At 39.4% G+C, this 72,089-nt stretch overlaps 1 protein-coding gene across 1 annotated transcript; it reads right to left on the bottom strand.

Moving 5' to 3' along the window:
• Positions 1-15,514: 15,514 nt before the first annotated feature.
• USP38 (ubiquitin specific peptidase 38) lies at positions 15,515-62,740 on the bottom strand. Its single transcript, XM_001367308.5, has 10 exons — positions 61,398-62,740; positions 48,224-48,359; positions 46,127-46,256; positions 45,519-45,620; positions 42,469-42,627; positions 40,470-40,663; positions 37,210-37,303; positions 35,230-35,336; positions 32,543-33,914; positions 15,515-19,017 (listed from the first exon to the last, which is right to left on the bottom strand). Exons 1-10 carry the CDS (start codon positions 62,077-62,079, stop codon positions 18,856-18,858), a joined length of 3,138 nt encoding a protein of 1,045 aa, XP_001367345.2. The 5' UTR covers positions 62,080-62,740; the 3' UTR covers positions 15,515-18,855.
• Between the last annotated feature and the right edge of the window lie 9,349 nt (positions 62,741-72,089).

Here is a 72,089-nt window from a genome sequence, read left to right as displayed (position 1 = left end):
AAACCCAAGTACTTTCCAGTTTTGAGTAGGCAGAAGGCCTGATAGGGGTAAGATAGTAAGTTTAGAGGATAGTTTTACACCCTTGGGGAAGTTGAGCTTATATGAAATAGGGTTTGCTTGATTCTCTGGAAACTTCAGAGTTCTCTACTGTGTAGCATCTCCTGTGGGTTATATCTCCAATTTCCATATTCATGGTTTGAAAGCTCTGGAGTATGATTACTCTCTTAATTTCTAGGGGGAACCCTGTGGGAAGGTAGTATGCTCCCCATTAACAATTGGATAATATACACAATTGGCACTTAGCAAAGATATTTACTAGAATAACAGAGTAAAAATAGTAGCTACAAAACATTTTTTAAAATAAACCTGGGATATAGTCTCCCTCAGATACATATAGCATCCATGTTAAAAAAAAAAGGGATACACTGAGAATACAGTGGTAGTCAGGCACTTGTATAGCATATGAGTATAGCCAAGGTAACTCACAGGGTCCTTGCTCTTTTCATAGAGTCTTCATGTAGCTCCCCTTGAGTGCAGCATTTCTGTGCTTGGGCATCAAGTTTTCTGTTCAGGTCTGACGTTTTCTTTACAAATGCTTGGAATTCTTCTATTTTGTTGAATGACCATACTTTCCCCTGTAAGAGTATAGACAATTTTGCTGGGTAGTTGATTCTTGATTGTAGACCTAGTTCCCTTGCTTCCTGGAATATCATATTCCATGCCTTTCGGTCCTTCAGTGTAGATGCAGCCAGATCCTGTGTTAGCCTCACTGTGGTTCCATGGTATCTGAATGACTTCTTAGCAGCTTGTAATATTTTTTCCTTGGTCTGATAGTTCTTGAATTTGGCTATAACATTCCTGGGTGTTGTCAGTTGGGGATTAAGTACAGGAGGTGATCTGTGGATTCTTTCGATCTCCACTTTTCCCTCTTGTTCTAGAATATTGTGGAAGTTTTCTTCGGTAATTTCATGTAGTATTATGTCCAGGCTTTTTCTTTTGTCATGGTCTTCTGGTAGTCCAATGATTCTTAAGTTGTCTGTCCTCGAACGATTTTCTAAATCCTCTGTTTTGTTAATTAGATGCTTCATATTTTCCTCATTTTTTTCATTCTTTTGATTTTGTCTTATAGTGTCCTGATGAGTGCAGCATTTCTGCTGAATGGTTTGCCCAGCTGAATTACCAGGGTTTGCATCTGCTTCTCCATAGTAGGCTCTCTTCTCCCCTTCCACTAAAGATATATATAGATATAAATATATGAAATAAACTAGTTCCTTTGCTGAATCTCTTGGGTTTTCCAGTAAACTGTGGTGTAAACTGAACATGGAGAGAATTTTGTCTCTTCTAAGAATGGAGTCTTGGAGTAAACAGCTTGTTCGAAGGAGAAAGTCCCTTTTGCTTGTCTTTAATAGAATTTACAAATGGTACAAAATTCACTCTGTAGAATGTATCCCCAGAACACATATATTCCAAAACTTTTATAAGGGGGAATCTGTCTTGGAAGGGGGAAAAATCATAAAATGATAACTTTCAGATTATGAGGTTGAGGTATATGGAACCTCTTGGTGATGAGAAATATAAGGTCAAATATGTCTTGGATATTTTAATACATTTAAAATAGTTGGAATAAATATTTCTATTTCCCCCTCCCCACTCTGCTGATATCCACTCAGTGCTTGCCAGGAAAGCAGGGAGACAAGGAACTCATTGTACTCTATGAATGGCACTTGAAATATAATGTATTAAATAACTTGGAAATCCCATTTCTGGCACTTTAGTAGCTATGTGACTTCTAGGCAAGTCATTATCATTATCAATATCATTAATGAAGCACATATTGTGGACATGCTAAACACTATGTTAAAGTCTGGATACAAAGAAAAACAAAAGACAGTTTTTGCTCTCAAAGATCTCACAGTCTAATGAGGGAGACAATCCAAACAATTATATACAAACAACATTTGTTTAGGATGAATTAAAGATAATAGAGGAAAGGCACTATGGATTTAGGGGGATTGAAATGAGCCTCAGTTTCATCATCTGTACAACTGAGATAATGATACTAGAGTTGGTTTTTACATTTTTTTCTTTTTTTTTAGGTTTTTACATTTTTTTAAAAATTCTGAACTTAATGCTTAATAAAATCATTCCCATATTTGAAGTAGAATAGATCATACAGAATCATTAAGTAGCTCCAACAAAATTATTGCATTTAAAGCATTTTGCAAACTTTAATAAAAAATTTATAAATTTCAGTTTTATTATATATTAATGGAGAATAGCACTTCAAAGATAATAGAAAATGCCTACATAAAACTCCACTGAAACATCAGGAACCAATCTTCCCTGTGGTCTACCAATGAGTAGTGAGGTGAAGAGGAGGAAAGGAAAAGTATGAGAAGTTAGACCACAGGATGGCAGGAGAGAACCCAAATCTCTACCACAATTGGACCCTCAGAACCTAACTAGCTTTACACATTGGGTTTTCTAGGCCAGGTAGAATATACTTAACAATTATATATGACTATTCTTGGTAGACTCACTGTATTATTTATGTATGGTGGTTGTAAAATATATTTTATTCCATTATGGCTCATAATTGTTTATCTATTTCCTTTTCCAGACCTTAGTCTCTTTAATAATCCCCCATTCCCCTAATAATTCACACTTTTGATCATATAACTCTCGGAACCTGCCTTTGCCTCCTACTTAAATAAGCACTGAACTGGAAATTGAGAGGTTTAGGCTTTTGTCATCTCCGAAAAAAACAAAATAGCCCCCACTTTACTGCCCTGTGCCTTAGTTTCTTCATCTATCAAATGATGGAATTGATTCAAAAGATCTCCAAAGACTCTATCAACTCTAATACTCAGTGACTCACACCACTTGAGATGTGAGAAGTCCAAGTTCTTTGTTAAATTATCTTATAAAGATTTAGACTTTATATCACATAGTCAAATACCACCTCCCCTTCCAAATCAAACTCTTGATTATGAAAAAGAAAATCAATAATCAAGAAGTAAAATTTTATTAAGAACCTATTCTCTGCTTAGGCAGTGTGCAAAGGATTTGTGAAACAAAGAAAAACGTGCAATAATACCTGTGATCAAAAGGGTTGGATTTTAATGAGGGCAAAAACATGTAGAGGCAGCTGAGTGGTTCACTGGATAAAGCACTGATCTGGAAGAGTCTGGAAGACCTCAGGTCAAATCTTGCCTCAGTCACTTAGTACTTTGGGGACCCTGGACATTCCACATTCAGCCTGTCTTCTTCACTATATGCAACACTTGACTGAAAGGTCCAATTGCATGAGACTATCCTTATTGGTGCAGATTGCTTGGTGCTCCATGCCCGAAGAAGACGCAATTTGTGAGTTAAAGAGATGGGAGATCTTCATCTTTTGGCTTCTTCCAGCTTTGAGAGAAAGGTAGAGGGTCAGACTTACTTTAGATCCTTAAAAGGAAAGAAAGAAGCATCACAGAGATGACTTACCCCTCTATAGGGCAGTTTCTTACCAGGTTTTAAAATGTACTTGACTTGATGATCTCTAAGGTCCCTTTGGCTCTAAATGTATTGTCGTGGGGTTCAGGAAGGATGCCTTTAGCAAGAATGCAAGACTCTGAGATTTGGCTTAAAAATAAAGAGAAATTTATTAATTTAGAAAGTAATGTTGAATCTGACCAGGAGGCAGCTTAGGTGGAAGCCTGCCTCCTAGGTGGAACAGCATGGGTGGAAGAGCTGCTCCTCACTCATTAGAATCTCTTCTCATTTGTTCTTCAGAATTTTATTCTTGAAAGCTTTCCATGCCTCCTGCCCTGGCTAAAGAATTATGAGGGTGCTATGTAACATTTCTCTGATTGCTTTGAAATTGGCTTTCCCCCAGTCTAGGGCCCTGGCTACACTATGCCAGTATTCTCTTCCTCTCTTGCAGATTCTAGGATGGAGTGGTTATTTCCCCTGATGTTCCCACAATTTCCTCTTCAGAATCTATTTCTTTGAATTATTTTTGTTGAACATCTTGGACAATTATTTCCCCAAAGCACTGCACTGAGTTTAGCTGGGAATGCTTTCTCTATTATTGTTTGGCTGATGGGGGGGGGGGGGGGGTTGACTCAATGTTTTTGTTTTTATTTTTTCTTTCCCGAATCCTTTTAGAATTTCATCTTCTTGAGCCCAGGAGAAGGAAAGAAGCAAACCCTCTCTCAGTACTTGCCTCAGAGTTCTTACATATTTTTTTCTGCTTTTGGAAGAAGGCAGATTCCTTGAAGGAAAGCACAGCACATCAGTTGACGTCTTCCATACCATCAATGGCTTTTCCATGTTCTGTGCCTTGGTTTTCTAGCTTTTCCTTATTCAATTAAGGTGTACCATGGTGGGACCAGCTCAGAACAGGTTGTGCCAGATAGAACAAGCTGAGTGCTAACAGAGCCTCTCTTTTCTGAGAATAATGAAATTCTCTGGAAACATGAGCCATTAGGGCCACGGAGTGGTATTTGTCAATAATACGTGGCTTGGAAGCCATCCAGAGGGTGATCATTGTAGAGATGCTGTTCTGCCAGCAGGGCTCTCCATCACATATGCCGGGGTGTGAGATAAAGGCTACAGGAACGGCCGCACTCACAGCCTCAAAAATAGTCACCTTCCTGTTGACTGCAGAAACTGGGGCCCAGGCTGGTGCTGTACCAAGTGCAAGACGGAGAATTTCCCCAGGAAGAAGACCCGAACTGAAAACGTCAAGCCGCTCGCATTTATCTAACGATTTAAAGGGCCAAGCTATGTAAGGTGCTTTGCCAACCTTAAAGGGGGGTGGAGGCAGGACGGAGCAACAGACGCGAGTTTAGGGGATTCCGAGGCGAAGGACCTTCATTCAGGCGAGTGTGGCCGAGGCTGAGAAAGGTCTCCCGGAGAAAGTGGTGTTTGAAGAAAGCCAGTGAAACTAGAACTTAGAGGAGAGGAGGAAAGTGATTCCATGGAGATAGGGGAGAGCCAGCGCAGAGGCAGAATCAGAAGACAATGTTCTGCGCAGAGAATATATGGAGAGAAGCGGGGGGTTAGATGCCTGAAGCAGCTTGTGAGCGGATTTACATGACCAAAAAAAGAACTTTATATTCCATCCTAGAGGTAATAGGGAGCTGCAGGGGTATATTGAGCAGCCCTTTACTTTGGCAGCCTAGTGGAGGATGATTTGGTGTCGGGAGAGGCTTGGGGCACGGAAATCTCCTGCAATAGTCCAAGTGCGCGGTGCTCTTGCGCCCAGGGTGGCAGCTGTGTGAATAGAAAGGAATAGCTTTTACAGATGTTGTGAAGATAAAAAAACGAGCAGATTTGACAGTATTCATGGTGGAGTCATGGTAATTGCTCACCAAAAATTTCCAAAAGGCTGAGAGAGGGGGGGACTGTTATCTCTGAATAATCACAACCAGATTTTGACGTCAGGAGGGATTGGATGTGAAATGAATAGAAAACCAGAGACAGACTCGACAGACTTTGTTATTTATTTATAAGACAGTTGATGGATCCCACAGAATAATGTTTACAATGGCCCGGCTCCAGCTTGGGGAAATGAGCTCTCATTTATTCATTATTTTCTTGAGTTTCTGGTGTCTTTGAAGGTTCATGTCCCATGTTAGTCATTTTTCCAAAGAAAGCAGTCCCAAGCTTTAGCCTTTTCTGTAGAGTGATGGGGAGGGAGGGAATAAGGGCATATATTTCACTGAGAAACTTGGGAACTTGCCATCATAAACAGACAGAAAACATTCCAATGCAGAAGCTCTGAACTAACTGTCTTATATAGAGTTTTGTGATTTTATTCCAGGCATCCAAATTCCATTCACAAATAGAACATCCAATAGGATAACAAAAAGAATTGGCATTTTATATAGTGCTTTAAGGTTTTTGCAAAGCATTTCACATATATAATCTCTTGGTCCTCACAACAATTCTTTGTGGTAGGTGCTTTCTAGAGAAAAGTTAACGTGCCTGATTCTTAGCTTTCTATTAAATCACATTAACCTTCATCAATATTCTAGATTTTCTTTTTAACTTACTGAAGACTGTTCCTGATGACTAATTCTCTAGTCTATTCCCCAAGGACCAGGCTACCTAAAACTGAGTCAGAGGGACTCTTTACCATGTTGAATGCATATCAGTGAAGGTTTGGGGACCACAACAACTCTCAAACACCATCTACTGACAACATCTTCCAAAAGCAAAGTTTTTAAAAGGACCTCACCAAGAGTTTCTTGGAAATGATTGTTAATTGGTACTGAGATGTCCTAGCATTTCTTCAGTGATTTCTTCAAGGGGAGAGTCTGAAGTTTTAAGTAGTCTTTGAGTGGATTTAAGAAGACTGAGAGAGAAAGGCATTACTTACATTTAGCTTTTCTTTTCAAGTTTCAGGTTTGGAGCATCTTTGTGTCATCTTTTTTTCATTGAGAGCTTCCTATCCTGCCCAGGCTGATTTCCTCTTTAGGGCCGTGAGCTATTGCACCCTTTCTATCCTTTCCCTGAACCCTTTGGGGGCATCTGGGTGGCTGAGGGGATTGAAAGTCAGGCCCAGAGATGGGAGGTCCTGGGTTCAAATTTGGCCTCAGATACTTCCTAGTTGTATGACCCTGGGCAAGTCACTTAACCCCCCATTGCCTTGCCCTAACCACTCTTCTGTCTTAGAACCAGTACCCAGTATTGATTCTAAGATGAAAGGTAAGGGTTTAAAAAATATGCTCTCCCCAAATTGAAGCTGCATGTCAGAGAGTCATCCCTTAGAATGAAAAAAAGAAAAAAGGAGGAAAAACATTTCAGATTGGTAACCATATTAAAAAAAGCTTAACATTATTTGCAGTGCTCCCAATCCATAGTTTTTTACCTCTACAAAGAAGTGGAGGAAAAAAATGAAATTATTAATGATTTTAGCAAAGTTACTAGATATAAAATAAACCCTCATAAATCATTATCATTTCCTCTTGTAACCAACAAAACCCAGCAAGAAGAGATAGAAAGTGACATTCCATTCAAAATAACTATAGAAGCTATAAAATACTTAGAAGTATATTTTCTAAGATTCATCCAGGGAATCAAACTATAAAATATTATTTAATGAAATAGATAGGTTTAGATTAATTGGAGAAATATTAATTGGTCATGGGCAATTTGGGCAAATATAATGAAAATGGCAATACTGTTTAATTTATTAAATGCTGTATCAATCAAAATCCTAAAAGAGCATTTTATAGAGCTAAAAAATGAAATTCTTATGGAAGAATATATGGTTAAAAAAACTCAAGCATAATAACTTAAAATGTGGGAAAGAGAAGGGGGTTCTGCCAGTACCTGATATAAAGTAATAATCATTAAAATGATTTGGTACAAAGCAGAGAGAGAGACTGATAGGTGTGAAATGGAACTTTGGAGTTGTTTTAATTTGCATTTCTCTAATCAAAAGTAATTTGGAGCATTTTTTCATAGGACTAAAGATAGCTTTAATTTCATCTGATAATTTCCTGTTCATATCCTTTGATCATTTGTGTGTAGAGGGAGTTTTGTCCCCTTCCCCTCCTGGATTGCTAACCTGGTTGATCCCATTTTCCATGACAGCTACAGATATAGCACACAGGGAGATGTGGGAGAGCCAGAGGATGTGGGGTGGAGAGAGGAGACTCGCCCCTCTCTCTACTTCCCTGAACAAGGCATGAGAGCACAGACCAAAAATTCTGTGGGAGGGTCAACACAGGATCAGACTTAGGTTAGAAAAATAGACTTTAAGCTTCTATCTATTACCTTTCTTTATTTTAAGTGATTATTAATAAACTCTATGGAAAATAAGAACATGGAATTATTAATTTAAGCCTAACATTTGTCAACAGAGAAATGCTTATATACTTATAGATATGACTCAATTCTTCATATATTTGAGAAATGAAACCTTTGTCAGAGAAACTTGTTATAATGAATTTTTCCCAGTTTGTTTCCCTCTTAATCTTGGTTGCATTGTGTTTGTTCAGAATCTTTTAAATTTTAATATATTTTACATTTAATAATGTTCTGTATGTCTTGTTTTGATTTAAATTCTTCTATTATTTATAGGTCTGAGAGGTAAACTATTTTGTGCTCCCCTAATTTGTTTGTGGTGTTGCTCTTTATTTCTAAATTATGTAACCATTTTGACTTTATTTGGTATATGGTGTGAAGTGAGTGCCTACTTTATTCCACTGGTCCTCCACTCTTTTTCTTAGCCAGTACCAGATTGTTTTGATGGTTGCTGCTAAGAGTCTCTTTTCTAACATGTAAAATAGATAATAATGACTAACATTTATATAGCTCTTACTACATGCCAGGCACTGTGCTAAGTGCTTTACAATTTACTGGCGCTCAGCCAGTGGGTTACTCCAACTTAGTTTAGAGCTGTAAAGATTTATTGTTGAGCCAGAAACCCCTGGAAAAAATGGAGGCTTGAGCAAATCCAACTTAGTATTATAGCTGGGATTCCTTTTGCCTCAGGACTCCACAGGTGTGCTGAAGTGAGGCGGGTTGTACAAAGTCGGCTGCAGCCTCGCTCTCTCTTCCCCAGTGGTTGGAGTCCGGTCGGAAGATGGACGTCAGGACAGCCAGTGGGAGCCAGAGGCTGTGGATGGTTGGGGACTCACTCTGTGGATGGCGCCAGTCATTGCTGATGAACCCAGATGCCTTAGATGGCATCTTCCGCATCTGACCAGTGTCTAGATCTATAGCGCCTGCTTCAACCCCACTGACGGCTGTTGGAACACATTGTTCTCTTCCCCCAGGCTGGTCAGGGAGCCTTCTCACGATTGGGGGAGCCTCACCCCCCACCCAAGTCACCCCAGAGTCTGAGACGTACTGATTACCAGGCAACCTGGCTTAGCCCATTCAGGAATGGTTTTACTGGCGGATGCTCCAGGTTCTGGGAGCCGCAGAGGAATCTGGTGAAAGCTGGATACCAAAGGTGGGTGAGAGCCCTGAGAAGGGCCGGGTAAGCTCTTATAAGCGCTGGTCTCCGGGGACACTCCATAGATCCCGAACTGCTGAGGCAACTGGGCTCAGGTGGTTTGCCCAGTCACACAGCTAGTACAGGTCTGAGGATGGACTTGAAGTCAGGTCCTCCTGACTCCAGGTCTAATGTTCCATCTCATTCATTCTATCTCCCCCCAACCCCCAAAGCATTACCTTCCATTTTAGAATCAATACGATGTTTTGGTTCCAAGGCAGAAGAGCCCCAAGGGCTGGGCAATGGGGGTCAAGTGACTTACCCAGGTCAGACAGCTGGGAAGTGTCTGAGGCCAGATTTGAACCCAGGACCTCCAGTCTCTATGCCTGGCTCTCATTCCCTTCTCAAGCCCTCCCCCCCAGCCCCCAGCTGCCCTCCTCATTCTTTTTTTTTTTAAACCCTTACCTTTCCTCTTGGAATCAATACTGTGTGTTGGCTCCAAGGCAGAAAAGAGGTAAGGGCTAGGCAATGGGGGTCAAGTGACTTGCCCAGGGTCATACAGCTGGGAAGCTTCTGAGGTCACATTTGAACCTAGGACTTCCCATCTCTTGGCCTGGCTCTCAGTCTACTGAGTTACCCAGCTGCCCCCCTCCTCATTCTTATTGTGTTGTTTCTTGCCTTAATCTGTCATTGTGGCTTGTTCTGTAGGGCCACAGAACGTTCAGACGTGGGGAGCTCTAACCTCGAACCCGGGGCCATCATTATTTTACAGCATTTGAGTTCCATGTTGATGATCTTGCTATTATTGAAAGTCACTGGGCAAACTAGCCGATGTGATGATGACCCGCATGGTGAAATCATCTTTTCTTGGAATCTTTTTTCAGGCCAAGTGCCACATAGACTGATATCTGAAGTTCAGCAACGATAGCATCAACCTGGCCCTCATTGCAGAACATGTGTAAACTAGAATTAAATTCTGGCTACCTATAAAATAGTTTACCGGAGACAAACACATATTTTACTTCTTCAGCACTTCAACGTGGCTTCTCCTTCCATGTTTTAAAAAATAGATGTTTTATTTTCTCCAACTGTGCCAGTGTGTACACTGTGCTGAGCCTTAAGTCAGGATGACCAGTCTTTCTGGGTTCAAATATGACCTCGGTAATTACTACCTGTGTGACCCTGGCCAAGTCACTTAACCTTGGTGCCCTCAGTTTCCTCAACTATAAAATGACTTGGAGAAGGAAATGGCAATCAATTCTAGTATCTCTGCCAAGGAAACTCCCACTGGGGTCACAAAGTGTTGGACAGGACCGGAAAATAAGTAAACATGTCAAAACAGAACCACTGAAGTAGTCAGCAAAACCAAATCTTTAAGTTCCAAATAGGACGCAGAGTTGAAAGCTTGGGGCTCTGGGGACAGTATCTCTGAGAGGATCAGCGCCCTACATGATTCTCTAAAGAATAACAGAACTTGGGAATCTTGTATAGCTTTTGGGGAATTAAGTACCGCAAAGAGACACGGACAGGCTTGGGAAAGAGGCTGTAGCCAGAAGCTGGGGTATCAGGGAGCGACCTACTATGATGGATACAAAAAGGAAGGTTCCAGCATCCGTGTTGGGGACGAAAGGGGTGACTGAGTATTTGGGCATTTCTATTACTCCTATTCAGGGCTCTTATTGTGCCCTGGGAGATCCTTTATTCAGTCTAAGACAGTTGCCTTGGGACTTCCCTTAAAGGCTTTCTCAAGGGACTGGGGCAAACTTGGGCTTCCCCAAAACCCAGCTGACAAACAACAATCTCTTTAACCAGTAAAACTAAATCACTAGGAAGGGACAACCATTGGGAGAACTGAATTTTACAACAATGTTATCACTCACAGCTCCTGGGTTTGATAAGATCCAAATGTTGTAAAGAGAAGCCTGCTGATGACTTGCTGTGGAGTTATATTTATATGGAGGAAAAAAGAAACTTGTAAAAAGTAAAAAACACTAATTGTATTTTTAAAGCCCAAGAAAGGGGTGAGGGGAGAGGGTGGGAGAAGAATAAGGCCTTATCTTGGGCTTCTCTTCAAGGTACCCTTGTTCCTCCTCACAATGCCAATATTATTTATTCATGCATTTCTTCTGTGCTTCCAGTGTATTTTTTTTTAAATAGCTGCCTATCTGGGCATGCAAATAGAAGCCAATTAAAGACCATTTAGGGAGTGATTGTTCACTTTTACAAAAGGATTTAACATAAGATTCCTATAAATTGCAAGATCCCTTAGGCAGTGAAGTATTAAATTTACATTTGGATTAGAGCCAGGAACTTAAACTACTTCTGGAACTAAAGCTTTGTGAGTGTGGTCAAACACTGAAGTTCAGTCATCATGAATTGTTTTGTGACCTCTACTTGTTGAATTTCTTTCTTAAAACAAAACAAAACAAAACAAAAGCCCTTATTTTCCATCTTAGATTTAACACTGTGTATTGGTCCAAGCCAAAGAGGGGTAAGGGCTAGGCAATGGGCGTTAAGTGACTCGCCCAGGGTCACACAGCTAGGAAGGGTCAGAGGCCAGATTTGAGCTTGGGACCTCCCACCTCTAGGCCTGGTTCTCTATCCACTGACCCAGGTATCTGCCCTCTACTTGTTGAATTTCAATGGTTCTCAGTCTATCAGTCATCCAAGGAATTGAAACTGGAAAAAGATGGGAGTAGAAAAAGCTTTTCTTCTAATTTAATAACATTAATTTTTCCTGCCAATCAGGGAAAAATTAATCATTGAGTGATTTACTAAGGCCATTTTAAGTAACCAGATAGACTATCCCGTCCCAATGTCTATCACTTGGTACTAAATAGGGGTAAGAAGGGTATTTTGCCAGGGAAGCAGGGCTCAAGATCAGGATGTCTGGTTGCTATAGTCGTCTCCTTGGTCTCCCTTCCTCAAATCTCTCTACCCATTCCAGTTCCTTCTCCGCTCAGCTGTGAAAATGATTTTCCTAAGGCAGAGGTTCCCCCATAAGTCAATTCCAGCGCTCCCTATCACCTCCAGGATCAAAAATGTAGTGAATTTTAATCTTATTATATAATACCCGTACCTTCTGTCATAGAATAAATATGGTATATTGGCTCCAAGGCAGATGAGTGGTAAAGGCAAGGCAGATTTGAACCCTGGCCCTCCTGGCTCTAAGTGCCCTGAGTCACCTGGTTGCCATGTCTAGAGAAGTTTGGGTGATGGGGCTTGATCCCTAGAGCTGTTCTACTTTTCTGGGGGATGTGTGTGTGTGTGGAGGGAAAAGAACTGGGTTTTGAGAATGAAAACTGAATTAATACTCTTTCCCTACTTCTCTTAAAGAGGACACACCTGACCTTTAGAGACTCCCATTCCTTTGGCAACCTTAACTATAGTCAGGATCTTAATTAGAGGTATGTCTAAGCTCTAAGGCAGTGATGGCAAACCTTTTACTTTTTAAAAAAATTCTTACCTTCTGTCTTGGAGTCAATACTGTGTATTGGCTCCAAGGCAGAAGAGTGATAAGGGTTAGTTAGGCAAGGGGGGTCAAGTAACTTGCCCAGGGTCACACAGCTGGGAAGTGTCTGAGGCCAAATTTGAACCTAGGACCTCCCTCTCTAGGCCTGGCTCTCAATCCACTGAGCTACCCAGTTGTCCCCTGGCAAACCTTTTAGAGACCAAGCACCCAACTACAATCCTCATGCTGCAGGAGAGCTCCTCTTCTTTACCCCAGACAGGGGAGGAAGGGCTCCCATTGGGCTGAGCAGAGTGGTGGATGATGTGAGAAATGCCCTCAGGCACAGGTAGAGAAGGGGAAGGGAGCAGCCCCCTCTGGCAGGTGTGCCGCAGATTCCCCAATATAGCTCTAAGGCAACCTACAACAACCATTGATCAGAAACCAACTTCAACTGAGATTGCTATGAGGATCTCATCAGGGAGGTTGCAAAGGCAGATATAGATGTGTGTGTGTGTGTGTGTGTATACACACACACATACTTGGTGATGAGTAATAATTTTACAGGATAGGTAGATTGTGTGTGGGGAAACTAATCCCAAAAAGAAATCAAATTCCATTCCCTCCCATGTTGTACAAAATCTTAAGGAAAGTGGATTATAGTCTCAGACACTGCATTTTTAGGACTTACAATTGTTGATTTCAAGCCAATTAGCCCTGTTGGACAAATAGTCTAATAGTCACGTATGGGTATAGTCAACCTATTTACCTATTTATAGTCAACCTATTTATAGGGGTGTGTGTGGAAAGAATTTATCCTTTATAGCCAACATACTATTCCTGAGAGTCCACTCACACTTCACCCTTCCCCATCCCTCTAACTTTCAATGTTAAGACATTTTAGGATGAAGGGATGAAGGTAAAACCTCCTTCTGGTCCTAAGTAGCCTTCCCCTCTGTATAAAACTGTTATACTACAGACCAAGGCACTGATTGAAGAGATGGTTGAACCCTAAGATGCCCTGAAATATTAACCAGGAAGTACTAGAAAACCTGCCATGGTGTGAATCTCATCCTTCACTTGATGGTTCCCTGACCCCATCCCACAGTGTCCCCTCCAAGTCTATTTGCTGTAAGATCAAAGAAATATTAGTCCTATGAAGAGGTTTCCAATATTAAAAAGGTACCTTTCCCTTGTTCCCAAGATGTTCTTTGTCTTCTACTTCCTCTTGGGTTTTTGCTTTTGTGTTTTCCTTAAACATTCCAAATAAAAGTATATTGCTATCAGAATTGAGTGGCTTTTCTAAGATTTTTAAAAATGTAGCACTGGGTCAGAAGATAGTTATAAATCCATTTGGTTATTTTGTAAAAATGGAGACTTGATTCTAGGACTTCAATCCCCATAAATCCTTGCTCCACTTCCCCAGAATGCTTTGTAATATCACTGAATTCTCACCTGGGCCGAGATCGAGATGGGGTATTTAACCTGATTGGAAAGGCTTCTGGGCCTCTCTTCTCTTCCTGTCTCAGCTGGCAAGCAGACACATCTCATGATGCGAGTGAAATTGAATTGGGCCTCTTGGTCCACCTGGCACGTGCCTTTCTTACTTGTATTTTTCTTAAATTCTCAACCTTTAATAAACCTCTAAAAATATCATACTCCTTGCAGAGAGAAACAAATTTCTACCCTGCCTTCAGTCTCCCCAAAATTTAATCTTAACAGTTTCCAACATCTAGGCTTGAAATTGGCCTTGAGACTAACCTCTATTAACCCCCCCCCCCCCCCAATTTAAAAGTGTGATGGCATGTTAAGTGACTACCATATGGGTAAATTCAGGCCTAATTTAAATATAGGTCTTGTGAATTCAGGATCTAGGCATTTCCCTTTGTGTCATGTAAAATTAAAGCTTATTTTTTAACACTTAATCCCATAAGCCACTTGAGCACTTTGCATTAGGTTGGGAGTGAGGCATGTCCTTTTGAATTGTTAAATATAGGTTGGGGGCCTTGAACTATGCTATGTAATTGTCATGTTGGGAAGCTGTTGTTTTTCCTTAAAGCTAACCATGACCCCGATAAACTGTCTTAAAATTATGAGGCAAAAGTTCACGTGATGAATATACAATCTATTTCAAATGAACTGGTATATATTACTTTTGAATTAAATTTCCCACACTTTTGATATTCTCAAATATCCTAGGACCATGGATTTAATGCTTTCAGACAAGTGGCTTTCAAAGTTCTTTGATTCCCCCATCCCTCTACTCTTCTACTCCAGTCCTTTGAACACCCTGTAGCCCAAGGAATTTTCCTTGAAGGCAAATCTGAACACGTGGACTCCCACTCCACACAACCTCATTAACTTATTTCCATTAGTCAAATAAACACTCTTCTGTTAGCTTCTAAAGCTGTAGGCCTTAGTATTATTATCCCAATGTGTGAAGCCCTTCCTGATCCCCATTTCCAATGAAACTGTGAGCATGAATGTGTGTGCGTGCGCATGTGTAATTAAACTACATGAATTCCAGGCCTGGTGTTCTACCCACTAAGCCACCTAATTACTCCTTTATTTATCTATATATGCATTCTTGTCTTCCCCATTAGAATGTAAACATGCTTTCCCTTAGGGAATTTGACTATCTCCAGCACTGGTACTTGGCACAAAGGAGGCCAATAAATACTTGTTGATGGAATAAATGGCTTTTACTCAGGAGAATACAACGGTAACAGACTCAACAGGTCTGCAAATGGCTTTATCAGGTAATACCCAATCCAAACAACAACCTTGTGAAATAAACTTGATTTAAGTGATAATTTTGTTAAAATCTTATTTTACAAATGACAAAACTGAAGCCCAGTAAAGTGAATTTAGTTTTTCTAGACATGAGGTAGTGGCATTTTCCCCCCAGAGATCTATTTTCTCCTCAGAGCTGTATAAAGGTATCCCTTTTATTTACTGGCATGAATTACCATCCACCTCACAACATCTCAGTACTTTAAAATCTTTCTATATTGTGCTTTAAAGATAGTAATCAAAGTCACAGAAAGGTAAGTCATTGAGAAATAAGGAAAAGAACACAAAATTATAGTTTGCTGCAAGATTTGTAGATAACTGTCCACTTCAGTAAATAAGCTTGTCAGGTGGTATTTATTTTTTTTTCAAACCACTACAGGGTGACTGCTAGTTGATGGATATTTTACCTTCCCAAAGTAAAACAGTACTGAAAGCTTCTTTATTGGAGTGGAAGGAGCACCCTTTACTGTACCCTTTTACACACATTCATTCACTGTTAATAGTTAAAACCTGCAAAAGCATTTCAGATTGAATTTCACAGTACACATTCACTATTATAACTTACCAATATTATGTAATACTAGTCAGAAAAATAAAATGACAGATATATAGATACAGAAATAAAGACAAAATGAAAATCATTTTGTAATCAAGACAGATTTAGCTCTTAAATTTTTGTGCAAGTAGTGAATCCTAAACTTCACAGAAAAAAAAAAGAAAAAGCCAAGGTTCTCAAGTGCAGGTCCAGGTTGAACCACTAACACCTTGGGGCTTGGAAAGTGTGACAGTTTCTGGGAAAGCCTGGGCAGAACATACCACAATACTGTCCTCTTCTATAGGGCTGAGAAGTAGCACAGCATAGGCAACTTAGTGAAGAGGTTCTAGCCCTCACACCTTGTATGAAGGCTATTTCCTTTCTTCCGAGAGCCATTAAAAAAAGTTTGCTTTTATCATTCTGTGTGAGCTGCTTTTGAAAAAGACAAAGCCTTGATTTCTATCTTTGCCCTAATACCTTTGGCTGAACTAAATAGAAATGTTAATTTTGTTAGCAGGTCAACTCTACTTAAGAAGCCTATCTGAAAGGAAGCCTGTTGAAGAAGGGAAAAGAAAACGCAATGGTCAGAGGACAAGAAACAATTCTTTGTGGCAATATTCCCTTGCTTATAAATAACTTAAGATAGAAATTACTGAAGCAAGTAGCAAATTGGCCAAAATATATATTTTGTTATCCACTGCTAACCAATTCCTCATTTACTAAACTACACTTCCAATACTTCTGGATCTAATTCTTTTCTAGACAAGGATTTGTAGCAACTGATGTTATTTTCCTGTAAAATTTCAAAGTTAAGTTTATGTTCTATTATTTATGCTGAATGGTTTCATTAACACAGGAGGTATCACATTCATTTTACTCTGGAAATCCAAACTAATGCATTTACAGTTTTGTTTAAAATCAATTTCTTCATCAGCTGGATTTATGATGGGGAAATGCTTCTTAATCTTCACTCCATGCCTCTGTTATCATAGCTGACATGCATATAATACTTTAAGGTTTACAATGCCCTTTCCATACAGTTTCTCACTGGATAAAAATTCTTGGATTATTTCCATGTCAAATATTACTTGGGAAAGCAGGATTTAAAGTTGGCTGCAACAGAACAAAAAAAAATATCTGTGCAGACGATGTGGTAACTATGTACTAGGTAAAACAATTTCCAGACTAAAGTATATGGTTTTTCCTGTTCAAATGTTCTGCTTTTCTAGCAAACCTGGTCCATGAAATAATTCTCTTTGAGGAAGCCTCCACTCACAATTCATTCTTTTACCATGATAAAATACAAAGATTGGTGTGTGCACAATTTTGCTCAAGTTATCTTTAGAGGCTCAGATCTACAACAAAGATGAATAATAAAACTCTAGGCAACTCACCCTAAAAGAAAAGTAGTGCAGAGTTTTGATAGAACTGATGCGTTTTTATCTTTGTAGGGAAAAATTCCCAGTGAGAGCCCCTATAATACCCTAGTAGCCCATGCTGTGTAAACTCACAATCTTAAGAGTGGTCTGGGGAGCCCTTGAGAAGTTATAGGACTTGGCTAAGGCCACAGTCAAGTATGTGTCAGAGCCTGGACCTGACCACCCCAGACTTCCTTGATTCAGAAGGCAGTCTTGATTACATTATATTACGCTGTCTTTCAACACTGGTTAAGTCTGCTAATAACATTTCTAGTCCTTACCCCAAACCAATTTTCTTGGGCTCTTGCCCTTTCCCTGGAAACTTGGGACTTTTTAACCTGTCATAAAACACAAAAGAAAAAAAATGACAAAACCCAATTCTCCAAATCTTTCCTTAAACTGTTTTCAAAACAAATATAGATGAAAACAGTCAAATCATAAGAACAGAGTAAAAGATGACTTTTAAGAAGTATTTTTGAATCCTGTGTAGAGTAAGAAAGCACAAGTATTGGTTTGAGTTTTCTGATGGGTAAAGGTACATGACCATTTACAAGATTACTACAAAGATATGTAACACATAGAAATTAGATCTGAACCAAAAAATAAAACAAATTTACAGCTCCAAAAATTTGGGATCAATGTTTAATGCTCAGGATTTTGTTTGGTTAATGCAATTCAAAAAAATTATGCTTTCCTAGAATAATTTCTTCTGAATTCTTTTAGGAGTTTAAAATAAACTACCAAACAGCTTTTTTTTTCTTTTCTTTTTTTTTAGAACCACCAGATTTTACTTCTGGAAAATCTAATATCTTTCAAAAAGTTATAATTCTAATACCATCAACACAAAAGAAGTTAATTTCTAATATTTCATGTTCTTTAACTTTTCTGCAGCCAAAGACTCACATTTTTAATTACAGTACTGCAAGGCACATACAGAACCCACCTCCTTCAAAACACAAAGCAGATATACTCCCTGAAATAGAATTTAAAAATCCTTAAACAATTAGAAATACTACAAAGTTAGCAATTTCTAGTTAAAAATTTTGCTCCTACAGGACCATGCACTTTTTTCCTGAAATCAATTTAGCAAATATCTATAAATGTTCTTTCTTAAATATTTGTACTTGAAATGTAAATAAAATGTCTCTGAAGAGCACTAACCTGAAAGTACATGACAAATGTTAAGTTATTGCCTTCATTATAGATTGCATCATCTCTGATATTTTCAAGGATGTACAAATTTAATGATGGGATAACTATGTATGAAACATTTAAATGTCTTGAACCTTCTCCACCACCCTCCTCATTTCTTGGTTCAATGCAGGTTTCTTTTCAAAAGGACAGTGTATTGTCCTTTTGCTCAGTATGAATAGGAGCAGGACAGTTTAATTGCCTCTACTAAATTTAATGCAGCTTAATTAGGGACCATGTATATATTTTCTTTGAAAGTTTTATGTTTTCTTTTGGTCAAGCACGTCTAACCATAAAAGTAAATGGACTTTTAAGAGGTAGATTTTTTCCATGATGCACTTTGTTATAATAAATAAATGTACTGTCAAGAAAATAAAAACAAGTAATGGGTAGGTTCTTAGCATAGGAATCAAATGTAAAAGAAAATAAAACTAGGTATGTTTGATACAATCTGACATTTTAACAGTCATAATAAGTATTGGATGCTGTTTTATAATCAGTGCATTCTGGATTGGACTTTTCCTTCTTAGGATCAAAAAACTAGTCTGCCAATTGTACTGAATCCTCCTCCTCCCCCTCCCCCCGTTGGTCCACAGCTTCCTGGAGGGTCATTGTCATCAAATCCATTGGGCCGAAAGGAACAGGAAGCAGAAGCAGCCTGTAGTGCACGTGTTCGAGCATTCAGCTCTTGTTCCTGAAATCCAAACAAATTGATGAATATAATGGAAGTCATATCAAAATTTACTTTTAATAGAACATCTCAGTATTTTACATTCAGGAACAAATGGGTTTTACACATTTTAGCACACTAATCTTTAAAATATCTCTGTATGTAAATCTTAATTTTATAGCTGGAAAAACAAAGTACCAGTAAATATTTAAATTCATAGGTAGATCAGGAAGGGAACAATGGCAGGGCTCCACTAGAACCACATACATTATTACCCTTTAAGCTTCTTAAGGGCAGGGACAGTCCAATTTGTCTTTATATTCCTAGAGTCTAATCTATAGTAGATGCTTAATAAATGCATGTTTATTGATTTATTAATTGATGATCTAAAGATCTAGATTCAAATACTACTTTGGCTAAAACACTTTTTGGTGACCTTGGACAAGTCATTTCATTTTGACCTCGGTTTTCTTCCTTGGTAAAATGAATGTTAAACTCTATGATCTTTAAGGTTCTTTCCCTCTAGCTATACATCCCAAAATCCTATATCAGAAAAAACAGCTTGTTAGGTTTCTCTACATTTAGTAAATGCCATTTTTTTTTAAATTAGGAAAAGATTTAATCTTTGTATATACTGTGGGGTAAATTACATTAAGGCATTAATTAGCACATATAAAAACCAGAACATACAAAGCATTATTTTAACCCTATGGATATTTTGGAAACTATTGATTATAGCAAACAGATTGAAGGCAAAACAACAACAACAACAACAACAACAACTGTCAACTAAGTAGAGAATCGAATTCCCTCCACATTTTCTCAAAATTTCAAAAGGGCATTTTTAGGTACCATCTATTTGGTCTCAGAGTAATACACGTGAAAAAAACAAATCCTGATAGCAGGGCTCAAAATTTTATAGATTAAGTTTAATGGTAAGAGGCTTCAGAAGCTATACATAAATACCTTGTAAAGTATTTAAAAAACAGCTGGATTATATAGGGATATAAGATCTTTGATTTGGATGGGACCTTAAAGATCATTTAGCTCAACTCATTTTATAGATTAGGAAAATTGAGACCCAGACAGATAAAATGTCCCAAGGTGACTCAGCCAGTTAAAACCAGGAATATACCCCAAGTACAACAGAAACTGCATTTGGTCATCTTCAACTCTAGAGTTCAAGGTATGATGAACTACAATCAAGTCTGCTTATAAGTGTGCCACTCTAATTGGCATGTCTTCAACCTATAGATTAGCATCTATTTGGTTCTTCATATTTTTATCAATAAAGAGAATCATAGGATGTCTGGGACCGGTTTTTTCCTATGAATAGAAGTTATGTGAACCAGTCCATTGTTCTTTGGTTTGAAAAAAATTTCTAAGAAATTTAAAGCTGCTATTAGTACATTACTTGCCCCTTCACAGTATCTGAAATACACTAAATTCAAAACATAGGTAATTTATTTTTGATGGGTCAGCTAGGTAGCAGAGTGGACATAGAGCCAGGGCTGCAGTTGGAGGACATGGATTTAAAACTGGCCTCAGATACTTCCTAGCTGTGTGACCCTGGGCAATTCACTTAATCCTATTTGCCCAGATCTTGCCCCTCTGTCTTAAGAGTTGTTACTAAGGTAGAAAGCAAGGGTTTAAAAACACCACAATTTATTCTTGGCTATCAAACAAAAAACAATGATGGATTACAGTTAAAATCAGTAAATGATTTGTTCTAATTAAAATTCCAGTGATAATTTAGAGTCGAAGCATACTAGCGACAAGAGACAGTTCCCCAAATCTTTGCTACTACCTACAAAAACTGTCATGGTAGAGAGGTGAAACTGCTGACCAATAAATACCACTGAAACCTGCTTAGCAAGTTGAAAGAGATATCATTTTATCTGCTTCCCACCAATCATTGCTGCAGAAATCTTGGCAACTCACTAGGGGAAAAGAAAAATAACATTTGCTATGACTGACTTAAGCATGGAACGTGAAATTTATCATTTGCTATGAAGGAAAAACAAGATAGGCTACTGAAAAAGAAATCAGTCTGACTCCTTTAATGAATAGATCAAACTGGTAATGGACTATTCAAAGTCATCTTGGAGACTGCTACAAAAGTGTGTATTTAAAAAACAATGTCTTTCCATCAGATTTTTCTGTTTAATTATTATAATTAGCTACTAATGTACTGATTAGTAGTCTAGATTCATCAACCTATCAACCTTGGTGATCTGCTAGGTTTGGTCAACAAGGTTTTCAAGAATTCCTATTTTTTATTCTTAATTAAGTTTAAAATTTCATCCTTTTTGCAAAGACTCAATTTTCCATTACACAAAATATATATTAAATTAAGTGCTTTGATGTGCCTTTAAGAATAGTTTTAGCTTTAGTTGTGCTCAGTAACTGATGTGGGACTGTGAGAAAGAAATGTCGTTGGGGGCATGATATGACATTTTTTTTTTAATTTTATTTAGTCAATTTAGAATTTTCCTTGGTTACAAGAATCACAGGCATAATATCTTAATGCAGTGGTAGTCTAGACATCCTCTGACAGCCTAATGGAGGAATTTTATAACATCTGTGAATCTGAAGAATATTTTGGGATGTCTTGTCATTTTACTGAGTAGCTTGCTCTCTCTAGGACTTGCTGGGGCAAATAACTAGACTACTCTTTTAAAATGCTGACCACAACACTTCTTCCTTTCCTTTTCCCTGTGGAAAGAAACTTTTTCAGAAGTACTCAGTGTTAATACTGAATCCAATGAAGTAAAAATCTTTTATTCCTTCTTTTGAAAAAAATGAATTAAACATGTAAAAGGCATGCCAAATTAAGAAGGAAAAAAAAACATCAAATAATTTCCACTGCTCTAACCTTGTAAAATATCTTTAAATACATAAACTCTCTCACATGTCACCTCACAAAAATCCTGTGAAGTATGTTGCATGCAGGATATTTACCTCATTTAGAGATGAAGAAACTGAGGGGTACAGAAAGGTTCAAAGTCTTACCCATAATTATACAGCTAGCCTCTAGAATGGGATGGGGGTGGCCAACTCTGCTCTCCTATGTTATATGTTGCTTCTATTAAATGGATCCCTCAAATAGATGTGATATGGTATTAATAGAAAAATTAAATCATCGTTGCACTTATAATCTGTGTGTTGAAAAATCTGATAAATGTCCCCAATGAATGAATTTACTGTGGTGAGTACAAGACATTTTGTACAGAGATCCCAAGATAGAGGGAATTTTCTCTGAACTTCAAGTAATTTTCTGAAGGCTAACCTCTTATCTTCTCCTGAGTCTTAATGAAGGATACAGAATAAGCAATTAACTTAATTGTCCCATTGCTTTTGGGATCATAAATCTTGTACCTTAGTTCCTAAGAATGTAGTAAAATGAAAATGTCGTTCTTTTTTCAGTCCTTTTATCTGATTGGACAAGTTTCAGGCTGCAAACGACTAGACTTGGCACATTCTTAGTTTTTGGGAGAGATTCCCAATTGATATAAGGAAAAAATTGCCTTTTTCAGTTTGGTTTTTCTCAATAGGGGAAAAGCATAATTTTGGAGTATATTTTTTAACAGTCAAAAGTCATGGTTTCCATAGCAACTAATTTACATTGCAAATTTATGTGAGGGCATTTGTTAATCCCAAGATTAATAACAGGCTATGTACACAAGAAGGGTTACTGTTGCTGTGGGGGCTAAGAATTTTAGATTTCTTGCTCTGAGTTAAAGCAAATCGTTAAAATAAAAATCCATCAAAGATTTAGTAAAGAATGACCTTCAGCACCATGGACCTACATATAAATATTATTGATTTGTCTTCTGACATTGTGTGACCATGTGCAAGTCAGTTTACTGAACCTCAGTTTACTCATAAGTACTTCACAGGACTCTGAGGGTTATATGAGAAAATGTATATACAGTACTTTATAAATTTCAAAGTGCTCTAAAAATGACATCTATTATTACTAACCTATTTTGCTCAGATCTCCAATGAAGGGTTTGCTCCTTCAGTGTTTAAATCTGTATTTCATGGTAAAATATCAGGCTATGGGTATGAATGGACTAGAAATGGACTATTCTTCTCCCGAAGAACATCTTCCTAGGCCCAGGTTGGTGAAGATGTGGCACATGTGCCGCAGTGTCAGAGGCTGCTGCTCCACTCTCTCTTCTCCACCACGCCTGAGGACATTTTTTTCATTCTCCTGGCCCCTCTGCTCAACTACCTAATTCAAACATTTCCTCCCTCTGCTGTCTTGGATAATGCAGGGAGAGGGGGCTCACAGGCAGTGAGGGAAATCTTTAAAAGGTTTGCCAACACTGGCCTAGGCAATGATGGCCTCATCTTATCACTCAGCTTAGCTAACTACTTCTCTAGCTGTTACTACTTGAGTTGATGATGCCAGAACCTATCAATAGTTATCACTAATAAACTTAAGTAAAATTTATTACATATTACTTTTTCTAACATGTAATACCAATTTTACTAAAACATTCTTTTAATGAATTAAAATGTACTAATAAGACTTTTTATTAACATTTAAGAAAATATTTCTTCTAATAAAAAAACTCAACTGGGGTTATAAGGCAATATGACATGAACACGAAGCATTTCCTCAAATATAGGATTAAGAAAATTTGGTTAAATGCAGTACACACTGAAATAACCTTACAATGCTTGTCCCAAGTCTTTTAAAAAGTAAACAAATATCAGAATAGCCTTTTGGTGAAAAAATGATTTATAAACAGGTTTAATGTCACATGTTAAAGCCAAAGACATTCTATACAGAGTAATCTATTACAAAATTAAAAAGCCACTATAATGAAGAAATAGGTTCAAAATTAGTAATGTATTAAATAAAAATCTAAGGATACTAAAGGCAGAACCATTAAAATCTGCCATGCTATCAACATTAAATAACTGCTAAATGTAAAAAGTTGAAAACAAGTTCCATCACATTTTCCAATTATTTGGCAATTATGAAAACATGTTTAATTGAGAGAAGAAACAAAATAGCTTCTTGGCATAAAATTAAAGGATCAAAATAGTTTGGTTTGATAAAGCAAGGAAATTTAGATTCTACTTTAATTGCTACAATTCCTCTGCTAGTTACTTAATTTTTCTTAAAACCTCACCTTCTGTCTTGGACTCAATACTGTATATTAGTTCCAAGGCAGAAGAGTGGTAAGGGCTAGGCAATGGGGGTTAAGTGACTTGCCCAGGATGGGAAGCGTCTGAAGCCACATTTGAATAGGACCTCCTGTCTCAAGGCCTGGCTTTCAATCCACTGAGCTACCCAGATGCTCTTCATCTGCTAGTTATTTTGAAGCAGCTAGGTGGTACAGTGGATAAAGTGGTGAGTTCAAATGTTGCCTTAGATACTAGTTGTGCAACCACTTAATTTGTTTAGCTCAGTTTTCTCAATTGTAAAATGGATATTTATAATTGCACTTACCTTCCAGAGTTGTTTTGAGGATCAAATAAGATAAAAATGGCAAAGTACTTATTATAAGCACAGTGCTTGGCACACAGTAAGCACTATTTGAATATCAGTTATTATTATTATTGTTAATACACAATCAAAACTTTAATACATACATACATAAGGCTGATGACCAAAAAAAAAAAAAAGAAAACTCAAATTGGATGAGATTAGACCCATAGATGAAAAACCAGTCTGGGTTTGCTATATATCCAGATAAAGACAATCCATAACTTTGAAATAAGTTGCATTCCAAATAAATATTTTTTCCAACAATGTCTGAGGTAACCCACAAAATTGCATTTAATCCATAAGTTCCTGTCAGTAGTTTTAACCCAGACATTACATATAATTAAAAATTTTGGGGGTGGAAGGAGGGATAAATTCAGAATTTTTTATTGAGACTCCTGAATACCAAATCTATTGAAGGCATTGTATAATTTAGAATTTTGAACCCCAGAACTCTTTCCTAGCTTCCCATGTTTCTTCTCATGATATGTGCTAACATAAGGAGGATATAAATTTTGTGTAGCTCCGCCTCTTGCTCTCTCTTTTCCCTATCATGGCTGGGAAAGCGAGTTCTGGGGTTCAAAATTCTAATTACACAGCATACACTCTTTTCATTCATATATGATCTTTATGCTCTTACCTAGGAATCTTTGCTGGTTGGGGCTAATAGAACTTAATAATCTGAATCCTACTAAAGCATTATCAAAATTTCATTAGAGAAAAAGGGGAGGGAGTATTTAATGAGAACCAAATATAGAGGAAATTCCTAGAATATTAACATGTAAATTTTCTTTTAAAAATGATTTTTCTATGCTGAAAAAAGGATTAACAGTAACTGCAAGGAAATGAAAACAGATATCTATTTGAGAAAGGAGGGTGGCAATGAAATACTGATATTAGTCTCAGACCCAAGAAGATCCTACAAGAAAGGTAGAGTGGGCTCCCTTGTGTGGGAAGAAGCACCTTAGGCTCTGCTCTTTTGCTCACACAGACATTGGATCAAAAGAAGAAATCAGGCCTGCTTTGAAGCTCCACCCACTATTTCTACTCTAGTCAGGGTTGACATTCTTTGCTTCTCACCTCACATGAAGCAACAGCTTTATCTTCCATAGTCTAGGTTCTGGGGAATCAGGTCAATAAAAGGCTCCTCCTCCTTCATAAGGAAAAGGTCAGTTCGGGTTTGAGTGAATCCTGATCTATTTATAAATTCTTACATGACTCACTTTGGTTCATACTTTTACTTCCCATTCCAAACAGCTATTTTAATGGAATTAACTTTAATTACAATAATGCCAATATTACAGTATTTCTCCTGTTGGTGTTGCTACCAGGCATCACATCCAATATGACAAATTTACAACTTTCAAGTTGGGATAGCAAGAATACACCTTACTTCTTCCTCCCCAACTGTGGGCAGGTTCAATGAAAATAGCTCCTCTCTCAACTGTCAGTCATGGGTGAGTTCTGGTGGGGTAGAAGCTAAAAGTAGGAAGGCAAAAGGAAATAGGGGCAGAAAATGGGGATTTTAGGTGATGAAGGGTATGGCAAGGGAGACTTACTTCTACTGGTAGAGAGCAGTGGACAATGCTAGGTCTAGAATCAGGAAAACTTGAATTCCAATTTGACCCCAAACATCTGCTAACTGTCTGACCTTGGGCCGGTTATTTCACCTCTACTTACCTTAGTTTCCTCAACTGTATATGAGGGATAACAACACCAATCTCAAAGGGCTGTTGTGAGGATCAAAGGAGATTTTACTTGCAAAGTACTTAGGACAGTGCATGACTTATAAGGGGTGCTATATAGATGCTAGCTGTTATTGTTATGGATATTTCTTCATTGCACTTAACTTTCAGACTACAGACCTTTGGTTTGTGGGGGCCTACCTCACTCACACACTCCCCATGGCACTAATCTTATACTACTTTGAATACAAATTTTTTTTTTTATTCTACTGTGGAACAAAATATAGCCTCAAGTCCTTCAATGGTTAAGTATATTTTATCAGTGCTATTAACAGGAAACTATGGGAGGAAAAACATACTTATGCCCACTACCCCAGAAGCATCAGATGGATTAAACATTTCATTAAGAGAATGGGAAAAGAATCAGAAGACATGAGTATAGACATGTCTCAAAAGCCCCAGGGGTGAGTTGTGGGGGGTGGGGGTGGGGTGTGTGTGGAGGAAACCCTCCCAAGTTTCCCTTCTTAGGCCCCTTTAGTCCTGGAACTCTGGAAAACCCTCCAGAGCTGGCCAAAGGTAAAATTGGAAGCTTAGAAATCCCAAATAAAAGTAATGAAGAGTTGCTATAGCCTAGGATAGACTCAGGGGGTGCGTGTGCTACCATCTACTCAAATTTTTTAATTATGAGCTTTCTGAACATTATCATTTTGCACAAATACTAAATAACATTTCCCTAAAGTTGTCATATAGTTGTACTTAGGTAATAAAAGTCTAACTCTTTTGTCATCAACAATATCTTTAAGAGTACTCACTTTTATTTATATGTGCTTTGCTTTCTATAGGTGATCAGAACTGACAACTAAGACTGGAGAGTAAAATCCAAATAGAACAAGGAAAAGCCCCAACAGCTCTAGGGAAATGATCTGGATCCAGTTCCCTGCACTGCCCAGGTACAGTGTTGTGAAAGTCAATGATAACTGGAGATTACCAGATAGAAAGCAGTAAAGTCAGTTATTTCCCCTCTTGTTCAAGTACAAGAGCTCCACCTGTGGCCCCAGAAGAACACAACAGAATATACTGACATAGTTCATATCACAAGCAAGTTGGCTAGCAATTAAGGACTCTGATTAATGACAAGATTTTAACAACTAGTTTGTTATGTAGGCTTTCTTTCTTTTTTTTAAATGTAGGATTTCTAACAGCAGAAAAGAAAGCTTCTTGGACTTGTCATGCAGAGATTTGGGTTCATATTTGACTAGGATACACTGCCTAGCTATATGGAGGCAAGTCATTTAGCTATTCTGGGTTTGGGTTTCCTCATCTATAAAATATGAATAACACTTGCAAGACCCACCTACAGCATAGTTTTTTTGGTAAGGAAATTATTTTAATGAACTTTAAAGCAATATAGTAAATATGAATGACTGAAAAGTTGTTTTAAAAGTTTTGAAAAGTTGAGTTGAAGAGATGACTTGAGTTCAAATCCCACCACTGCTATTCACTATCTGTTTCTTTAACTGTAATGGGGTGTGGGGGAGGGCACACTGGATTTACAATTTAAAGCCCATTCCATCTGTAGATCTCTGATTTTCCTTATAATATTAAGCAAAAAGTAAAAATCTAGATTAAGATATGTTATTTCAAGAGAAAAATAGAAAGTGAATAGGTATCTTTTCTTGCTCTCAGTGGAATATAGAAGCTCTTTGAGGGCAGGACTGATTATTTTTCTAACTCCAATGTCTCCTAATGAAATCATATATGCCAATAGGATATTAAAGGCTAGGTCCCGGTCCCTCTGTTATATAGATATAGCCCAACAGATTAAATGATTTGTCCAAAGTCTCAAGGGTAATTTCAGAAATGGAAAATGAATGCAAGTTTTCCTCTGACTTCTAAAGTTTTTGTAGACTCTGCACTAGTAGGTACTAAATTACCTCCACACAAATTTTGACATAAAATTAAATCAAATTACATAATCATTGTACTGTGAATGAAAAATGACACTCAATAGTTACCTAGAAAATGACAAAATTTACTCAATGACAAGTAGGGAAAAAAAGCATTTTTATCACTGGAAGATCATCGTTATTGGAAACTCCTTGAATTAAAGGAGAATTAAGCATGCTTTAGAAGGAAGCAAATGAGTATGTCCAAATTACCAATGAAAGCCAATAAAAATGTTACTTTCCTAAGAATTTAATTTTACTAACCATTTGTTTTATTTCAAATCTGTTTTTAGGATGGCAAGAGAAAAACCAGCCTTTCCCACTATAAAAAGTCCAATGCTAAATATACTACGAATCAGAAATCTATTTCTTGTTTTTTACTATTCAATTTGTGGCAAAGGACAAGTGTCTCTAAAAACTTAATTTACATTTAAATTACATTGATTCAGAAAATAATTTCACAAAGCAGCTATTTAAAAGAAAAATTTTTTCCTAATAGTTATTTTACTTGAATTAATTTTAATTTCTTTAAATTAGCTACTTTTTTTATTAACCAGGTTATTCCTTTTAGAAATTTGTTGGAGGGTAAGGGAAGATTGGTAGGTGATTATATTCTATTGTTTTGCCTAGTCTTTTACTATATATTTTCTCCCCGATCAATCCATTGTTTTTATATTACCATGTCTTTCATTCTTGACATATTAAAAATGAAACATTATGGGAACTTTTCTGATTACATAGATGGATTTCACTTGCATTATTAAACCAGGAACTTGGTTGTCATGACATTAGACTAAATGCTACCTGGGAAAAATAAGCCAAATGGGACAATCAGAGGGAATTCTTTCTGCCACTAGCTTGGGATTTCCATTTCTAACAATGGCTAGCTGGTACCTTAGACCATCCTCAATTCTACTTCTCACCTCATCCTCAGGATTGATCCAGGAAGAAGTTGAGAAGGAAAAAGACATTTGTCTTATCAGTGTTAGTATTTTAGTATGTTCCCCCCTTCCTGAGAATCCAATTTGTTCTTCTCTCCCCCATCTGACTACTTTTTTTGAAGTGCTCAGAGACCATCAAAGTCTTAGTATTTCTCTGAAATGTAAGAAAGATCCACTATTTCTTGCTGGTGTGAGATTCAGGATTAAGGGGGAAAAATTAGTTAATCAGTAAGCATTAAACATCTGTTCTATGGCCAATGCTATGGTACATCGTGGGGATGCCAAATAAACACAACATCAATTAGCCCTTAATCACAAGGACTTTACATTTTATTAGGGGGAAAATATGTAAACATAGGGACATATAAAATAAATATATGGAAGTTTAGAGTTGGGAGGACTCTAGCAATTGGGAGAAATCAGGGAAAGTTTTCTGGCAGTACTTGAGTCGAGGCTTGAAAAGAGTCTATGAGACAAATAAGGAAAGAAAGCAATTTCATGCATTGGAAAAGAGATAAAGGACATAAGGAATAGCTAGTATGGACAGACCAAAAGCCACAAAATTCTGGACATTAAATTACTATAAATAAAAGAAAATTTGTAAATAACTCTATTATAATTTTTACTTACCCAGCATAGTGTGTTAAGTATGTGTGTGTATATATATATATGTCGATATATATATATTTACAAAATTATATATGGACTTGCCCCACAAATCAGATTAGTGCTGAGGACCTGAACTGCGGGGTGGTGGGGAGGAAGAGGAGTGGGCTGCGGAGGACCCTGCTGTGGGATAAATAAGGAGGAATTGGATGAATGGGATGGTGTTGTAGAGACAGAAGAGGTAAGTGATAATCTTACTGCTTAGATCAGAGGAATGAAGAATCAAGGAAAACGTCAAGCTGTAATCCTCAGGGCCTAATAGAATAGTGGTGTTCTCTCTAAAAATAGGGAAAGCTTAGAAGAGTGAGTTTGGGGAGAAAACTAATGAGCTCTGATACACGATAAATTTTCAATGTTTTTCAGGATATACATTTTAAAATGTCCTATAGAGATAGTTTGAGATGTGATACTAGGCAAAGACTAAGGCTGGAAATGTTAATCTGGGAGTTAGGTGCCTAGAAATGATAATTAAGTCCATGGAAGCTAATGGGAGCCATTGGAGAAAAAATAGAGAAATGGTAAAAGACAATCTTGGAGCATAGCTAAGGAGTGTAACATAAAAGGAGCAAAGAAGGATATCAGGAGAGTATTGTCACAAGAGATGGTGAGAAAGATAAAAAAGAGAACGGCTCATCACACTTGGCAATTAAGAGATAGATGTTTAACTGGGGAAGTGTCAGTTGAATGATGAGGTCAGAATTCAGAATGACAAGGCCTAAAGCATGAATGATGGGAGAGGAATTAGTGGTTCACAATTGTGTAGAAAATAGCCTTTTCTAGGAACTCAACTGAATATAATTATATTCAGAACCATTATAGGAAGATACTTTGAGGGGATGGTAGATTCTAGTAAAAGAAAGGGGGGAGACTTGGGCACATTAGTGGACACTGAGAAGGACCCCATATAGAAGTGGGCCAAGGAAAAGAAAAAAGGAGGACTAGGGAGTCATTCAGGGCTAACTACCATCCCTGAAAGTTATTGTAGGAAGGAGAGGTTGGGGACCCAGTTCTAAAATCTATAAACTTAATCCTCTTACTTGTTTTCCTTTTCCTAACCATGCAAATCATTACTAGTAGCTTTGAGGTACAGGGAGATGAAATTATTCCAAATTGTAAATCTCTAAAAATGTTTTACTGAACCCAGTGGAATTGTGAGTAGGCTATGGGAAGGGGTGGAGGGAGGGGAGGGAAAGAATATGATTCTTGTAACCAAGGAAAAATGTTCTAAATTGACTAATAAAATAAAATATAAGCCATAATGATGTGCTTCTAACACAAAAAAAGTTTTACTGATTATAGTACATGCTATTTCTTTGTATAGAATATAAGCTCTGTAATGGCAAGAACTGTTTTATCTTTTTATTCCCCATGCCTAACACATATAGGAATAAAAGTTTAATATTACACATTTTGATTAAGTGCTTGTGTTAATACAGGGCCAGTTACTCCAAACTATATTCCAATTGCTGTGAGTTTAGCCTAGGGAATGTAACCACCATTTCTGTAATTTTTTCCTTTAGGAAAATGCCTTTTGAAATTTAAAAGGTCATTTTAGAGACCATCTTTTGGAAGATTATCCTTTCAGACACTGGGGAATGATTCTGTATTTTATCTCAATGTTACATTACAAATCTTCTTAGGTCTCTTTTAGGGCTATTTTTTGGTTTTCTTCTATTCACTGGGAACATGTGGCTTATATTTTCTTCCAGATATATTTGTCTAAGCATTAATTTAGACTCTTTTTTCTGTTTCTTTGATTGACTTGTATTCTAAGTGGCAATTACATTTACTATAATGTAATTTATTTCATATTTTCATATTGAAATTCATATTTCATATCAAATCACGAATATTTCATATTCATATATATTCATATAACATATTTCATCAATGCATTTTTTGTTCCCTTTAGACAAAATTTAGATTGAAAGTTAATTTCTACTTTGGCTGCCATGTCATTATGCCTTACTTTTATGCCAGTGAATGCCAGCCAATTTTGCAAAAGTAAAATATCAGAGCACATAGTCACATAATTTACTCAAATCCCAGTATAGGTTTGTGATTGCATTTGCTTTTATCCATTATGACAACCATCAAGTTTTGCCTAGTAGAAATATTCCTCTTAAATCCTCATCTTAGGTATATATAATTTTTTCAATACTTTCCCCATTATTTTGTCAAATTGTAAATCTGACATCAAATGTTCTTCCCTCCTTAAGACTAGCATCCGTGGCCCTCTTTCCTTTCCCATTCTCTACCAGTCTCTTCAACAGTTCTTTATGTGAATTGTCAGAAAAAAAGCTCCAAAGTTTACCAATTCTAGAATACTGAACCACTTCAAAAACATGACAGTCATTTTGTGGAGAGCTTCCATCAAGAGATTTTCCAAACAGATTTCAGTAAAAGCCTTATTATTACTCTTCTAACAAGGCACTTCTTCCTTTTGAAAGCCGATTTAACAAATTCACTAATCTAATTTGTGTCAGAAAACTTTCAAATAACTGAAATAATATAATTAACCATAAATCACAAATTATATAACTGGCTACTGCTGACTGATATTTATGTTGCTATTTTTAATGGTCTACAAAAAATATTTACAATTTTATGGACTCATCTTTTACACTAAAATAATATTCAAAACTCAAAATTCCCACTTTAAGAAGAAATCTCAGAGAACTATAAAGATTTGATTTTAAAATTAAGTGAGATTTGTAAAACTGACCACATATACCAACCAACTTTGAAGGCATGGTTACTAACAAGAAAAGTTCTATAAATAACAAATTAGGTAGATTTCCAACTTACCTGCAAGTATAGTTTATTATCTTTTGTTATAGCATCCATAAGTTCCTTTTGCAGAGGTGGATCTCCATTCACCCAGAGTCCGTTAGTTGTATTATTAGCGCTGAAGCCACTAGAACTATTCTGTTTTTTGTATAAGAGAACATAAGCAGTGTCCTTTGGAAACCTACTGGTAATTTTCTGGACTGACTGAAATGAGGTAAACGTCACTCTGCTGTCATTAAATAAAAACCATTCTTTTGACATTTCATTGTTTTCCAGATCCTGTTCAATAACTGCAGTAGGAATTTCTCCCCCCAACAAATGGCCCTGGGGGGAAGCTAGAGCTAGGGTTTCAGACTGATGGCACAGCTGAAAGGAAGAGTCAGAACCTGTGATATTTCTGGCATAGGAATAGTAATGACCACTTTCAGAAGAGATGCCCGAGTGAACAACAACAGAGCTTAACAGATAGGGCACCAGTTTTGGGCAGCATGCTTCATCAGTCTCTGAGGACTTGAGTTTTTTAGCCAGGTTCTCACCAGTATCTGTGAAATCAACATCTACTGACCAACTTTCTGATAATGAAGTCAGAGAGGAATTAGTTCTTTTGACTGGTAACTCCAAAACCAGTGGCAGTGACACATTGTCTAGGATTTTGCGTCGTATGTGACACTTCTGATCATAAGAAAATCTCAGGAGAGTGAGAATAAGGTATTCAGGTTCCTCCATGATTTGCATAGTTTTCTCTGCATTCTGTAGAGAGGCACAGTTTTCACAATAATAGCGGTTATCACCATTAAGGATCTCTGGTGCCAGAAAATAATTTAGCAAGTCAGTAACTGAAGGTGTGGTTTCACCTCCTGGTTTCTGAGATACTCCTCTGTTAATCTGAATCTTGCACGGTTCATTAGAGACCAAAGTGTTTTCTGTACAGTGAAGTTCAGAAGGAAGATTGTCTAAAGCTGCTTCATCCATGACTGTCTCAGAGTCAAAGCCAGTAGGGACAGGATGACAAAGTGCTGATTCTTCAGGAGAATCGGCTCTTACCACGCTAGCCTGTACCACAAAGTCATCCTGCACCTTAGGAGAACATGGTGGACCTTGAAAAGATAGATTTTCCATAGGAGAGGAAGGACAAAATGCAAGTGAAAGATCTGTAAAGGCTTCCTCTTTCTGTGAGATACTTCTGCAGTTCAAACAGTGTATATTAGTTTGTAGTTTCCCCCCGAACATTTTTTCTATTAAAGTTTTCTCACTCTCATTTGTATAAGGGATCTCTGTAAATGGTGCTGCCTTGTTGGTTACTTCCTGTAATGAGGCTTCATTGGATCCCATACTTTCAGAAGGCTTTAGTGAAGACAGGGCTTTCAAAGTTCTCTCTTCTTCATGGAGTCTACAAAGCAAATGATTACATTTACCTTTTCTTAATTAGCTTCGCAATTGCAAATAACAGAATTTCAGAAAAATGAATAATTTAGAAAAAAGCCATTTTCCCTATCTCAAATATAAAAATGTTATCTTGTCATTTCTATGATATTATAAATTAAGTCTGCTACTTACGCTACTTTGGTTTTGCAATGAAACCAAATGACACATGAACCAAGGGATACTGCCCAAAGTCTAAAGAGAATCCTTTTTATTTGGCTATGAATTTGAAGTGCTCTATCACAGTAATCAGTGAGAACTTTCATTTTGTTGGGGTGGGAGGAGTGCTTGGAAAGAAGTGATTAGTTTTACAAAGAATTTGGTAGTTAAACTGGGAGGCAAATCTGATAAGAATTAATGGTGAAACAGAATTCAGTCTATTTTTGGACTAGTTATCTAAATGGTTCAAAAGCTCTCAGACTATATCTTCTTCCTGAACTCACTGTTTCAACATCCCAGTTCAATACAAGCTTGTGGGAGAAAATTATACTCTATCAACTCCACTTGTTTCAACAAAGAAAGGGCAGGTGAGAAAAAGAACAGAAAATGAGCTGAAATCAGGCTGGCCTCAGTGTCTTACTTACAGGTGGCAGCATGTACGCAGGTTCAGAATGCTCCCTGACACATCTCCCTACACTAAGAATTTTGAAAGTTTACAGAGTTCTCAGAGCAACAGAAAACTAAGAGAAGAGAAGGCAAAGAAACAAATGATGAACTGCACCCTGGAATCTACCTACTTTACTACATTTTCCAGAATTTCTCACCGGGATCAAGATAAGAGATCTTTGTTAGTTAAATTTAGTCAATATATTTAATAAGGAAAAGAGAATTTTTTTTAAACCTTTACTGTGTATTGGCTCCAAGGCAGAAGAGTGGTAAGGGCTAGGCAACGGGGGTCAAGTGACTTGCCCAGGGTCATACAGCTAGGAAGTGGCTGAGGCCAGATTTGAACCTAGGACCTCCCATCTCTAGGCTTGGTTCTCAGTCCACTGAGCTACCCAGCTGCCCCCTAGCAATTAAACTTTTAGTGGAAAAATGACAGGAAAATACACTCATAGTAACCAGTGAGAAAGAATAAAACACGATATAGGAAGAACTAAATTATTTAAAAAAAAAAAGTATAAAGAACCGTGTGAATACAAAGGATTTAAAAACCACCTTTTCCTCCTTATTATAAAGAAGTATCTTATTGCAGACAAAAGTATTTAAAATTCCATCTGAAATACTTAAGAACATCAACATAAAAATCTATCCCATATGTGTAAAATTTAGAAATACTTTACCTGTCTAGCAGAAACCTGAGGTATTCAGAACAGTCCTGTTGTGATCTAGGAGTAAACCAGGGAGGCCTGGATGCCTCAAAAAAAATCCGTGGGGCATATGCTTCCCTCTATTGACAAGAGGCAGATTAGAATAGAAGAAAACAATTTATCCATAGTGAACAAAATAACTTTCGGTCAAGTCATCATCCTCTGAATTTATGGATTAATCATTGTAAAATTTTGGTCTTGGAGTGACCTCAGAGGCCATCTACTTTAAAGCCTGAACAAAAATCCATTCTAAAAAAAGAAATAACAAATGATCATCCAGGGCCTCTAGTGAGAGGGAACCTTCTATAGCCAGGTACAACTGAATAGTTGTATTTGCTACAATTTTTTTCTTTTAATCAAACCTAAAGTTTCTTCTCTGCCACTTCCTCCCACTGGTCCTAATTCTATCTTCTGGAGTCAATAACATAATTTTCATAAGATAGCCTTTCTTCTATAGGTTAAAATATCTCCAGTTGATTTGACCAATTTTCTCATGGCATGACTGGAGATGTTTCACCATCCTCATTATTATCCTCTGGATTCTTTTCACCTTATGAACTTCTTTCCCCAAATATAACACAATGCTCTAGTATGGTCAGACTAAGGCAGAACTATAAAGGGATGATCACTACTTCTCTTGTTCTAGACATACTACCTTTCATGTCAACTGAATATCATTTGGATTACTCTATAATACTGATTCACAACTTCTCTGGAATTCTTCCATTTTCTCCTGGGCTGAATATCCCTTGAACAACTGTAGTTCACAGGTTCCCTACTTTTTCTCTGAACCCTTGGAAAACTGATATCCCAAAAACTCTGTTGTGTATCAGGCTGTAAATAATTTACTTTCTTTGTTCAACACAAATTTTAAGATGTAGTCATTTCTCCCTAAGGCTCCAATCACTTCCACTATAAAAATCAGTTCTTTCTTGTTGGTAAGACAATCCTGGGAGATAGGGGTTAATTAAGGAAACTGAAGCAGACAAAGGTGAAGAGACTGGTTGTGTACCACTGAGTCCCTAAAGTCACATTTGAATTCAGGTTTTCTACAGCCAGGAGCCAGTGTTCTATCTACTACACCATTTCAGGTTAAACAACATAGTATATCTTCACTTGGAGGAGGAAATTAAGAAACCAGAAAGAAAATGTGGTGGAGAGAATTTTTAGTAACAGAAACAGATGAGTTTGGGAACTAGATCATAAACATCACAGAACTGCAATAATAAGATTCAGTTATTTGGACAACATTAAAACATTTTCCAACAGAAACAAAGCAAATTCTTGGCTTATCTTCATCACATTTTCATCTGTAGGCTGTATATGAACCAACAAGGAGGAATTGCTTTTTGGTACCAGAATCTTACCAACAAGAAGGAAGAGCTGTTAGGTATGGCTGGCTAGTTAAATTATAATGAAGTTAGAAGAGAATGTAGTGAGTATCAGTGGCTCATCTTCATCAATTAAGATCACAGGTTATAAAATGTGGGGATAAATGAAAAGTTTTCCCAAAGCAAAAATCATTAAATTACGGACTCTACTTTGAAATCAAGGTTCTTCTTCCTTCACTGTCTTATTCCCATTTGTTAACATGTCTGCATAATGTTTGTAAAATTAAAAACCAGTGAAAAAGTTTGCCCGTTGACTTATATGCAATAATAATACAATTCTAAAGGTTAAAAAATTCATTATACTCAAAAGCAGCTGGTAAGAGCGCTACTATCTGTATAAGAAATACAGTACTACTCTTCTCCCACCCCCCAATTAGATGTCTGCCATGAAACATATCTAAAGAGGTCATTTTAAATGAGGCTAATGCCTTATTTTCATGAGATGTCTTGTTTCATAGTACCAACAGTTCAGCAAACCTGGCACAATATATTTATTGTTGTTGTCAATACAGTCAACAACAATATATTTATTGTTATCAATAGTCAACAAATTCATGCTCACCTGTGTATGAGCCAAAAAGGCAAAAAGATGCTGTAATTTTTTCATTAATGAATTGCAACCATTTAGATTTAAAGATAATACATGCCTCCTGAAACTGAAAGAGAATAAAATAGAATTATGAGTATTATTTCACAAGATTTAATATTAAATAAATATGCATAATTTTAAATTTTAAACTTTAAAATCACAAGATCAAAACAAAACACCAGACAAGATAATCACTAATTCATACACATATATTCATATGGAGCGGAACCTCCAAAATTTCCAAAATAGTCATTTATCTTTAACATAACTCATATCTCATAGATATAACTCAATCACATAGAAGGTATAAATGTTACACAGTGATTTTACATCATAAATAAAATGTTAAGAGATTTGCACAATAAGTTTTAATTGTTTTAAAGGTTAAGAAAAAAATGTTTTTCATTCTTAAAAAGGTAAACCTGAATTATATGGAAAATCAAATTATGTCTAAAACCATTCTATGATTCCAAACTAGGCACCACCCGTGTATCTACACATACACAGAAACTGAACTCTGTACATGTATACATTCCAAAAGATTAGAAAGGAAAACTTGCTAAAAATATTTTGAGATAGCATGTAGTTTAAAAAGAAGCATTCACAGAGACAAAGTTCAAGTATCATGACCCCATTGCCAGAGTCACTGGCATCTTCTTTTACTTTTTTCCACAACCAGAATTTAGTAGAATGCAAAAGGTACCAGGCCTGCTATTAGCCTCAAAGGTACAGTAAGACAAGGCACTTAATCTGCCATTTGAATTCTGGTTTTGCCATTTACTACCTGTACAAAGTTGGTTAGATCACTTTTCTCAGAATTTTAGTTGCCTCATTTAAAAATGGGAAATTTATTTATAGTCTGTCCACCTCAGAGGATTATGAAGATCAAATGAAGTAAGAATTATGTAAAAGTATTTTTATGTAAATCATAAAACCATTAAAGGCCATGAGCCCTTGTGGAGTTAAAGTTGATACTAGATGTAACTGTCTATTTCACCCACTGATGTGCTTTTGAAAAGTGAAATGAAAAAAGAGGGGCTAAACAAGAAGCTATCTGCATCTTCTGAAGATATTCTGGAACATATGATATTCTGAATATTTTCAATCTGACAATATGAATATTCTGAGGAAATGATGCTCCTGGATCAGGCCACTGGCCATCAATATTAATCTAAATTCTTTCTCCATTCAAGCCTTTTCCCTCATTGCCAATCTTAGAAATAGAGGGGCTACTTTAAAAGAGTTGGAGATGGAAAGGTGGTAATCTTAAAAAACTATGGCCCTAATTTTAATGACTTCTTAAATATCAACTTATGATTGAATGGCAGCCCCAACAAAGTGTTTCCACAATATTGTCTTGTATTTTCTTATAATAATCAACAGATAGAACTATCCTGATTTTCAGAAAAGTTGTGATTTACGCCCAAGGTGGCAACTAGCCAATGGTAGAATTAGGATTAGAACCCAAAACTTCAGGCTCCCAATCCAATATTAATTCTATTTTGAAAAAGTTTATTTTTTAAAAATTAGTAAGGATTTAATTTTCTCACCTTCCAAAATTCATTTGATGAATAAAATCACGGTTGGTTACTGCACTGATCAGCATTCTTTCATCTTTCAAAGTTGTCTTTAATGTTGTTATGCTCACTTCACTCTACTAGTAAACTCATTCTATTTTACTATGCTGATTCAGACAAATCTGAATCAAGTCTGAAACAAGTCTTTGTTCTGGAATGGACCCGATGCTTGACTGGCCTAAGGAACTTCTGGGATGGAAACTCCTTCCATCACTGAAAATTAGAAATTGCTCTGCAACTTACAGTTAGTCACCCAAGGCATGAAGAGAATCAGCTTTGAACCATCACCTTCTATATAAAGCTTTTCCTAATTTCTCCCAAATGCTAGTGCCCTCCATTCCTAAATACCCTATGCTTTCCCCAACAGAATGTTAGCTCCTTTCAGTTTTTTTTTTGGTTTTTGTAAATCTAGTCTGCCTACCATGTTTAAAAAAGTTAAATATACAGGAAATTAACCACACTAATTTTCAGACTAATATTTGTCTTTATATTTCCTGGGTTATTAGTTTCTGAATAATGTGATCAATGTGTACAAATGTTTAAAAGAAAAATAATTCCATTAATATTAGCATCACCTGGCCTTGAAACATCTTATTTGGAAGGCTCTTTCTATTTCTAGAGTAGCTACGCCATAACCTGACTGCATTTGTCTCTGCCGTTTCTCTTCCATCTTTATTCCTTCTGTTGTATTCTAGGACAAACTCTTATGACCCTTGAAGCAGCCTACTCTAGCAATCTCCTAATTGATCTTCCTACTGTTAACTTTTTACATTCTAATGTATTCTATATACTGCTATTCAATCTCTCTGATGCTGTAATTCTTAATACATTCACACAGAAATATCAATGACTCCCTAAATTCAGACTCTTTGGTGTGATAACCAAGAACCTTCCCGGTATGGTACAGACATTCTTCCCAGTCCTTTCTCCAACTAATCCACATGCCAAACTATACTACTTATTGTTCCAACAACATGGAGCAGTATCTTATTTGATAGCTTTTATTTATACTTGTAATAACCCTATCTCTACTCTAATTGTTAAAATCCACTTTAGGGGCAGCTAGATGGCTCAGTGGATAGAGAACCAGGCCTGAAGATAGGTCTCGAGTTCAAATTTGGCCACCAACACTTTCTGGTTGTATGATGTGGGGGCAAGCCACTCAACTCCAATTGCCTAGCCTTTATTACTTTCTGCCTTGGAAACTATACTTAATATTGATTCTAAGATAGATGGTAAAGGTTTTTTTTTTTAATCCTTCTCAACCTTTCAAGATTCAGCTCAAATCCCAACTCTTACATAATGCCTTTCTGAATCCTGTCCAAATCAAAGGGAACTTCTTTTCTTCCTCAGGATCCATAGTACTCTGAAGCTTTTAATGGAACTTATTCTTATTATGTATTATATATGTATTTAAATTTCTTGAGGGTAGGAACCTTCTCTTATATCCCATAGTACCCAGCAGACAACCATTTAATAAACACTTAGTGGCTATCTGTACATATTCTCTATTAGATTTTAAGTTCCCTTAAAGGAGCAAGACCAAGACTTCTTTTACTTTGTATTTCCTTTATGATATACAAGAGTGCTTTTCATATCATAGGTGTTTTTAGAAATGCATGTCAATGTATAAAACATTGTTAAGTTTAAACTTACTCTGTGGCCATAAATAGTGCCTGTATCACACTGTTCATATAACAAGTATTTCCTAGGTTAATCAGACCAGTTTTCCCAGTTTCAGATTTTCCAGAAAGTCTAGACAAACAAGATGCCAGGGAATTAGACTGAGAGGTCCAGGCACTTTGATTGAGGATTAATTTAATCTTCTCTTCACTGGGTTTAGGAAAATCCTATAGATTATTAAAAGAAAAAAAAGACAAAAGAGAAAAAAGTTTAATGTATAGTTCTGCTGCAATAGCAGGTTTCTGTTTAGAGTTAAGCTTTCATTACCTGTCATGTCATAATTCCCCACTTTCACAACCCAGGATTCTATCTTGACTGGCTTTGAAATCAGACAGTAAAATTGTCTGGCTAGTCATCAAAGAATCAAAATATATTACAGAGCCAAAAAAATCTTCCTAGAGGCAGATTATCAACTTTAATAATACAAGAAAAAAATATTATTATAAGGACTAAAAAAGAAAAAAAACACTACAATGGTCACTTCTGAACTGTGGTCATGAATCTCCTATGTATCAAACTGCTTATGAATATAAAATGTTGAAGTCAGAAAATATGACATAGGATTTTTACAAAATTCAATCAAATAAATTAAGCCAAAAAAATTTATAGTCCCTTTAATGCTAATGAGTTTCATTTATGCACACTATTTCCTCAATATTCATGCCTAATTACATGTACAAACTGATTTGGGGACAAAAGGAATATCCAGATAAATAGATGTATGTGAATGAAACTTTTTATTTTACCCAAAACAATTCCATTTTATTTTTTGATATGCAGAAAAGTCATTATTTTTTAGAGATAGATATTTTCCCATCCAAATTCTACGAAACATTTTAAGTCTCCCATGAGTCTAGGGATAAGTCTGAGAAGGACCAGGGAGAAAGTGAATGAGGGGAAACAGAGAAAATGTAAGACTTTAGGAGGCAGGTAGGCAGCTCAGTGGATTGAGAGCCAAGCACAGAGATGGGAGGGTCCTGGGTTCAAATGTGACCTCAGATACTTCCTACCTATGTGACCCTGGGCAAATCATTTAACCCCCATTGCCTAGCCCTTACCACTCTTCTGCCTTAGAACCAATATACAGTATTGACTCTAAGATGGAAGGTAAGGGTTTAAAAAAAAAAAGGAAAAGAACTCAAGAAAGACTATCATTTGGATTGCCATTTTGGTGCAAGTGTCCTGAAGATTTTTGACAAATATAGTTGGTTTTTCCGCCCAAAGAAGTAAATTGACTTTTAAATCTAGCAAATAGTGGCCAGTACAGAGGACAAGATATGTACTGAACTATTACGATAAAGCCAGTATGTAGAAGAAAATAAAAAACTATCACTTTTTAAAGTTGTTTTTGTCTCTTGTATGCATATGGACATCTCCTACTTTTTTTTGGAGCAGTATATTTTCCTTTGAAATTTAAATTGGCAATATCTAGCAAGAAATAAGTATGACTAGAAAGAGAATCATATTTTATTTGGACAAAGAAAAGCTTTGCAAAACCCATTACCCAACCTGTGAAAATAGTCCAGGATGTTAGTGAGAGGGAATACAAAAGACTAAGGCAATGGAATCCACATACCTGGTTAAGCTGTGATTAAAAAAGATTGAGCAATCAGGTTATATTAAAAGACAAATAAGGTCCTTCTAAAAAGGAGCATAGGCATATTTTTTTGTTCTTGAAATATTTAGTCAAAGAGGCTAAAGGAGTCACCTTTTAGGATAGAACAAGAGCCCATACTAATTTAAAATACTTCTAGTAAGTCAATTTTCATATAATTTCAAAGAAACAAGACATACTTTTATTATGCACTTATTTATAATTACTAATAGTTCCATCACATCTGCAATCCATAAAACTATGTTAATGATCATGTAAAATACTAATCATTACTATTTCTTTTTAAGACATACTTCATAGTTGTCACCATTCCAGTTGCTTACATGTCAATGTTATTGCACACTCATGTCATCGTACCTTGATAGCTTCCAGAATAGGTTCATAAAGATCTGGAAATCCTGAATAATGATACATCATACAATGTATCAGCTCTGTCAACTGAACTAGGAAGGCTGTACTGGAAGGCAGGCCATCAGTTCTGAAAGAGTGAACTAAATTAACCACATGTGGAACAATCTAAAGGAAAAAAAAGACAGAAAGTTACTTGAAATGTTCTTATATATCACATCTAATAACATATAGCCAATAAACTATTTTAATGCTGCACAATACTTTTCTGAATATTTTGGATTGTGATAATTTATAAGTTTGGTATTTTCTAAATTCAGACTATTTAAACTTTTAAGAGTTACACAGAGTTCCATGTAATTCTCTTAAGAGAGAAATGATAGTAAAAATTTAAGTTCTAAAATATTGAGGTCAACAGTATTCTGAAAATATTTTAGAGGTTGGAATCTTAGTTTCTGTCACATTCACCAGCTACCTGGATGAGAATTACATTTTCTAAAAGATAATCTCAAATTTAGTTTGGAGCTCCATCTAGTGTGGATTTAAGCTTTCCATTTATGGGAATTTTATTTTACATAGTAAACCATACCACTACTTAAAATCTTGGAATAAGCTATACAGGACAAATAAAATTATAGCACAGGTTACGGGTGTGTTTTGGCAAATCAATAGGAGGTAGTGACATACAGCATTGGGGCAATAAGTTCTACATGACAGAAATGATTCAATAGCTATTCTTAGAATAAGAGAAATCTATTTTTAGGAACTAAAAATAATTTAGTAATGAGCCATTTTTGTCTTGATAATCTGTTATTTTATAGATTCACCTCTATTACTTAAGGGAATGGACTAGAAATTTGCAACTTATGATAATGAATTAATGATTTAGGAAGAAATAAAAAGGAAAGCATGCTACTGATTCAACCAAAGAGAATAAGTAACAAACAGGGCCCACTAAAGTCAACACAGATTAAAGATGGAGCAGGGATAATTTCAATGACAACAATTATAATAAGATTCTGTATGAAACCATTTCTATTTACAGCAAATGGTTTGTTGAATTCAGCAAATATAGGTAACATTTTGTTGTGTGGTAAAATTATTTTATCATTTATTATTAAACATCCAACCTAACTTTTCTTCAATCTCCATTGCATAATTATTATGGGAAGTCACCTTTTTTGCTGCTAATTCATGGCAAAAGTTAGTCTAAAACTCTTCGGTGGTTTTTCTATCCCACCTAAAATATATCCCTCATATCTACTCCTTCCCAAAAACTCTCCATAATTAGTTGTTTTGGCCATAGTCCATTCTCATGATTATGCTTCTTCATGTACTAGAAAGACTTCTCCTACACTTCAGTTCACTTCTCTAGGCTCATTAATCCTCTTAATCTTGTATCCAGTCAAAACGTTGATACTTAATAATAAAAGTTATCTATTTAAGATTTCTAACATTTTCAGTTAGTACTAGAAATAATGAGCATTCGTAACATTCAAAAACAAAATTAATAGAAGCAACATAAAAATGTGGGAAAATTAATTGGAAGGGGAAGAAAAGAAAAACAATTATCCAAAGACATTGTTCCAAATCCCCTGAGGATGGCATCACCTTTCCCTTTAGATTATCTTCTGTCACACTCTAAACTTCTAGTTCTATTATTGAGCCAAAGAAAGGATTTATTCTCCATAGTTATACTCACTACTAGCAAGTACTCTGTATTCTTTCAAATACTCCACAGCTGAAATACACTCAGTTGCCAAAACTGATTGTCTCTTTTTCTACGATTCCAATAACCTTTGCATCCTTCTGACTCAGCTATCACTCTAATTGATGCTCTGAATGTCTTACTTTTTATTATTGTAATTGCTTTTAAACATTGTGATAAGATGATTGTAATAGCTCCTCAGTCTCAGAGGGAGACCATGTTACTCCCACACTCAAAATTCAATGGCTGTCTGCATCTTCTGCAAGAGCAAACAACAAGTTCCTCTGTTTGGCACTTAAAAAGCACCTTACTGGCTGGCCCCAACTAACACTGTCAACCTTCATTAACTCTAAGGTTCAGGCAACCTGGTCTTTTTACTACTTCTTCCTCATGGCACTCCATTTCCCATCTCAGTTCCTCTATCTATGCCTGGAATGTACTCCAATTTCACATCTGCCTAGACTCAAGTGAAGGGTCACCTTCTAAAGGCCTGGTGATGGAATAAAAAGACACAAAGAAAAACAACTTCTTCAAGGCAGCTGGGTGGCTCACTGGATTTAGAACCAGGCCAAGAGATGGGAGGTCCTAGATTCAAACCTGGACTCAGATACTTCTCCTAGCTGTGTTGACTGTGGACTTATCCCCCAATGCTTAGCCCTTACCATTCTTTTGCCTTTATTGATTCTAAGACTGAAGTTAAGGGTTTTTTTTTTAAAAAAGGTAACAAATGGAACAAAGGTAGAAATGGGGAGTGGGAGAAGGGGAGGAAGAGGGATTTAAAGGTCTTCTTGTATCATTCTGACATTTTAAGGTATTTTATCTTTAATTGATAGTATGTGCCATACTTATTACTTTTCAATGTCCTTCTTAGAAACATTTTTTGTGTTTGAAAGAATTCTACCCACTTACTAAAATGACACCAAAAAAGTCAGCCAAAAATTCCTATCTTTTCAATTTTCCAAAATATTTTGCAACTTTAACCTGAATTTATTTTAACATTTACAATGTATTTTCTTTACAGTAACATAGGTAGTTCCAAATATCATAAATTCCATTAAAAAAAAAATAAAATCCACCAAAGCTGCAATTCACAAGTGCAGGGAATTTCTAGGTGGAAATTCTTTAAATGTGGAACATTTATCTGTAAACTTATCTGTAACTGTTAAGTCCTAGAGAGTTGCCCTAAGGGGGCCTAGACTAGCTAAGTATCTTATTTATCCCTTTTGTAATATCTTAAATAACCTACTGCAATTATGGTAAACAATTTCATTTTGAGAATATAAAATCTGACTTAATACCAAAAAACTTTAAAGCAATTTAGCATAGAAAAAAAAATGGAGAACTAGCTTACCAAATGGAAAGCCTCTGGAGAATGCTGAAAACTAAGCAACATGTGGGAAAGAACTGCAAGAGCACCAGGTCTCACAAGAGGAAACCAAAGTCGATTAAAAACCTTAAAAAAATAGTCAAATATTTATTCATTTTTTAAAAAATCATGAACATGTTAAAAGTTGCTATGTCTTAGTTATCAAAATTTTTTCCTCTAAAGTTCTGAAATAACCTTTAAAAAATTTACACTAGAAACAAAACAAAGACTCTGAGGTGGTTTATGTATACATGGAAAAGCACTGCCTGTATTTGGAAATCAGCTAAGGCAACTTTTGAAGGCAAGATACTAAACCACCTACAGGTCTTTATATGCTTTCCAAACTATAGTCATGAAAATGTGAGCTATTACTATGCATGACATATAAAAAGAGATCCAATAATAATACCATATTTTAAAAGGGCCTTTAAAGTACTCTTACTTTAAATATGCATGAATAATTAATAAACAATATCTATAACTGATTAACTGAATATTTATATATTTTTAGTGAGAACTATCTCTCCCACCCTCCAAATAGGTCAAAAGTATTTATCATAACCCCTTAATTTAAAGGTTTACATCCCACCTACCAATTCAATTTTGAGCAAAGTAACATCTATCAAAATAGTAAACTTTTGGACTGCTGCCAGTCCTTTCAGCAGTGCAATCACCCATGTCTCCACATGCTGTGCCAAAGGCCAAGACAGCCAGTCAATCATTCTGAAAGATGAAGGAAAATGAGAAAAAAAAAACCTGTAAAAATATTTTGCTGAGGAGCAGCAAGAGTTCCAATAGAGAGCCAATTTATTTTATTTTAACAAAGGAATAAGATGAGAACAAAAATTTAGGCACTTAGATGACAAATAACAGTTAATTCCTACTCCAGCTAATATACAAGAAACTTTCAATTCTCTAGTCACTCATTCAAAACAAGTTTAGTATTTGAGTGTCTCCTCATTGCATTTCCCAATCTGATTGTCCTTGTGGTGGACCTTCCTGGATTTTTCTACCATGCCTTCAGTAAACTTAACATCACTAGATCTTATCATTTTCCAAGTTCCAGGAAGTCACCTTGTTATTCACACCTAATCAATACCCTCTACTCCTCTGTTTCTAGAGGGCTAAAGGGTAGAGACATAAATTTCTCCATTTAAGGAAAGGGGACAGTCTTATAGAGCTATACTTACTCATTTTGGACTCTGATTTCTCCACTACACCTTAGCCCTGGGTATCTCCCTATCCCTCAGTTTTTCAACTTTATTTTATGTGTTGTTTTCTCCTATTACATTGTAAACTGCAGTCTTATAGGCATTATCTTTCCTTTTTGTATTTGTGTTTTTAGCACAGTGCTTGCCACATAGTAAAGGCTTAATAAATGTTTACTGACTGTGGCCTGAATTATCTGAATACCTCTGAGTGAGACAATGTGAAGAATAAGACAGATGAAAATAGAACAATCCCTCTCCTCCTATGGGTTATAATATAATCTGATAAAAGGATGTTATAGAGTGGTTGTCAATTTGCATTGGTTAAAGGAGTCTCCATATATTGGGAGATCCCTACACTAGAAGTGTCTAAATACATGGCTTGTGGGTCACATAATCCTGAGTATGACTGGAACCAGGTTAAAATGTAACCAGGAGACATATACAATCAACAAAAATGCAGTAAAAAACAAATAATATTACATTCTAAAACTAAGTCACTATGTGGTCTATAGGGGATCATGTATCAATTACTGCCTTTATTTCTGTTTGAATTGGACACTTTGCTCTTACACTAGTAAAATCACAGGTCTGGATATTACTCTCAATTTTAAGAAAAGGAAAAGAGTTAAAGGCTAAATCTATTTTTTTTTAAAAAGGGAAAAATCAAAGAAATTGAAAGAGAACCAAGATAACAGGTTAAAGAGAACAGAAAGGAAGATTTAAGGAAAAGTGTAGGATGTCATTAATGTTAAATTCTTCAGAAATCGCAAGGAGAATGAGAGTAGGGACTGTCAAAAGTATAATATAAGTAGAAAATTCAATCAATTAACAAATCAGGCACTATACTAGGTAGTCATAGGTAGGAACAAAACAAGTTCTGGTCTTCAGAAGCTAATGTTCTATTGATTGGGGGATAGGTTGAATTGCGATGATTGAGGTTAAGGAGGAAAAGAAAAGGTAGTCAGAAAAGAAGGACTTGGGGCAGGTTAATTCATTTAAAGCTGAGAGTGACAGGAAGACAATAAAAGCTAGAAAAGGTAGGATCAACAAAAGTCTTTTAAATAAGAGGCCAGCAAGTTAGGACAATGATGGAAAAGAAGAAACAAAAGTGAAGAAATTTAAGATTAGGGAAAGGGAATAGTTAGGTGTAAGAGTTAAGTCTGAATTACATTTTTCTGGGGAGGGGAGGTCTCTGAAGTAGAGGGAGAAAAGGTTAGCTTTATGAGAATCCAGGGTATTCAGAACTTCACATTATGATGACCAAACTCGAAACTGTTCTGTAACCATAAATAGGAAAAAAATTTAGTTCTATAATCTTTTACGTTGTTTTAAAAAATTACAAATTGGTCTGGTAGTGAAATTTACTTGAGTTACTAAGTGTGAGACCATTCACTGCAGTGACTTCTGTAATCATTATATTTTAATTAAAAATGTCTTTTGCTTTGAAAACCAGAGTCACTGTCAATATACATGAAATACCTGCACAGAGCTTGAGTCATACTTGCATCTTTTACATTTGGATCTGTGGTAAGGCTCCTGATGAGAACTGTGATCATCTGCAATGGAATATGTTGCACAAGACTTGCCAAGGCAACAGAGGGTTCAAATGAAGCATCTATTAAAAAACAAACATACAACAATAAAACAAAGCATTGAAGAATATATAGCACATTAGTAGAAACACATAATTAAGAGAATATAAATTAGAACACAAACAAAATGTTGCTATGCTATATCTGAAAGATATCCTTTAACAATAGTAAAAGAAGGAAAATAGTAGTTTCTATATTCTTATATATATCCGTGCACTAGACAGTCATAAGTCTGGAATATCTAAAAATATCAGTTACCTTTTTGTCCATTTTTACATATTATGTATTTTCTGTGCTAAAATTTATCCTCACATAATTATATAATAACCAGATATAGCTAGTGGTGAAATGGTTGGAGATGGGTTTGTGGTCAGAAGATCTAAGTTCAAATCCGACACTCACTAGTGTGACCCTGGGCAAGTTTACTTAACTTGCTTGCTTGAGTTTCCTCAACTGTAAAATACAGATGATAACAATAGCACCCATTGCCCAGGGCTTTTGTGAAGCTCAAATGGGAAATATGTTTAAAATAAACAAATCTCTTAGCACAGTGCCTGACACATTGTAGGGACTATGTAACATTTAACTTGCCCCCTACACCATCTATCTATCACTATAGTATATCATAGAAAGTGGTATATAATTTTGTTATGTGGTATATTACTTCATTGTAACTAACACCATTAAACACCTAGTTATTATTGCCAATTGGTTTGAATCTTGCTCTGAAACGTACTACTAAAATGAAACTGGGAGTAAGACCCAAACTCTCTGAGAATGAGTTTTCTTGATTGAAAGATGAAGGTGTACAGAACCTGACAACAGACAAGAAACAGTGCAAACCTAACAAGCCTCACTTCCTCCCTTATCACAAGATGTTTTCCAACAGATATAAATTAGTGCAAACCTGACATGCCCCCTCCCCACTTCCTCCCTTATCACAGGATGCCTCCCCAAACTAGCTCCAGATGTCCGTAAGGAATGCAAGACCCCTCCCCTAATATTTACTTTCTCCCCCTAGCCACAAGTATATAATAACATGCCTTTACCTCAATAAACGACTCCTCTTTGCATACCATGTGAGAGCTGTCCGTTCCTTACTTGTCTCTTCCCCTTTCCTTCTCTCTCTCCCCCTCCCCTCTCAGGGGTCGTAAGGGGCTGGTCCCCGACAGATCTGGCTCCCAACGTGGGGCCCGAGCGACCACCGGACAACTGAGGAAAAGTTCGGCGCCGAAATCGAGACTACAGTAACGGGTAGAGATCGAACAGATCTAGAACAGATCTCGAGGAATGGTAAGTTGTCCCAGTCATATCCCCCTCTCAAACCCCATTGTGTGAATGGTCGAATGTATGTGTGTTTTGATGGCAACGGAATAACAGTCCCCTTATATATACGAGTAATAGGGCGCCCCTTTGGGGAACCTGGCCGGGGCTTATACGGCACGCCTACGCTCAAATATAAGGGACCCCTCTTTGACCAAAGGGGAGAGGCCAATTCGTGGAGAGTTGATCTCGCGGTTCGACTGCCGTTGACCTGTTTCTGAGTGTGGACCTGGAATTACTGCGGTTCCGTTCTTGCGCGAGCAGGACGGCCAGGAAACCGGGGAAGCGAATCTTGTGAGTGACTGAAAATGGGGAAAACACTATCTAAGGAAGCTCTGTTTATAAAAGAATTAAAAGAAAGAATTAAAGAGCGCAATGTAGAAGTTAAGAAAAGAGATCTGTTGCGCTTCTTCTCCTTTATTGAACAACGCTGCCCGTGGCTCATTCTCCATGGCCCTGGCATTCACCCCCTAACTTGGGATAAGGTTGGCCGAGACCTTAATGATTTTGCACGCTCAGGTCAGCCCATCCCTGAGGATTTCTTTACTTTTTATGGCCTGATTCGGGACATCCTTAAAGAGGCTGATTCCAGTACACAGGTCTCCCACCTCCTCAGCCTTGCTGAGGACGCTATTGAAGAAAGTAAAAAACAGACTGAAGAAACCCCTGAATTAGGCAACATAGACAAAAATTACAAAACCCCGTCTCAAGAAACCCCTGAATTAGACAGCATGGGCAAAAATTACAAAACCCCGTCTCTTTTAGACGAACGTATTAACATCCCCTCACACTTACCAGAACCACTCCCTCCTCCCACCCCCACACTCCCCTCCGCTCTTCAGGAGAAGCAGTCCCCGCCCCTAGGAACACTCCCCTCCCGAGGCTCCGCTCTTCTCCCTCCCTCCCGCAGACCCGCTCTCTACCCTGTCCTTTACGATAGCAATACACCAGAGACCCTCAATCCAGCATACCAGACTGAACTGGATGAAGCGGCAGCCGGATACTACCCCCCAGACTTCCTTAAAAACAAGCCCCCTCCCTATAATCCGCTTTACCCTTCCCCGATTTTACCAACTCTTCCCAATACAAATGACCTAAAGATAGCCACTGCTCAATTAACTAAGCAAATCACTGATCTCAAACAATTTATAGACTTACAACATGAGATCGGCCACTTAACAAGCCAATTACATGACCTTCAGGTCGCCACCCTGAAACCAATCTCACATTCAAAAAAACCTAAAAACAACCCCTCCAAACTACAAAAGCCCCTCCTGGCCCTCCCGGTAGTTACCAGGCATAGGACTACCACCGGTACCACCCCGGAGGATGTAGACATAGAGGAGATCCCTGACGAACTGTCCCAACCCTACCAAAATTCACCCCCCGTTTCCTCTGAATCTGACAGAGAGGAGGGGGATGAAGAAGCGAATCAAGGGGTCCATACCACCGATACAATCCGGCCCCATGCCCACCCATTTAAAAGACTTAAATTCAAACAGATTAAGGACCTCCATTCAGCAGTAAAAAACTATGGCCTTAATGCTCCCTTTACCCTTTCTATCTTGGAAAGTCTCGGGGGAGATGGGCACTTACTCCCCTCAGAATGGACTAAGGTTACACAATCTGTCTTGTCTAGAGGCCAGTTTTTAACCTGGAAGGCAGAGTTTCAGGAAAGGGCAGAAAATCAAGCAAAATCAAATCTCACAAACCCCCAAACAGCCAATTGGACAGTAGACAAACTCATCGGTCGAGGTCGTTATGCCCCTGACACCGTGCAATTGAGATTGCCTCCTGGCCTCCTCATGCAAACTGCCCACGCAGCCTTAACTGCATGGCGCGCTGTCCCTGCCTCCGGGGCCATCACCGCCCCGATCTCTAAAATCCTCCAGGGACCAAACGAGCCCTATGCTCAATTTGTAGCCAGACTCTTAGAGACAACAGAAAGGGTCTTGGGACAGGACGGTACCGATAACCCAGTGGTTAGACACCTGGCCATTGAAAACGCCAACCCTGCCTGTAAGGCCGCCCTTAGAGCAAAATCTAGAGAGCTTGATCTGAACGGCATGATCCGCTTATGTAATGATATTGACTCTTATGACCACAGAATTAACAAATCTATCTCCTTAGCTATTGGAGCAGTCATTCAAGCCACCCGACAGAACGCTCCCCGTAATTGCTTTAAGTGCGGCATGCCCGGACATTTTGCTCGTGAATGTCCCTCCAATCAGATTGCTCGTGAATGTCCCTCCAATCAGACTGCTCGTGAATGTCCCTCCAATCAGGCTGCCCCTAGTTTACCTTTCAGCCCCTCGGGTGTGCCTTCGAGACTGCCCCCAAGTGTCTGTCCGAAATGTAGGAAAGGGCGTCACTGGGCCAGCGACTGCCGCTCCAAAACTACCTCAAATGGACAAAATATTCCACCTGTCCAGGGAAACGGGATGCGGGGCTCCCTCGGGAGCCCCTTCCCCTCACCCTTGCTCGAGCCACAACAGGCAGCGCAGGCTTGGACCTCTGTTCCTCCTCCACCAGAATATTAACCCCTGAGGATGGCCCTGAGGTCATTTCCACCGGTGTCACTGGTCCACCACCCCCTGGTATGTTCTTCTTAATCATCGGAAGGGCACTCACTACTCTACAGGGAGTTGTGGTCCACCCCACATTAGTGGACAATGACTATACAGGAGAAATAAAGCTCATTGTTGAGTCTCCCCATGGCCCGGTTACTATCCCTGCTGGCCACCGACTAGCCCAAGCCCTCCCCCTTCCCATGGTGGGTGACTTCCCTACCATTGAACAGACAAGGGGCCCTTCGTCCCCAGGATCGTCAAACATCTATTGGGTACAACAAATCACTGAGTCCCGTCCCACCCTCCAGTTGTCACTCGACGGGAAGAAATTTATCGGGCTGCTTGACACCGGGGCCGATTCCACGGTCATTTCCCACAAACACTGGCCTTGTGCCTGGCCCCTTCAGCCCTCTACCACTCATTTGTCCGGCATAGGGCAAGTCAATCACACACTTCAGAGTTCAAAGTTCCTTACTTGGAGAGATGCTGAGGGTAACACCGGCACGACTCGACCCTATGTAGTCAAAGGGCTCCCTGTTAACCTCTGGGGCAGAGATATTCTCGCTCAAATGCGACTCCTCATGGTGAGCCCCAGCGACCCTGTCACACAAATGATGCTTAAATTTGGCTTCCTCCCAGGAAAAGGGCTTGGCAAAAATGAACAGGGCAATCCTCAACCTATCTCCTTTACACCCAATAGAGATAAAGCAGGCTTTGGGTCACAAAATTTTTCATAAAGGCCACTGGTCCTCCTGCACCCCAGGCAGATAAGATAACTTGGAAGTCTGATTCCCCTGTCTGGGTCGACCAGTGGCCCCTCACCTCTGAAAAGGTCCAGGCCGCCATCATGCTGGTGCAGGAGCAAATCTCTTTGGGCCACCTCGAGCCCTCCACCTCACCATGGAACACACCTATTTTTGTTATCAAAAAGAAGGCTGGAGGGTGGAGATTACTACAAGATCTACGGGAAGTTAATAAAACCATGATTCCCATGGGCGCCTTACAGCCCGGACTCCCATCTCCTACAGCTATCCCCAAGGGATTTCACAAAATAGTTATAGATATAAAGGACTGTTTTTTCTCCATTCCCCTCCACCCTCAGGATTGCCCTCGATTCGCCTTCTCTATCCCCATAGTCAATCAAATTGGCCCCAATCCCCGATTTCAATGGTTAGTTTTGCCTCAAGGAATGGCCAATTCTCCTACCCTATGTCAAAAGTATGTTGCTCAGACAATAGATCCCATCAGGCTTCGATTCCCTTCCGCATATATTATCCATTATATGGATGATCTTCTCATAGCAGCTCCCTCCCCTCAACTGACCCAGACCATCGCTCAAACCATTACTTCAGCCCTACAGGACAGAGGCTTTAAAATTGCCCCCGATAAGGTACAGGTCCAATATCCCTTTTCTTTTCTCGGGTTCCGCCTCGAGATTGATCATCTCTTTACACATAAAGTCACGCTTAATCGTTCCACCCTAAAAACACTTAATGATTTTCAAAAACTTCTAGGGGACATTAATTGGCTTCGCCCTTATCTCGCCCTTGCAAAAGCACACCTCCGCCCCCTAGAGGATATTCTACGCGGGGATACTGACCCCTCTTCCCCACGATCACTAACACCTGAGGGAGAAATCTCCTTACAAAAGGTTGAACAGGCAATTGCCAAACAGAACATCGGTTACTTCTCCCCTAAGGATCCCCTCTATTTAATCATCTTTTCCACTGAATTCTCTCCCACAGGTCTCCTATGGCAGGACCCTTCTCCCCTCATTTGGCTACACCTTCCCCTAGCCTCTAGGAAGATCCTGATCCCCTACCCTGACCTGGTTGCTCAGCTTATTATGATGGGTGTCCGCCTGGCCACTCGCCACTTCGGCCGCCAGCCCGATCATATTGTTTCCCCGTATAATAAAGAGCAACTGCGATGGCTGCAAACACAGAATGATAATTGGGCCGTCCTTATCTCATCCTATCAAGGCACTATTGACAATCACATGCCCAGTAATAAACTCTTACAATTCTTTACCCTTACCCCCTTCACCTTAACCCGTATTACGCAGTCATCCCCCATTCCCGGAGCGCCCACGATTTTCGTGGACGGCTCGAAAACAGGCCTCGCGGCCATTGTTATGCATGATTGTCCCCATACTATCCACACTCCTTATCAATCCGCACAACTGGTTGAACTCTATGCAGCACTCACTGTTTTTATCTCTCTGCCTGAATCCCCCTTCAATCTGTACTCTGACAGTCGATATGTCGTTCAGTCCCTACTACGGCTTGAGGCTACTCCTGTTATTCAACCCACAACAGCCACCTTTTTCTTATTCACCAAGATACAGCAAGCCATCAGAGCACGGTCCCACCCCTTCTTTATAGGCCACATACGTGCTCATTCAGGTCTCCCAGGCCCCTTGGCATTAGGAAACGACCTTGCAGATCAATATACCCGCTTGGCCGCTCTGGCTGTACCTACAATCCCCTCGCCAGACCCTATTTCCCTTGCTACTGAAGCCCACAAACTGCACCACCTTAACGCCCATACTCTCCGCTTAGCCTACAAAATCACTAGAGAGCAAGCCAGAGCTATAGTGAAAAGCTGCAAAAATTGCCTTACGCTGTTACCTGAACCTCACCTTGGAGTCAACCCTCGTGGCCTCCTCCCTGGCCACCTGTGGCAGATGGACGTTACTCATGTTCCCTCCTTTGCTAAATTGAAATATGTTCATGTTTCCATTGACACCTTTAGTGGGTTTCTTTTTGCCTCGGCACAATCTGGCGAGGCCACCAAACATGTCATCAAACATATGTTTCTCGCCATGTCAGTCATGGGAAGACCATTGACCCTTAAGACAGACAATGGTCCTGGCTACGCAAGCCGTTCCTTTAAACAGTTCTGTGCTCAATTAGGCATAAAACATATCACTGGCATCCCCTACAATCCCCAAGGGCAAGGTATTGTAGAAAGAGCAAACCAAACACTGAAAAATACCATTTTCAAACTAAAAACTCAGGAGACCCTCTACCCCTTGTGTGGCAACCAAACCACCTTGCTGGCACATGCCCTTTTTGCCCTTAACTTCCTCACCCTGGATACGGAGGGCCGCTCTGCCGCGGACCGTTTTTGGCACCCACACACCACCTCTAACCTCGCTCAGGTCCTATGGCGTGATCCCCTCACGGGCCGTTGGAACGGCCCTGACTCTGTTCTGACCTGGGGCAAAGGCTCAGCCTGCATTTTCGACAAAAGGGAGCAGTCTGCTCGCTGGATCCCCTCACGTCTAATAAAAACCTTCAGCCCAGATAATCACCTCCCCCCAGGGTCTACCCCTGAGAAAAACCTCCCCTCTTGTCTTACAGATAATGCCTGAAACCCATGATCCATCCTGCCTTGTACTGCGAACACTGTTGGCTGCCTCCTTGTTCTTCGCGATCCTCGGCCTTCTTGCTGCCCTGATAAAATCCATCCACATCATCCTCTACATTCGCAGTCTGAACGACCCTTGAACATTCGCGACCATTATGGGCCTTCAAATTTTATTGTTTCTTTCCCTACTCACCCCCCCTCTGAGTGCACAACACCACTCCCACCGTCCATGGAAATGGACCCTTAGCAGCTGGGACAGTAGCTCTATTATCCAGATTACAACCACCTCTGGAGCACCCAGCTTCACCTTTCTCCCCTGCACAATTATTCAACAGGACGGACCATGCCTACCGGAAAAACGCGGAGCCCCTACATCACACTTCACGTATAATGATTATTACATTTGCCCTTCTTCCAATCCTGGAAAGCATTATTGTAATCGCCCAAATGTATACTATTGCTCCTATTGGGGATGTGAGACTCGCTCTACCGGATGGACTCCCCCCAAATTAGACTCCTTCCTTTCCTTTCATTGGGGACCCTCGGGTTGTAAGCCCCGATCACAGCTCGGGCGCTTTATCGCGGAGGGTTCTAAAGGACTATGGATTGACTGTTCATATCTCAACCTTACAGTACTACAACCCACCGATGACAGCTGGCTCCTAGGAAGAACTTGGGGTCTCCGCTCCTACCAACCAGGAGATGACCCCGGAGGACTGTTTTTCATCAAGAAAGAACCCCCTCAGGAAACCCCCCCCTCCATTCAGGGCCCAAACAAGGCCCTCCGACCCGCTAAACCCCGACACCCACCTCACCCCCCCACACCGACATCCGCTCCCCAACTTAGACCGTCTCCCTCGTCCCCCGTCCCCTTCCCTTCACCCCCTCCTCCTCCCCTGTTATCCCCTATCCCTAAGGAGAAACCGATAATCCCTTACCCGTACCTCCCTCTCCTGCAAGCGTCTTTTTCCGCGCTTAACCACTCCTTCCCAAACTTCACGACCAATTGCTGGCTTTGTTTAGTCGCGTCCCCGCCCTATCTTGAAGCTTATGCCCTAACCGATAATAATCTTACGTGCTCTAAGGTTGACAACCCCTCTGCTTGTCACTGGGATAATGATGATCCCTCCCTTACTATACCTATCATCGGAGGCAATGGCACTTGCATTGGCAAAAATGCTACACTTAATCCTTATTGTGCTGTGTCCTTCGTGACTAGGAATGACTGCAAATTTTATATTCCCCCTGGTAATACCCGTTGGCTTTGCGCGAAAGCAGGCCTTCAAGCCTGTTGGGCTTCCACCGCCCCAGAGGACGTGTGCATTCTGGTCACCATTGTACCACGTGTCACCTTTAGGCCCGACCAGGACTTCCTCCCCCTGTGGGAACGACTCCAAAACCCCAGATGGAAAAGAGAACCGGTAACCCTCGCCGTCACGGTAGCCGCTCTTCTTGGCGCCGCCGGTGCAGGGACCGGCATAGCCGCTCTAACTTCCCAACACATATCCCACAATCATTTACGGGCAGCAGTAGATGAAGACATTGCCCGCTTAGAATCCACCATAAATTTCTTGGAAAAGTCCCATGCTTCCCTTGCTGAAGTAGCCTTACAAAATAGACGAGGATTAGACCTCCTCTTTCTCCGCGAAGGGGGACTCTGTGCCGCCCTCGGAGAAGAATGTTGCTTCTATGCTAACCACTCTGGCGTCATTAGGGACTCCCTAGCCCAACTCAGGAAAGAGCTTGAACAGAGGCGCAAAGATAGGGAAACAAACGGCCCTTGGTATGCACAGTTTCTGCCTAGTTCTCCATGGTTCTCTGCAATCCTCTCTACCCTCCTTACCCCCCTCATAGTTTTTATCCTTGCCTTGACTTTTGGCCCTTGGATTTTCAAAACTATCACACGGCTGGTCACTCGCTCCGTTGAATCATCCATAAAAGCCTTCCCTATGGTACAGTACCACCGCCTAGAGACGGTTGGCCACACCTCCCCCTCCACTGAGCAATACAACCAGCTCCATTTCTCGGGACGGTAATCCAACGACGGGAATATTGCGGGTCCCTTGCCCTTGCGTGGAGGCTATTAGGGAAACACCCCGCATAGCCTAAGACAGGAGCCGCCTCCGAAAGGGCTCTTCAAGACGGGCTTAAGACCATGCTGTGATAGTTCTGCAAATCCATTTTCTCTCAAAACCTCTCCCCCTCTTTTTGAAAAGAAAAGGGAGGAATTGTACAGAACCTGACAACAGACAAGAAACAGTGCAAACCTAACAAGCCTCACTTCCTCCCTTATCACAAGATGTTTTCCAACAGATATAAATTAGTGCAAACCTGACATGCCCCCTCCCCACTTCCTCCCTTATCACAGGATGCCTCCCCAAACTAGCTCCAGATGTCCGTAAGGAATGCAAGACCCCTCCCCTAATATTTACTTTCTCCCCCTAGCCACAAGTATATAATAACATGCCTTTACCTCAATAAACGACTCCTCTTTGCATACCATGTGAGAGCTGTCCGTTCCTTACTTGTCTCTTCCCCTTTCCTTCTCTCTCTCCCCCTCCCCTCTCAGGGGTCGTAAGGGGCTGGTCCCCGACATGAAGGAATGGAATTCACACAGAGGAAGCCATGAGAGCAAGAGAACAAAGATGAGATATATAATACTACTTGAAACAGTTTACACAGCATACTTGTAGTAAGGATCAAATGAAAACTTTATAAACTACAAGTGCCTGATAACAAATTCTATCAGTTCTATTAAGAGGAGAAAGATTACTTTCATAACACCCATTTCATAGACGACAAAAAGTAAACCCCATTTCTAGTGGTCATGAAAGTGGGTTTAGGATGTCAACCCAGAGTGTGTTCTTACCAGCTTTATTTCTACAAACCACTCAAAAAATTCATCAATAAACTGATTGGCTTGGTCAAGTCACTCAGTTAGGGATACAAAGATGTATAAAATATGGTCCTTTGTTTTTAAGAAACTTACAACCTAAAAGGAAGGTAAGAATGTAGGAATAATTAATTTAACCAAAAGGCAAAATGATCTAGGACTATATAAAGGAGGCAATGAATGAAATGCTAAGGAGGTCAGAAAAGAGATCATATTCCCTTAGGGGATGAGCAGAGGCTACAGGAAGAAATGCAGTATCTAACAAAATTCTGCTAATACTTTCTATTTCTATGTCAGTTGTATTTGTAAATACCTACTCTTTCCTACTTCATTATAGAATCTTTCCTTTTAACTAGGAAAAATACTAATAGTGACTCCACATGACAAAATATATAACACCAAGGCCTAAGTAGTTCCTGGTCTTTTTTGAGGAATACTGTATATTTCATTAACAGTTAAGAGATGGCAGGTACAGAAGAATAGGTAAGATTTCACTGGAAAGCATTCCAAAGGAGTGAAGAGCATAAAAACATCACATTAGAAAAGTTTGAAGAATAATTTGGGAATAAGTTTAGTTGAGGGGTAGGAGACATCAGGCTGAAAAGGTAAAATAAGTTCATTGCAGGAAGAGTCTTAAACATCAGGTTACAAAATTACATTTTATTAGGTAAACATCAAAGATTTTTGAACAGAGGGGGATGACAAGAGACAGATGACACGATTGGTATAATTAAAGCATATAATTATAGTTAAGCTACACAGCAAAAATGGGAGTGGATATGGGTGTGGAGGACAATCTAATGCTGGAAACGGGCATCTAACCCCAAAGGACATCAGGAAATACCAGGTCAGAATAAGAAATGAAGAGTCATTGGTGAGAGATTTCCTGATGAGGAAGTCTAGGACCCTAATAAAGGCTGACCTCCTTATAAAGTAGGAACTTTATCTGTGGATAGTGTTTTTTAGAATTCACCACAAAGATTATTTATTTAAATCTCTAGATGTCCACTATCATATATTCCTAATCTTATTCTCTCTTACTATATATTAGAGAACAAAAACTACAATGGATGAGAACAAAATATTACTAATAGATTGTATAAGAATACAAATGAATTCCTGGAAAGTCTAAAATATTCAAAGAAAAAGATGAACTATATTATATTAAGAGTTAGCTCTAAGTACAATGTTTACCTTGGGATTATAAAGTTATTTTAATGATTAGGATTCAAAGCCAGGCATAAGTAACTCGACAAAGACAGTAATGAGGGAGCTTGGTGTCACAAGTTTTCTTGACAGAAGGGAGCATGGAATGGAGAGAACACTGGCTGGCGATCAGGGAATCTAGATTGAGAATCTTGTATGTTGCCACCTATATGACTTTGGATAAATCAATCTTTCTGGGCCTCAAGTTTTTGGATGGTAAAATGAGGCTCTAAATTTATGTTCTTATAACCTGAGAGTTTTTAAACTTAGTCTAAAACAGAGATCCTCTTCTAACTAATTACCTCCAGCTTCTGGTTTTCCTGTTTTTGTTCACAACACTTAGTCAACTAAGTTTAAAACTTGTTCCTTTTGATATTTTTCTTGCCAGTAAGTTGGTCAATAAATAAGCATTTAGTGTTTATTTATGTGCTAAGCACGGGCTACAAAAAAAGGCAGATGACAGTCCCTCTACTCAAGGAGCTCACAATCTAATAGGGAGATAGCATGCAAACGAATATGTATAAACAAGGGGCAGCTAGTTGGCTCAGTAGATGGAGGGCCAGGCTTGGAGTTGGGGAGGATCTGGGTTCAAATTTGGCCTCAGGCACTTCTTCAACTCCATTTGCTTAGTCCTTGCCCCTTCAGTCTTCAGAGATATACTAAAGACAGATAGTAAATACATACAAATTATATACAGGATAAACAGGAAATAATTAAGGGAAGGCACTAGAATTAAAACGGATTGGGGGGATCTCTAGGTGGCTCAGTGGATTAAGATTCAGGTCTAGGGGGGATGCTTGGGAGTTCTGGGTTCCAAAATGATCTTAGAGACCTTGGACAATTTCTTCACCCCCACTGCTTAGCCTGTATGGCAGTTCTGCCTTGGAACTAATATACAGTATTGAGTCTAAGACAGAAGGATGGGGTTTTAACTGGGGTGGGGAGAGGGGAAAGAGATTTAGAAAGTTTTTCTGTAGAATGTGGGATTTTAGATAGGACTTGATGAAAGCTAGTAAAGTCAGAAGGGAGAAATGAGGAAAAGCATTCATTCTAGGTAGGGGGTGGGGCAGCCAGTGAATATGCTGGGAATTGAGGAATTCATCAAAGTTTTCTATGATGTGGCCCTATCCTATTTTTCAAGTTTTTATTTCCCACTACCCTTCCTATTCAACAGCAGAGTCCTCCTTAAACCTCTCACAAAGTCTCAGGAACTTTCTCAGACTCCATATTTTTGTTTCTATGCTTCCTCTTTCCAGAAATGTCTTGAATGTCCATATCTCCACCAGTGGAAATCCTATATATCCTTAAAAAAAATTTCAAATGCTACCTTTATCATGAATACCTGACACAGAACTCTGAGGATCCTCGAAACCGACTTCTGTGCTTATATAGTAAGCCATTCTTCCTATACTTTTTGAATATTCCTCACTTCCCAATAGAATTTAAGCTCTAAAAGGGCATATTAATCGTATCTCTCAGCCAGAGTTGGTACATTGTATCTTCTAAATAAATATTTGCTTTCAGTGTATTTATAAAATCTGGGTTGACTTGAAGAAAACAAAAGTTTAACAAGTCTTTGGTTAAGTTTGCGTGTGATGGTTTTTTGTTGTTTTTTCCCAGTTGCGGGGAAAGGGGTTCATTTTATCTATGGAAATCCTGACACACACACTTAACAAAATTAAAGGAAAGCTTCTTACCTGTGGAAGAGATACTTGCAAACACTTCTTGCAGGGAAGGCAGCAATGTGGAGGGTTCAGCCTTCCAAATATTCTGAAGCAAGTTGCTTACTTTGGTCACTTGTGAGACATACTCCCTCAGCTCTTTCTCCTGGGTGGACATGCACTGAAAGTGGCCTATCGTCCGGACCAGCTGCTGGCAGAAGGCCACCGACAGCTTCCCTTTGGGGATGCATTGCACAAAGTCGCTCAGGAGGTCGCTGAGCCGTGCACAGAGCGTCGGCTCCGGCCTCTCGCACACCATGCGCAGGACCTCCACCTGCAGCAGACTGAACAGGTCCAGCACTGACGGGCAGCTCATGATCAGCTTCAGCCCGTTGTGGATGTAGTCCAGGATGGCCACGTCCTTTCTGTCCAGCGTGCGATAGCCCCGCTGCAGAAGACCCAGCACAAAGCTCTTGTTGAAGAAGCTCTCGAACTCGGATCGGTGGTAGCGGGCGTAAGCCTCCAGCACCTGGTGTCCCACTTGCCTTTGGAAAGGGTCTTGGCCCTCCAGGATGAGCCTCGTCGTGAGGCCGAACATGGCCTCGCACTGCGCCTTGTCCACCCAGTTCTCGGCCGACTCCACCACTTTCCGCACGATCACTCTCTTGACTGTCAGCGAGTGTGTCGAGCTCACCAGGCCCTCCAGGATCTTGTCCATGGCGGTGGCGGAGACTGCTGAGGCGCCGGGGGAGGCCTTGGGAAGGGGGAGGCGGAGGCGGCAGCAGAGACGCGAGGACCGGGACAGAAGCCAGGGGGGGCAGCAGCTGGACCGGCCACCGCCGCCGCCGCCTCAGCAGCAACATCTATGGGGCGGGTGGGCCCATCCGAGGTGGAGTGCGTGCGAGGGGCCGCCCAGGCCGGGACGGAGCCCGCACCGGAGCCGCCGCCGCCCCGCTCCTCCTGCTCTGCCGCCGCTGAGGCACCCGAGGCCCGATGCCCGCCAACGCCGCCTCGTCCGTAGTAGTAGCTAGCCGCGGTCCCCGGCCAGCGGCCTCCCTCACCATGGGCGCCGGCCGCGGGGCAGCAGTTGGGGGGTCTCCGAGCCCAAGCAGGAGGAAGGTCTTTAGTCTTCCTACCCCCGGCCGCCTCCCAGGGTTAGGAGAAGGTCGGGGCGAGCTCCGTGAGGACGGAAAGAGAAAACCGTACGGAGAACTAGCGAGGAAGTAGCCCGAACCCCGCTGACTCCGGATGCAGAAGTAGCTCCAAACAGGAAGTGAGGGAAATCTAGGTCAGTTGGAAGTGGAAGTGGAGAGCCACGCCCCTTCTTTGGCCTGACCCAGGCCAAGAGGGGGCCCCGCCCCTTACTTAGACCTACCCCCTTCCCCTCCCACCCACCCCTTCCCCCTCCACCCACCCTCCCACACCCCTCCCCTCCTCGGCTCTGCTGATGAATGCGCAGGCGCACCCTTTATATTTACCCCCCCCTTTCTCGCCCCCTCCCCTCAAGCACAGTCACGGGATGACGTAGTCGACGCCCTTGGCCCTGTCGTCACTGGGGAGGTTCTGTCCAGTCACAGGCGACAGTGGTGGGAAGAAGCCAGACTAGGAAGCCGCCTGCGTGAACGGTCGCGAGGGGGCGGACCTCAGCGCCTCCACTTCCGGCCGCCTCGAGGCGGTGGTTTCCCACTCATTCTCCCCTCCCCCATCGTGCCTTCGTTCTGCGCGTGCGTAGCCGTTACTACACACTTTTTCCCCACCCTCCCTTCTTCCCCTCCTCCCAGTCAAAGGAGCAGTTGACTTCCCCCTTCGACCCGCCTTTTCTCCTAGGGAGGGCGGGGCTTACCTCTGGGCCGGGTCTTCGACTATAAAATGTGGCCACACTGCCTTTATTCCACTTGTTTCTCAGATAAATTTTGCCGGAAGCGCTTTGCCAGCCTACTCTCTTTATTAAGTTGCCTCTCCAATAGTTTCCTCTTCTGCCTGCAGGCTGTGGACCTCATCGAATTGTTGAGGCTCAGATGTGTTGAATAGGTGTAAAAGGCTTTGCAAACCTCAAAGCCCTTCTGCTGAACGTTGACTGGGCCAAGAGACAGCACGTTCTGTGGTGCTGACTAGAGCTCCATTCCCCTTCCTCACCTGGCCCTCTCATCAGTTTCCTCATCTTTAAAAGGTGGGTAAGGGGGCAGCTGGGTGGCTCAGTGGATTGAGAGCCCGACCTAGAGATAGGAGGTCCTAGGTTAAAATTTGGCCTCAGACACTTCCTAGCTGTGTGACCCTGGGCAAGTCATTGCCTAGCCCTTACCATTCTGCCTTGGAACCAATATATGGTATCGATTCTAAGAAGGTTAGGGTTTAAAAGAATTAAAAAAAAATGTGGGTAACAAACCTGTAAACCAGCTGCCAAACACAATTGTCATTTTTATACATTTGATTTTCCTAAATCCAGCCCCCTGGCTGAGGTGTTTTACTAGATGTGTGCTAAAGAATAGATTTTTAAATCTCTCTTGAAGTTCTCACACAATTCTTTAAAACTATAAATTGCATATTTGGTCATTTAAATCAGGATTTAACTGTGTGGCATGTGTGTATAAAACTCCATACAACAGTAGAATGAAACCCATGGGCCCCTTCTCAGACTATTTTTAAATTCATAAAAAATAAAATACATGGGATTACAAAGGACATCAATTATATTGAAATAGAGTTTTCAAAATATATTCTTTTGAAGTGCTCAACAATAGATTAAGAGCCCCAATCCAGAGGGAAGTATGAAAGGTCTCTAAACACAGAGAAACTAAAATCCTAATATGTTCTTAAAAATTACCCTTCCCTTGTTAAGGTCCAGTTTGTCACCCACCACCATGGAAGACCCACAGACAATGCAATCAAGCAGGAGGGTCCTTTATTCTGGTAGATATTATTATATACCAGGGGAAGCTCAGCACAAGAGTTCCACCTGCAGTTGTGAGTGCAGAGTCTTTTATACCCAATGCCTGACAGCATATCACTAGCCACCATACGTGGCCCACAAGTTTCTCCTGGAATCTATGTTTTGGGCGTCGGCACATTTAGGTTCCCTGACAGGGGTCTGTTGGTCAGATGTTCTATAGTGATATGTGCTGTACTGACCAAGCAGCTCCCTGCTTGGGGCTCCTTCATTCCCAACTTCTTTTTCTCTTAGGGGGCAGAGGGAAGGCAGCTTATGGCTTTCAGCCGGGGGCTTGCTAGGGGTCGGTACTGCTGTCAGAGGGCCAACACCTGGGTGGCACCCAGCCGGCCTTTCATGAACCGAACAAGGCGGTTAAAAACGCAGGGGCCAAATGTCAACAGTAGGGTTAAGATTATGAGGGGTCCTATGAGGGACATGACTAGGGAGAAGAATTGAAAAGGCGGGCGTACCAGGGGCCGGCAGTTTCCCTCTCTTTCCGTCAGAGCTTCTAGACCTTCTCGTAGCTTGCTCAGGGAGTCCCTAATAATCCCTGAGTGGTTAACATAGAAGCAGCACTCCTCACCCAAGGCTGCACAGAGGCCCCCCTCCTTAAGGAAGAGGGGGTCCTGCTTGGCATAGTAGGTCACTCGGGGTACTATTGAGAGGGGGTGCAGCAGGCAGTGAGGGAGCTAGGGGAGGCCCAGGGCTGTAGGCCAGAACGGGGGCACAGCCAGTGAGCTTCTGCGGGTGGGATAAGGTATCTCCCGATTGAGGGATACTCTGTGACAAGGGAGGGGGAAACCAAGAGGCGGGGGAGAAAGTGAAGTAATGGAAGCGAGTGGGTCATGTATTCCTTTTGCTAGCTGTCTCCCCACTGCTTCTAGTGAGTCCTGCCATCTGGCCAGCCCAGCCATCCATAGGGGAACCACACAGCCTCCCAGAGGACCAGAATCTCAGGCCCCACCTGGTTCAGTGCCCCCTGCCATCCCATCCCCTCCCTTCTCCAAATGTCTAAGGGAAAAAGGGCGGAGGTCCAGATCTTCTGTAGTTTCTTCAGTGCTGAGCATGGGTGTAGAGCTGTCCCTACCTATGTGTAGGAGAGAGAGGGAGGGGAATAAGAGGGGGAGGGAAGGCTGCAGACAGTGTCTTTAGGGGTGCGTCCTCAGTGGATTCCAGGGTCCCAGGTGGAGAACTGCCTGGAGATCTGAAGGGTGTCCTGTCACTCCTCTCGATTGGCAGACCGGTCACAAGGGGAAGTCAGCCCCTAAGAGAGAAGTGTACTGGGGAAAATAGCAGATAGGAACAGGACATTAATACAATAGCAATGAACATCACATATTTGCATTTGGGTATCTTAACCAACAGACTTCATCCTCAGAAATCATCTTCTGATAGGAACAGATCCCTTCCTGAGTTGTTTGCAGAGCTGGTATGTGATATTTCTGTTAAAGAATATCCTACTGCAAAATACACATTAACTATAACATCTATAAATAACAATATCTTACAGATGTATTTCCTTACCCCAGAGGCTGGGGAAACCAAGAAGGCTGTGAGCTATCTTTCCAAGCTCAAGAACCAAACCTCAACTGTGGTAAATTAAGGCTACAAATACATGCCATCTAGGATTAAACTCCATCTATTTCTCAAAGCATGTTCCTAACAATTTGAGAATTCCCAATTATTAGGGTTGTTTGAGGAAATGGAAACTTTAATATCACAATTTGCATTATGTGCTGATCATGGGAATTGCCCAGAAGGAAGAAGGCCCTGAAAGGGAAATATCTCCAAGTCACAAAAGACACACCAAGCAAGGCTGTCACTTGCCATTGTTGTTCCACTTGAGGATGGTCAGGAAAATTCAGTCCAAAGTGAGCCTTGGTCTGCCTTCTCTATAGCCATCCTAGGACTTTTTCTCTCCTTAGAACACTTGCCACTGGATGCCAGAGGCCTTCTTTTCCTTAAAGGACAAGTCTCACCCATTAACAGCTCAGAGAAATTTGCTTATCAGCAATCCAGCAACAAATTTCCACACCCCCAAACAAGCCTTTAATATCCCTACAAGGCTGATCACGCAATTATTTTCATGTATTTACACATCAGGTGTAGTCACATGAGTGCTGAATTAAGTAGTTCCCTATAAACCAGGGCTATATCATCTCCTGGACCTAGGCCATCTGAAAGACTAAGACAAGGTCATGCAGGAATCACTTCAGGGTAACTGTCCAAAGAATCATGTGTGATTTTCCCACATACATTACTTTATATATTATCCCTAAGTTAAAGAGCCAATTATGAGAGCAGAACATTCATCTGTTCCCTTTCACCTTCTCTCTCCCTTTCTGTTCCTCCAAAACCCTCTGCTTAACAGCAGAACACACTGTCCATTCTTCCTTTACAAACGCACATACTAAAGCTTCATGGACTTTAAATCAAAGTCCCTTTCTTCCAAATTCAAACCCAACATACCTCCCCACTTTCTCTAACATGCTTTTACTATCATAAGTCAAACAACCAGCCCCCTGGTATCACTTCAATTGCTAATTGGTAACCCCAAAGAATTCTGATTTAAAAAGATTACATCATTGAACAGTCTTTAGCATAGAGTTCAACCATTATAAATTTCAGTTCATAGTATAAATTGGTAGACTGAGGTAACAAACTATATGGTTGAGTCAGATTTACAGTGAGGTTTTTTTTTTTTAAATATCCAAACGATACTTAAACACATTTTAGCAGCCACTCACATAACAATCATAAATTTCTGAGCAAGCATTTTCACATATATGCCATTTTTAACACCCTACCTATTCTTTGGCTATTGTTTGTCACATATATCCTTATACAGATCAAAATGTAATCAAAATATCAACCAACAATCCCCAGAACTTGTATGAGGTAACTTCATCAATTACATATCACTCAACTCATTTTATCATTCTGGACCTGGAATGTTTGTAGTAAGATTCCACAACTGCAAACAAGCCTTTTTTTTTTTTTGGTCAGACAGGGCTGGCAATATTTGCTTGCTTGAGCACCTTAAAATCTCCGTTTCTACAATTAAGATATACTCATCTTTTAAGTTCTATCACACAGCGGTTGTTAACTCTTTGAAGCCCCTATGTCAGTTCATAATGTTATAAGCACTTCTTTCTCCTTCCTGGGTGCAAGGAAGGGGTTAATAGCTTCTGAGCAATTTTATCCCAAGGCTGCTGGCCTTGACTTAGATTTTATTACTTAGCAACCTTGGCCCATCCTTCTTTAACCAGTGAGCTCACTATAATGTAAAAGTTTGAATGTATCAACCCCCCTTCATAATAATTTAGTCTCAGTGGATTTCTATTTGAACTCCACACTTCCAAATAACTCTGATTAAGTCCTTTAGCAATGTTTCAGTGTAACCAAACTGAGGTACAAAGCATTTATTTACCTGTACTTCTCTCAAACCTGTCTAAAGTAGAATAGAACCTCCAGTTTAGTCTCTTTCTAGCTCAAAACATTGCTACATTCCTAATTTAAGTCCATCAACATTATTCCAATTTATAATTTGTTGTATCTATTTCACACTAGAATTCATAGTATCAATTAGTATCTCTATTCATTACTCTTATTGAAGTGGAGCACTTCATAAAATGAATCCAGACACCCCAAAATTCAATTATTAACTTATATAGATAGGTTATAAGACATAAAGTTATTTCCCTTCACATGTAGTTAATCACTTTTCCCTACTTAGCTTCATGTTACCTGGCATTCCAGCCTGACCTCTCTGATATATCTGAAGCTAGACTGTATTTAATCCTCATGAAAAGCCCTCTCTATTACAGGGCTGGTTGAATTTATCTTGTTAAGGGCACACAGGTTGTATGTCATATACCCTTAACCTATTTAGGTGGAAAACTTAATCCTCTTCATAATATAATGCATACATATTTAGCATTCACTCAGCATTTGGCATCTAGATTACAAATTCCTTCCCATGCATTTTGCATTTTGCACATTTAAAAACAATTCACATAACCTTGATTAAAAACATTATTTAAAAATTTCCTCTTTTGTAAAACATCAATTCTTAGCATTTATCTCATTAATGCCATGCACAGATTAACCACTTTGAAAAAGAAAAAAAAAACCTCTTGTGTGTGTAATATAATTTCTTGCTGCTATTTCTGACAGCACATATATTAAAATAAATGTGATTTGAAGGATTCCCAAATTCAAATTCTAGAATAAGTTCTTTTCAACAACACAAGTTTTTCTGAATAACTTTTACATCTATAAAGTAGTCAGTACAATTTTCTGTCTATACAGAATAAACTTTCCTCTCTGCATCAGACTTGCTATCAATCACATTTACAAAATTCTCAAATTCACTGAAATCATTATGCATTGCAAGGTTTAACAAAGCAAACTTCTAATCATGAGTTTTGTTGTTCAATAAAAATCTGGCAACATTTCACATTTGACAAACAGTAACTACAATACATTACATCTGTACCGTATCAAAATCATTAGCAATTCACCCAGTTTGAGAATTGATTTTAAGAGAAAGTTTCTAACTGTGGAGTAAGAATCTCCCTTTTCTGCTCAGAATTTTCTCTCTTCCGCTCCTTTGGGGGCCCATCCAGAGGAAGAAGGAGGGAAAAATCATTGAATGGGTAATTACACTCTCTCCCTCCCTGAAGCCTGTCACAGTGTTATTTTATCATAGCTTGCCTGGTTGGAACGCAGGCAGAGGGAGCAGGGGTGCAAAATCTATTCTCCTTTGTTACCCTGCATCCCAAACTCCCCCCCCCCCTTTTTTTTCTTTCCCTTTAATCCAGCCACAACAAAGACTCAAAGAACCCTATAGGACACCCTCTCCCACACATCTACATACCTGTGTCCAAATACAGAAAGACACACAAGACAAACAGCAAAAGCCAGAAGACAAATAACAGAGACATGGACATGTAAACTCCCCAATCCTAGGAGCTTATCTTAAGATCTCATTTCTTGGCATGTACTTGTAAGGACCGTAAAACCTTGAGCAAGCTGTTTGACAAACAGGCTGATTTTCTATTATTGAGACCAAGAAGTTGCAAGGAAAGGGTTAACAAATGCCTAAAGCAGCTAGTTTTAATCAGGAAAGAAACCTGATACCCACAATTACTCATCAGTGGCCAGCTCCCTTCCACTGTTTCCAGCTTCCTTCGGCTGCCTCCGGCTATCTGTCAGGGGCAAGCAGCCAGCGGCTGGCCACCTGATCCCTCTGTGTGGCAAAAATCCTCAGTGTGTCTAAAAATCACCTAGAGATCATGAGGCGTCCCCCAGTCTCTCCTAGGGGTGCAATATCTTCCCAAAAGGGGACTCGAACCCCTTTCCCTTCAAACCAGTTGAGAGCAGTGTCCACCTGGCGGAGACATGGAGCTCCGCGCTCAGGGCTCTCTCAACCTGACGGAGACTTTAACTCTGTATGGCAGAGTCAGACTTCTGTCCTCAGGGGCCTCTAACCACCTGGAAGTTCCAATCTCGGCACCTGCCCTGGACCGTATCCTTTCCCCACTGCTGATCACAGACGCTTCCTCAGTTTCCCAACTGGCCTTCTCTCGAAGGACTCAGAAATGCGGTAATCCCGAGTCCGCACTCAGAAACAGGTGGGAGGGTCGGACCGATGCCGGGAGGCTAAGCCTCTCGCCTCAGAAAAAAGCGGGCCCTGGGGCTTGGCATAGGGGCACTTGTTTAAACCACAAGAACGAATGCCCCACTGAGCCTTATGCCCATCCGGGGTCCTCATCTCCCCCATATACATTTGGTCACCATTCGCACCCACAGCCACACAACACTCAGCTCACCTGAAGGTCCAGTCCAAGGCAGTGCTTTAGGCCCTCCTGTCCGGGGGGTTCCAAGGTGGAGGGGTTCCGGCGAGCCCCCAAATGTTAGGGTCCAGTGCGTCGCCCACCACCAAGGAAAAACCCATAGACAATGCAATCAAGCAGGAGGGTCCTTTATTCTGGTATACACCAGGGGAAGCTCAGCACAAGAGTTCCGCCTGCAGTTGTGAGTGCAGAGTCTTTTATACCCAATGCCTGACAGCATATCACTAGCCACCATACGTGGCCCACAAGTTTTTCCTGGAATCTATGTTTTGGGCATCAGTACAAGTTTCTCCTGGACTCTACGTTTTGGGCGTTGGCACATTTAGGTTCCCTGACGGGTCTGTTGGTCAGATGTTCTATAGTGATATGAGCTGTACTGACCAAGCAGCTCCCTGCTTGGGGCTCCTTCACCCTCCTCCAATTCTTTAATCACATAAATGATAGCTATTATTATTATGTGATCTAATCCTATTCTACCATCCTTTTTAGATCATTTTACTTCCTTTTTTTTCAGCATAATCATCCTCAGTAGCACTTCAAAAATTTATGAAACCATTTCCTCACAATTACCTAATGAAGTTGGTAAAGATATTATGTATAATTTACAGTTGTGAAAACTTGAAGTTTGAAAAGTAAAGTTTGCCTTATAGAAGGTCACATAATTTGTGTCAAAGCAGCAATAAAATCTCTTCAGAATGCCTCTGGCTTGACTAAGTAAAAGATACAGAATACAATGTACCAAGCCTCTTACACCTATTATATCTACCTTCCCTCAGGTTAATAGTGAGGTTTTAAAAAATTAAATTTTATTTTTTCAATTAATAAACATTTCCCTCTCCTTCCTACCTTCTCCCACCCAGATTAGAGAAAAAAAAAAAGAAAAAATCTATGTGACAAATAGACATAGTGAGATTCCCATATTTACCATGTCCAAAACTATGTATTTCATCATACATATTTAGCCCATCGGCCTTCTGCTGTGTAATGGGTAGCATTCATCATAGGTCTTCTGAAATTATGCATGATCATTGCATTTGATCAGCATTTTTAAGTCTTTAAAAGTTTTTATATATATTCTCCTTTTTCTGCTTTCATTCTATATCAGTTCTTCCAAGAATCCCACAGTCTTCCCAACTTTCTCTGAAATCATGCTCTTTATCATTTTTTATATAGATAACTTTAATAGTAAAAACAAGTTGTTTCAAGAAAGACAAATGAATAAGAAGGAACACAGGTCAGGAAAAATATACAATACTAAACAAAAGTCTTTGAAAAACTGATCAAATGATGGATTTCCAATGAAACAAATACAAGAAATTAAAATATGCATAATTAGGACTGAAGACATTATGCACCTAGGAAGAAACCTTTGAATTCATCTTATATATGAAGTGTTTGTTTTTTTTTAAACCCTTACCTTCTGTCTTGGAGTCAATACTGTGTATTGGCTCCAAGGCAGAAGAGTGGTAAGGGCTAGGCAATGGGGGTCAAGTGACTTACCCAGGGTCACACAGCTGGGAAGTGTCTGAGGCCAGATTTGAACCTAGGATGTCCCGTCTCTAGGGCTGGTTCTCAATCCAGCTGCCCAACAGCTCAATCCAGCTGGTTCTCAATCCAGCAGCAACCCAGCTGCCCCCTATATGAAGTGTTTTGATCACAAGATTAAAAATCTCTGCTCAGCTTTTTTTTTCTTTAAAAAATTTAAAGAATATTTTATTTTCCCCAATTATATGTAAAATAATTTTAAACATTTAAAAAATTTTTGAGTTCCAAATTATCTCCCTCTCTCCCTCCTTTGTCCTCCCCCTTAAGAATACAAACAATTTGATATGTTATACATGAGCAGTCATGCAAAACATTTCTGTATTAGGTTACCTAGTGGAAGAAAACCAAAACCAAAACAAAACCAACAATGAAAAATAAAGTTAAAAAAGTATTCTT

Source organism: Monodelphis domestica, chromosome 6, assembly GCF_027887165.1.
Source record: "Monodelphis domestica isolate mMonDom1 chromosome 6, mMonDom1.pri, whole genome shotgun sequence".
In the NCBI taxonomy this organism is placed as follows: domain Eukaryota; kingdom Metazoa; phylum Chordata; class Mammalia; order Didelphimorphia; family Didelphidae; genus Monodelphis; species Monodelphis domestica.
This window is presented reverse-complemented; position numbering and strand designations above follow the sequence as displayed.

What these genes read in the sequence shown, in the direction of transcription:
- USP38 (XM_001367308.5), bottom strand. Translation starts at nt 62,079, where the DNA reads ATGGACAAGATCCTGGAGGGCCTGGTGAGCTCGACACACTCGCTGACA. An exon ending in ATGACTCAAGCTCTGTGCAG is followed by an intron (nt 46,257 to 48,223) that starts GTATTTCATGTA and finishes TTCATCTTTCAG; the next exon opens with AATGATTGACTGGCTGTCTT. An exon ending in CTCAGGTTTCTGCTAGACAG is followed by an intron (nt 33,915 to 35,229) that starts GTAAAGTATTTC and finishes TTTGCTTTGTAG; the next exon opens with ACTCCATGAAGAAGAGAGAA.